At 42.6% G+C, this 71,649-nt stretch overlaps 6 protein-coding genes across 7 annotated transcripts in view; 4 read left to right on the top strand and 2 right to left on the bottom strand.

Moving 5' to 3' along the window:
* Positions 1 to 7,574, bottom strand: part of nuak1b (NUAK family, SNF1-like kinase, 1b) — a 16,928-nt gene extending 9,354 nt beyond the window's left edge. The window contains exons 1-2 of the mRNA XM_080475253.1: positions 6,223 to 7,574; positions 1,026 to 1,146 (exon numbers count right to left, since the gene is read on the bottom strand). Of these exons, the coding sequence (XP_080331379.1) occupies positions 1,026 to 1,146; positions 6,223 to 6,513 (412 nt within the window). The 5' untranslated portion in view covers positions 6,514 to 7,574. The remainder of the gene's footprint in view (positions 1 to 1,025; positions 1,147 to 6,222) is intronic.
* A 5,720-nt stretch (positions 7,575 to 13,294) lies between these two features.
* Positions 13,295 to 24,033, top strand: mov10l1 (Mov10 like RNA helicase 1; the record flags this gene model as incomplete). Its single annotated transcript, XM_080474779.1, has 26 exons — positions 13,295 to 13,364; positions 13,471 to 13,664; positions 13,831 to 13,990; positions 14,402 to 14,514; positions 15,146 to 15,333; positions 15,463 to 15,603; positions 15,764 to 16,069; positions 16,249 to 16,446; positions 16,847 to 16,961; positions 17,121 to 17,298; positions 17,379 to 17,449; positions 17,534 to 17,625; positions 17,713 to 17,768; positions 19,017 to 19,111; positions 19,196 to 19,268; positions 19,352 to 19,533; positions 19,759 to 19,905; positions 20,190 to 20,311; positions 20,398 to 20,497; positions 20,615 to 20,761; positions 20,969 to 21,142; positions 21,355 to 21,504; positions 21,779 to 21,886; positions 22,979 to 23,119; positions 23,348 to 23,446; positions 23,999 to 24,033. 25 exons carry the CDS (start codon positions 13,295 to 13,297, stop codon positions 23,441 to 23,443), a joined length of 3,417 nt encoding a protein of 1,138 aa, XP_080330905.1. The 3' UTR covers positions 23,444 to 23,446; positions 23,999 to 24,033.
* A 3,657-nt stretch (positions 24,034 to 27,690) lies between these two features.
* Positions 27,691 to 28,877, top strand: szl (sizzled; the record flags this gene model as incomplete). Its single annotated transcript, XM_080475838.1, has 4 exons — positions 27,691 to 27,971; positions 28,070 to 28,236; positions 28,354 to 28,446; positions 28,567 to 28,877. The coding sequence occupies 4 exons, from the start codon at positions 27,691 to 27,693 to the stop codon at positions 28,875 to 28,877; spliced, it is 852 nt and encodes a 283-aa protein (XP_080331964.1).
* Positions 28,878 to 30,292: 1,415 nt separating this feature from the next.
* On the top strand, positions 30,293 to 31,458 carry LOC308116527 (prolactin-like; the record flags this gene model as incomplete). The annotated part of the gene is made up of 5 exons (XM_080474778.1): positions 30,293 to 30,302; positions 30,393 to 30,568; positions 30,663 to 30,764; positions 30,931 to 31,116; positions 31,249 to 31,458. 5 exons carry the CDS (start codon positions 30,293 to 30,295, stop codon positions 31,456 to 31,458), a joined length of 684 nt encoding a protein of 227 aa, XP_080330904.1.
* A 1,211-nt stretch (positions 31,459 to 32,669) lies between these two features.
* Positions 32,670 to 36,110, bottom strand: dbx2 (developing brain homeobox 2; the record flags this gene model as incomplete). Its single annotated transcript, XM_080474777.1, has 4 exons — positions 32,670 to 32,855; positions 33,201 to 33,385; positions 35,096 to 35,179; positions 35,840 to 36,110. 4 exons carry the CDS (start codon positions 36,108 to 36,110, stop codon positions 32,670 to 32,672), a joined length of 726 nt encoding a protein of 241 aa, XP_080330903.1.
* A 20,253-nt stretch (positions 36,111 to 56,363) lies between these two features.
* Positions 56,364 to 71,649, top strand: part of nell2a (neural EGFL like 2a) — a 92,903-nt gene continuing 77,617 nt past the window's right edge. Inside the window, exons 1-5 of one of the 2 annotated variants that reach the window (XM_080474611.1) lie at positions 56,364 to 56,801; positions 57,086 to 57,214; positions 68,597 to 68,747; positions 70,145 to 70,318; positions 71,626 to 71,649. The exon at positions 71,626 to 71,649 is cut by the window's right edge and continues 73 nt beyond it. In XM_080474611.1, coding sequence (XP_080330737.1) covers positions 56,750 to 56,801; positions 57,086 to 57,214; positions 68,597 to 68,747; positions 70,145 to 70,318; positions 71,626 to 71,649 — 530 coding nt within the window. In that variant the 5' untranslated portion in view covers positions 56,364 to 56,749. The remainder of the gene's footprint in view (positions 56,802 to 57,085; positions 57,215 to 68,596; positions 68,748 to 70,144; positions 70,319 to 71,625) is intronic. The other variant, XM_080474612.1, reaches the window with a different exon arrangement.

Genomic DNA, 71,649 nt, shown 5'->3' with positions numbered 1-71,649 from the left:
TGAAACCAACCCACACCAAAGTGCCTTGTGACTGTAAAAGACTGTGTGCAGGCTCAGACTATAATAAGGGGTGATTTATTGCAGGCAGTGTGTTGACAAAATTCAATGGGAATTGTTAAACCTTTACATGACCAATAATTCTTATCTGTTGTTTTATGATGAGGTTAAGGTCATTCAAAAGGTCTCATATGTATACAGTGTATATATGAAAAAAAATGAGGTCCCAGAGAATAAATATGCATTGTATGAGCTTTTCTTGAAGGCTTTGATATTTCAAGACTTGCTTCCTGGTGTAGATATATGTTGACACACTCTTCAGGGAAGACTTAAGGCTATTCCTCCCACTGCATAGCACTGGACATGAGTCAGACAGGGTGCATGCCTGGGTGACTGGGGTCACACACACACACACACACACACACACACACACACACACACACACACACACACACACACACACACACACACACACACACACACACACACACACACACACACACACACACACACTAAACTATACACATAAATACCAGCACTTATTCAGACACACATGTGCACACACACACCCACACACGCGCGCAAGTACAGTCTGGTTCCCAGCTGCAGTTGTCTGTAAGCATCTACAGATGTCTGGCCCTGAGATCAAGACCAGAGTAGACAAGGGATGAGACCTCTTAGATGTGGGAGAGGCAATCCCTTAGAATATCACCCCTCTTATAAACACAAACTTTCAACACACACGTGCACACACGCACACATTCAGAGAGCTCCACCGTCGAAGCCATCCAGACTTTTACTGGCCCAGGCAGCCAGACAGACAAGATGAATAACATCCCAGAGCTGTAGTCCAGGAGTTATTATGACTGCATGTCATAACATGACAGTCCTGCATCTTGGCCACAACTGCTAAATGAGCTGAAGGAGATCGAAGAATGTTGGACATGTGTGCTTTTTGTTTATGTGTGTTCAAGTCAAACGAGTGTCTATGATTTGTCATGGTTATGTGTGTGTTTCCGGGCCTTTACCTTCATATATAGAGATGATATGTGGGTGGCGGAGGCATGACATGATTTCAATCTCCCTGCGGATGTGTACCATGTCTTGCTCATCCTTGATCTTCTCCTTGCGAATCGACTTGATAGCCACCTGGAAACAGAGGATGGAAAACACTCGGGTCAAATAGCTTGCGGCTACATGAAATTTAGATTTCAAAGCAAGAAAATATTTTCCTTGAACGGGGGGATGCAGATGAAAACACATTTCCCTGTTTTCAGTTACATTGATTACATGAATATGTTCATATAGTTGGAGAGAGAAATTACTTCAGAAAACCATAACATCCAATTAAAGAACACTCATTTTATGCAACATGCAATATCTTATCAGTGAACTTTGAAATTGACGCAACAGTTGCAAAGCACATGTGGTGATATGCGTGCGGTCTGTCTCAGCGGAAACAAAAAAACTTTTCAATTGACAGATTCTTTCCAAACAAAATGGATTATCTTCTCTACCTGAGAAATCTTATCGGGCAGGTATAAACTTTGACCTCAACAACCCATGTTATCATATCTGTTCGAGTGCAACCATCTCATCCTCACACTCAGTAATTTACTCCACATGAAGCCAAAGGAAGGTGTACTCTTGAGAAAAACAACTTGAGTCATGGCGCCATAATGGAGGCTCTTTGGTACATTTTGTACATTAAAGCAGGTATTAGTCAGCACCCCAGCAGGGACTATCATCATTGCCACCAGTCCAGAACAGAATTGTTTCCATAGCCATGGTGTGAGTAGCTGTTGTTAAAACTGAGACTAATTAGGCTGGTCTAGAAATCCCTCACTTTACCACCACAACCAACAGTAAGCGATGATTATGGAAGCAATATAAAATTTTACAACAAAACCACCTACTGTACAGAAAAATGACAGGATTGTAACAACTGGACACCATCAATTCTGTTCAAGATGATACGATAATCAAAAGTTGGACAGTTTATGAAATGTTGTTTTCTGTACCAAACTGGTGGGCCAGCTCAACAAAAGAACCCACTCCTCCTTTATAGAGTAAGTGAAGACCACACATATGCTGAAACAAAGTATGGATACAGTTGAGTATGGTGTTAAATTTTTGTAATTTTCAATAGTTAGCACGCCAATGCAAAAAACAAACGGGTGGCATTAACAACTATACTTCCTCCCCGGTCAAAAAGTCCTTGGGAAGACACTGATCACTCTCAATCCTCTTTTATTTTTAGTCACTCTGATTAAAAACAGTCAATGGCCTACATCTAAAAGTCTGCTGGGAGTTTAATGGAGACTGAGCAGAGGTTGAGGAAGTCATTCATTCCTGTTGCCTTTCCAAACTGGCTGTTACAGGAGATTAAACAGTCAACAGTGAATCTTGGTTTGACTGTTTTTCATTGTCGTGGCGGTGCCACGAGGTTCAAAGTCAGCTGCAAGTGGATGCAATCTAACCAGTAACCTATGCTCTACAGTCTACATAAATGAAGGGTTCGTGGCCTTCTCCAAATAAACCAATGGAGAGAAAAGAGTCTAGCACATCTCTCTAATTGTAGCCTAAACATTCTGGATTGAATCCTTGGTTTGCTTTGATCAACTCTGTATAGAGTCTGATCACTCTGAATTTTGTTGGTTTAAACTTTTGTCCTCTCCTCGCCGAGCTGCAGTATTCAGAGAAGCCCAGCTTTATTCCATGCAGCAGAAACCACAGGCAGTAGCGAGTGCCAAGCTAATTACCGTGTACATCAATAAAAATAACCCCAAACCGGAATAGCTCCCTTCCCGAGCCTGCCTTGATTACATAGAATTTAAAGAAAGGATACCATAATAAACAATCCAGGGTCCAGGGGGTTCCACATGTTGTGTTCATAATTAGTGTAGGTTGTTTGTGTCTTAACACTGATGTATTCCTTTACCTCATCAGAATCATCAAGATTATATCACTGATCCCCAAAATGAGGGTAACATTTTTAACTTTTGTGTTCAGCAGTGACGTACAATGTGAGTCACCGTCCTGGATTTAATATAGGTATTAATTCAGGAATTCATTTATTTAAGCCACAATTACACAACAATCTAAATCAAGTTTCAGCACACAAAAGAAAGTGAAAGGTCACGCTGCAGCTGCTCATTTTTCTCCTTACTGGGCTTTACCTCACCTTTAGAAGTTTACAATGTATGCTTGAATGAACCAGGCCATACATACTGGGATTGAGGCAAAGCCAGGTATCTCTTGTGTATCTCCTCATGTTCCCTTGCCCTGACCCCTATGTGGATCATTAAACAGAGCCGCAGACCAGCCACTTGTCAGCTGGCCAACACAGCTTCGCTTGTCCTTAAGTGGATCCCTATTACTGTCACTCACAGTCAACAGGCGCTGCACTGCTGCCCACGCTGGCCCCTGCCAGGTAGGAGGCCCGTCCTTCTCCTCCGTCCCTCCCGCCCCAACCTGCCCCCTCCCGACCCCTAAACTAGTTCTGAAAAGAGCCTGTTTGATGTGAAAGTCCATGTTTCGCTTCAATGGAGCCTGACATCTTCCCGCACTTTCTCAGGCCATTAAAATAGATGAGGTATTCATCACAAGCTTGTCTGTCTCTGTGTTGTCTAAAGATCATGATCATCTGTTGTGTTGACCGTGAATCTGACTCAGAGTTTTAAGGGGAGGAGAAGAAAAAGGGAGAGAGTGAGTGAGGGGGAGGAAGAGGCCAGTTGCTTTCCAGAGAACTTTATTCTCGAACACAGCCAGGAGTCATAATGCCTCATCAGCGGCACCACATATAGCAGAGGAATGTCAGAGTTTGACCCTCTGGCGTACCTCCCCATTGAATCCATTGTTTGGGAGTGATGTAATCTTGAGCTTCAAGCTTGCATTAATGTGACTCAGTATCTGATTTAACGGAGGCTGTCCCACTCTTGTTATGGTAGTGGGCTTTCCCAGTATTCCAGTGCAAACTGCTCACCCCCCTCCTATTTGTGATGGGCCCTTCATACAGGATATTAACCTTCTCCTAAAATCTCATTTCCTGCTGTGGATGGCCTTTTATGTGTCAGTGTCCATTTTAGGCCTTGCTGTCACCACAACCTTTTCACAGCGGCCTCCTAAATGGCATATGTTACACTGAAACCCACACAGTCTTCTTCAAATTAAGCTATGTGCCAACCCTTTAAGCTTGTGCCTATATCATATACCCCCAATAAGATCAGTTCCACTTCATATAGTGTTGGGTTTCCATTGAGCTACCAAGCAGTAAAACACGCAGCTTTCCAGATTAAGTCAGCCACTCAGATCGACTCTCACTGAGAGGCTGGCTTTGCCTTCAACTAATCAATCTTCCTCAGACCCCTTCAGTTCATTCCCACATAAGTACACCTTAAGTTACACAAGGAACTTCCTCAGTTCCTTCTGTGTCTCGCATTGGCTTTGTGACATAAGCCATAAAAAAGGTTCAGGGGAAATAAGATGATTGTGTAACACTCTTCACTACCCTGCTATATCTGCCACATGGACACAAGGGACTTCCTCTGGGTCAGAGGCCAAGTAAACTCCAGCAACACAGCGCCAGACACACATGGCCAGTGAGCTGGCCAGCAGTTGTGCTATGTTGGTGCTTCATGTGCAGAGCCACTCCTTCTTCCACCACTAGAAGCACAGCAGTGTAAAAATAACATCTACTTCCTATTCCAAGCCTGAATGGCATGCTCAGCACAGCACTGCAGACAATAGGTTAACGGACAACTTCATGCCACACAAGTTCAATGGACAAAACTGGGTTTTATGTTGTTGGTATGGATGCATCGTGTCCAGTGTGGTGGTGGGTATCTGGCAAGAAGCAAGAGCCTCTAAAGTTGTTTAAAATCCACAATCTGAGTTGTTCTTAACAAGTATACTATGTGCAGTTTTCTGGTACAAGTGAAAGTGGAAATGTCATAAGAGAACAAGCCCTTATCAAAAGAGTTCATGGCCCTAATATTACTCAAACATCTGTCAGGAGCTATGAAACCATCGGGGGGCAGGAGTGGGTGAGAGTTAGTTGACCTGTACTGAGCAAAGCTTCCCCCCGGCATTCTCACTACATGGAAAGTTCCTCATGTCCTGCCAGAGTGGGCACTAGGGGTCATATTATGCTGCAACTGGAAATATGTGCAGGTCTGCAAGGGCACAGAAGCAGATGGTGGGTTTGCCATGATGAATAGAAATGCTTTAAATCAAGAAAAATAAAGTGGTGAAAAATGTGAAATTAAGGGACATTCATTATGGTACTTTGCAAAAGTACAAAAAACATAAAGTACAGAAATTTTGCAAGCTGGTTGTTCAAGAATCTTATCATAATGGGTTATAGTTCTTTTGTAGACTTAATTTGCCATCAAACAGATGCCGGGAATGATCAGATCTTTCCTGGTTCTCATGGAGGCTACCAAAAAACTACTAATCTAGTAATTTCATTAAAGAAAAAGAAAAACTGCCTCTGGATAAAATGTATTAAATAATTTAGCAGACATTTGATATTTTTCTTCTTAATGGGGTATTTTTTCATCTAGTAATTACACCATATTTACATGGATATCAAGTTAAAATGCAGTTGAAATTCGGCCTGCACAATATATGTATCTTTATTGCTACATCAATATGTTCAGTATATATACACGACAAAAGACTGACTAAATTGTAATAGATTATGTTTCCATGCACTGTGCATTCATGCATGTCCGATGGAGCCACAGGTGCCTGCCCACTGGAACATGAACGTTAATATTGTTAATCAGATTGTTATTGGAATATTAGTATGATGGTGTATCTATCTATCTATCTATCTATCTTAGGAAAGTGGAAAAAAGCACAATATAAAAGGCTCAGGGGAGCTTTTATCAGCATTTTGTGATGCTCAGCTGCTGGGGTCGCACAGGTCACATCAGTCTGTCAGTAGCCGGATTTGCGCTCCAGCATCCGGTCGCGAGGCGCGCTGGACGCAGCGTGTGCAGCACGACTCCGCGGCCCCAGGGGGGCTTTTTTGGAGCGCGAGGGGGGGGGGGGGGGGGGGGGGGGGTTCCCCCGTGCACACGCCTCTCAGAGCAACAAACCACTTAATTCAGCACCAGTGTCGTTGTTGTTTGTATCAGCTACTGTGAAATAGTGTGCATGCATGAGCAGCAGCGCCTGCGCGCCATCCCTATCCAGATGTTGACATCTGGAGCGGCTCACCTCTCGGCCGGAGTGTCGCTCGATGGCCTTCTTCACCTTCCCGTAGGTGCCTCTCCCCAGCGTCTCCAGCAGCTCGTAGCGGTGTTTCAGGTTGTGCTTGTGGTGGTGCTTCTTCACGCCCGAGTTTCTGCGCCCCGCGCCCTCAGGTGAGCCACCTGCGGACGGAGGGGGCGAGGCTGGAGGTGCGGGGGGGAGTTCACCGCCTCCCGCCGGTGTGCCCGCTGAGCCGCGGCCCCTCTGGGCCTCGGGACGGGGGGTCCCCCGGTGGGACGATAAATACGCGGTTTCCATCTCACTAGGGAAGCGTTCGAATCTCCTTCCCACTGTTAAATATTCCAAACTAGCTACTTAAAACAATTGATAATATAATACTTATAGGCCTAATAATAGTAATAATAAATAAATAAATTACAAGGAATAACGCTTATCATATTACCACACGTGGAAACTTGACATTTCCAGATTGTCTTATTTGACTGACCAATTGGTTTTGATCAACATAAAGCGGATTCCTCCTCTTATCGCTATATAATAAATCTACTTATAGAATTAACGGAGCACAAGACGTCTAAAAGGATCGCTTCATAATAAGATGATTTGCGCCTCCTTATCTGAGGTTAAAAATAATTATAGTGCCAATGTTATATTAAAATACAGCTTGTGTTCAGATTTCGGCAGCAGGGAGCATGCCGGAAGCTGAACACGCTTTCGATTCAAAGATGCTCTATTGGCTATAATATATGTGCAAGCACTATCCCATCAAAATAAAAGAAATAAAATAAAATAAAAATAAAAATCTAAATGAACTCCTCAATAGACTGGCATGATCTAGCTGTGGTTAATTCTGACTCGTTCACATTATCTGTCGTCCTAAACGCTGCCAACATCACGAGAAAGGCGAGAAAGCTGCGACAAAACCGGCGTTTTGGATGAAGATGACCCTCATTTTGTCCACGGCCCAGGTACAGATCCTCATTCATCAGGACTCTGTCTATTGTGCGCCTGCATGATCCGAGCCCCGGTCGACGCTGCTGGAAGTGCGCTGGGATCGGACACTATCTCAGGCTGAGACGTTTTGAATATTGCCATGGTCGTATCGCTGCTCCCCCTCTTCTATTCCTTCTTCTTCTTCTTCTTCTTCTTCTCCTTCTTCTTCTTCTTCTTCTTCTTCTTCCTCTTCTTCTATGTGCGTGTGTCCTTCTTCTGTTTCTCCTTCCTTTTCTCTCTCTCTCTTTATCCTCAGCGTGAGCGGCTGTGTGAAGAAGGAATGCGAGAGGATCCGAGACCAGAGGCGGAGTTTCGGCAGACCTCCTCCTTGCCTGTCTTTTCTCTCTCTCTTCCCTTCTCTCTTTGTGCTCTCATCTCTGACATGACGAGAAGCACCGTTCAGGGGCGTAGCCAGGCACTGCGCTTGCAGGAGGTGACATACCCCCCCCCCCCCAACACACACACACACCCCTACCACACCCTCTTCCATGCCTTATGGCCATTGTTATTATTATTATTTTTGGACTCAGAACAAAACCCCATTTTCCTTTTCTAATATAGTATAGTACGGCAGAAGTCATTGGTTAACCCCCCACCACCCCACCATCAAGGGGCATAAAACGATTTTTATGCCCCCTATTCTATATGTAGAATGTGTATAACTCTGTTGTTCAAATAAATGTTTGCATTGCATCGACACTGTGAACACGATGTTTGCAGTGAAAACGCATCGTTTTTGCATCTTGTTTCAGAAAGGTTTTGCATTCACATGACACCGTTTGAAGTGAACACGCATCATTTTTTGTGTATTCAGACAAAGTTTCCGGTTTACGCAGGGGCTTTTTCAAAATGTCCGTTTACACAGAAATGGCAGAAAAATGCTACAAACGATGTAGTTTTCATGTTGGGCCACTAGTGGGTGCTGTTGTTTGTTATTGTAATGAAACCACAGACAGAGAGAGAACGATACATTATAAACATTAACAATGGCGAGTACATCGACAGACAATGAAGTTGGATTGCTATTCCGGGTGACTCTCACCTATAAAACTAGTCGGGAGCGTATGGCCTGAATGTGTCCAGTGTCATGACACTCTGGAGGCGGCCATTGTTGAACTAATTACTCCGGATGTGGTGCGAATGCGCATTAATAGCGTTCAGAAAAGTAGTGTTTTCAGTGGCTCCAAGCGCCATTGTCACGTTAACAGAGACCTAAAATAGCCAAAAGATTTCCCCTTTCACCTGGAAGTGAGATGGCTTTAAGTGTGATCGTCAATCTGTCCATTTCAGGAGGAGCAAAACTGTCATTGTGTGGGCCCATACCCAACACACTCAATGGCGGACCACAGTGTTCATACTACCGAAACGTCTGAGCTTCTTGTGCCCAATTCTCTCAAGGTGCACGACTTGGGTATTTGTGTTTTAAGCCTATTCTTAATGTCTTTTTCTGTCTTTGGTGTATTCCTGTGGTGGTATAACTGCACTTCGAAAGGCATGGTAAATGTTACAGATGATTTTGGTGGTTTCATTGTGAAAGGCGAAATTTTTGCATATGAGAACTTTTTCGTCTCCGCATGAACGTCATCTTAGATTTTTTTTTTCCTGGATGGTCAATTCTGATAACTTTATGAAGAAAGATTTAATGTTGACCAAAAAATATCTGCGCCCCTGTTGAAATACACATCACGGGAGGAATAAACTTAGTATAAGTTGTCAGAACTGACCATGTGTAGAACTGTAGACGGGTTGGCGGATGGGCGATGTGACGGCCGTGCCATCAAAGACTACTTACAATGATGCTTTTTGACAGTGCGTGAAAATTTCAACAATAGACTCGCGACACAGCACAGGTAGCGTCTCGTCACTCACCAAGCAGTCTAATTGGAGGTGAATATGGCAATAAGTGCGACAGCTCCCTTTGCAGAATTGCCATTTCAAATTGTCCTCTCTTTTAAAACCACGACCATGTCCAAGACATCAGTCTTCTCCTTGTCATAGTTTTTTTTTTTCCATGCACATATACACCACAAGAAGAAGGACTCCATTTTTGGTCCGCATACTTTATTTAACTTGACAGCACTGGCGGGGAACAGCGATAACGTTCACGATGATGTCATCATCCTTGCATATTCATGCACGATGAAGTCTCTAACATTAACAAGGAGGTTTCACCACCGAGTTTTTCCTCTCTTCCTTTCTTTTTGTGCTCAAACAATATTGTAAAGCTGCTATGTATTGTTTGCATGTTTGGTTGAAGTTATTCTCTTGACCTCTTTGGTGTGCTGCTCAGGATGGGTCATATGGTGACAATTCAGATAATGTTATGCACGTTTCTATAATCTAAAAATTGTGAACGTGCTTTTCAAAACTGAACAATATCAGCGTACTGATGAAGGATCGATCTGTTTTATATGTAAATAGGTTTATTGTATATCTGTTCTCATCCCTCTTTGAACAACAGCCATCAGCCACAGGTCAGCATGAAGAGAGCAATCAGGACAATAGTGAGCCTGACCATAGAGAGGCAGAGTATGAAGCACTAAAATGGATCAATTCTTTCATATTTCATGGTTAAATTAGTTATTACAGTAAACCCACAAGTAATAATAAGCATTTACTGAAGCTAATCAAACAGCTACTAAACAATATGAACAGGATGTTTAATATTGTTGCCATGGCTCCAAATATGTAATGTGCATTTTCACTAAAGCCATTATCTTTTACGCTCAGTAACCAAGTCACTGTGGTGGCCAGCACTACCAGAATAACTTGGATGCAAACATGAACATCTCAAGCACCTTAAAGCTGCTTTAATCAAACATATAAATATGCCATTTTTAATGTTTCACCTAGCCAACTCTGAGGTGGAGGGGAATTCTGCTGCCCTCCACCTGTGGGACTCATGATAACTAAGAACTTTTCAGTTGATCAAGCTAATAGTCGAAGCAGGTGAGCATCAAAATCGTCACTAAAGTTAATGAGGATATCAGGTATTTCTGACCTGAAATTGCAATCAATTAACTACATTGCTTTAGTGTAATTATTTAAATAAAAAGAAGAAGAGACAAAAACCTGTTTTTCAAGACAGACTGACACAGACACATTGTGAATGTTTTGATAATCAAAAAGAGAGAAATGTGCAGCCCAGTATCAAGAATGTCTTCGATTGAAGTGACTGTAAGCTGGGTTGTCTTGCAATCAAAGTCTGGGAGGTTTGATTCTTCATCTCACCCTGACCATGTATCCAGGTGTCCTTGGGCAAGATACTAAAGTATTATAGTTATTGATATACTGTATGTGTGTACGTCAATGAATGGGTGACTGACTGTAAAGAAAACGCACACTACAAGTGAAGCGTGTTCACCATTCGTCAAACAAGAGTTGCAGTCATTTTCAAGCTCGAAAACAATTTTGTTGAGGTCAGTTAACCTATTTTGAATCAATGTCATCGTCAACTTTAACAATATTTATGATGCGTCAGTGCTATTTCTTATCAAATTTGTCTCTCAACACTTTAACCGAGCTGCTACAGTCAAACCAAGCCTAAATACAACTCTACCTTGTCTGTGCTGGTGATTGTTTGTGTGCTTGTGTTTTAGCTGCTAATTAGTCAACATTGGAAAGGTTTAGGTGCATGTCAAACAATATCTGATCAAGGTAGGAATATGTTGTTGTTTTTTTCCACGAGTGGCCCTTTAAATAGCTGACATCATTTTGCACGGTATTTGTTGACGTAAACATGTGTGGTGGAGTGTCCTGTTATAGCAACACTAACAGAGATGAGTATCTGATATGAGTCCTCAGTTGCACTCCAGTGTGAGCTGTGGTTTGTTGAGTGCAGGGAGTGTTAGCACTGCCCCCTTGTGGTGGAAATAGCAACCTACTACAATCGAAGACTCAGTCCATCCATCCGGTTACTTACTTAAATACACACAGGGGCCTGAGTCAATCCAGTCCCACAGATGGCAAAAGGCAGGGTACACCAAAGTGTTGAAAAATATGATAAAAAAATGTGGCTGTATGTGGAATCAGAGTGACTATTTTATCCAGCCATTAAGATATATAAAATACAACTGCATAAATAGTGTGTGTACTCATGAAACTATTCTCAACATCATCCATGAAAATCATTTAAATATAACCTAATTAAAACCTGCATTTGCTATCCCAGCACTTGATATAAATACAGGGAAAAGCTGCAAATCAACATGTCTCTGTCATATAGATCCCATAACTTTTACTGGCTTTACTTCTTTTTAAAGTCCAGTCGGTAAACAAAACTGTTAAGCACCTATTGAATAATACAATTTATTTGGAATAGTTTGGGATTTTATCCACCCAATAATTTAAGCAAGGCAGAAAAACAATCATAAGGACTGTTTCATTTTCATTACAATAACTGGTGAAAATGTAAAGCTGACATTGATCAGAGTTTGTCTCAGTGCAGACAGCCATCATCAGCACTTCTTTCGGTGAGTCCATAGGTCTCATATCCTCTGCATATAACCCTTTTCCCTGGAGTCACGTGTGTATTTTGCTATTGTCTGCTGTTGTATTTGAATGTTCCTGTGGCTTACTTGTCCTGAGCTGCCCTCATTAACCTGGCCAATGAGTAATTTATGTATAATGTTTCGTTTTGGACCTTGGGGACAATTTTCGGATCAAGAAGATGTAATTCACTATGCAGGAGACTGCATTGTTTCTTTGAGAATTGAAATAATGTCTACATAAATATCTTGTTATTAAAATAATTAAGCAACATCTTTTGGCTACTTTATCCAAACAGTATTGAACATTTGCACTCAAGTATGGCTACTGTACCATTGCTTAAAGTCAATTACGAGTCAGAGTACTGCTATTAATAATACTTAAGGAAATGTACAAAGCACTTTTCTGTAAAACTAGTCATTCAGCTGCATCAGTAATAGTTCAGTTTACTCGTATAAAACATTTACAGTTAAAGTGTGTTTTTTGAAAAGCATGCTATGGCGAACAAAGGTATGAAACATGAATCATCTCTGTTGAAAGAACAAACTCAGTGACTACAAATTGTGTCTGAACTCAGTAATGACTCACAATGTCAGAAACAATTAATTGGATTACATGAATGAAATTGGACTTAAATTGGTGCCAAATTAAACACACTCGGATCACGTACATACGATAATACAAATGCCTCCAAATTGTACGTAATTACAGTTAAATGAGTATTTGCAATTCCTTGGTTCCACCCTTCCATTTTATGAAACATCCTCTTGTTGCTTGAGTTTAAGCAATGCCGAAGGAAAACTGAGACTTTCGGTCTGTCTTAGGTGTTTTGTGTATCAGCCTGTCTTTAACTATTCCTTGTTGATAGTGTTTGTTGTGTTGTTCTGTAAATTCCTTTTGTTCCATGCGTATATAATCAGCCACCGTTACACCTTGCATAAATCAATATTTATTTTATTTTTTGTGATATCTTCAATTTCTATTGTATTTATTCTGTAAATGAATTTCCTCTGGGATTAATGAAGCAGTTTTATTCTATTCTATTAAGTTCCATCTTAATAATTGATTTGAGGCCTGTGAGTGTTTGAGCTCAATGATTAAAATGACAAACAATATGAGGCCACAAACATTTACCATTAAGGTGGGTATGTTTTGTTTTTTCCGGCATTAAATTGCACGGTGTACCTTTCTGATCGAGCCACCTTATTTCTCATAACACCGACGTAAAGCAGCGTAAGCAAAGGCACACGTGAAAGAGACGAGTCCGTCGCGTGGCCCACCTCAACTAGCTGGGAGCACGTGAGTTGCCAATTGAAACATTTTAAAACCCTAAAAAAAAAAAACCGCAATTCATTGTCGAATAATGTTGTCAACCACTTTTCTTTCCAGGCAGCCTTTGCTTCTTGAGCAAAGGTAACTTTAAACCATCTTCGGATGTTTCAACAGTTGCCAATCGGATTGTGTTTATTTTAGCTCGCGGCTCGCTCGTCGCGTGGAAATGTAGCGTGTTCCAAAAGCTTTTAAAGCAGCAAACACAAGCCTTATATACAACATCTATGTATTGTTTTGTCAGTGTGGGCGGCTAACTACATCAGACATGATCACTGCCGCGCGGTTCGTTCTGTCCAAGCTGGTGTCTCCACTATGGCGGACAGCGGAAATCCAAGGTCTGCCATTTCAATTATTTTATTTTTTTTTCTTCCAATTTCCTGTCACTCCACACATTAAACTCATTTGATCTTGTTCTGGCTCCAGACCGGTTTTCCCTGTCAGGTCCGGATAAGGAGAGCATCCGCCACCTGCAGGACAGTGTCGTGACGCAGCTGTGTCTGGACTATGGAATGATCGACCACGCCATCTACTTCACCAGCGCCGAGGTGCTGGGCGCGATGCCACTGAAAGTAGGGGACCTGGTGAACTGCACTGCAGTGAGGAGTGGGAACCAAGGGGGCTGGAAAGCCTTGAGGGTGAGGAAGCGTTAATGCACGTACTTTCTTCGATTTGCAGACAACGTGACGTTTATGCTGAACCCTGCATCCAACACCCTGTGTGGTTTCACTGTTCTTGTATCACGAGGTGGGTTTTGTTGGGAGGGGATTGGCAGACATACACCGCTTTAAACCTGTCACTCAGGTGCAGAGGACTGCTCACGATTGGGAGGATGGAGGCGGAACCTCTCAGGAGGAAGACTGTAAGCAGCTGCGGCCTCTCATCGGCACCGTCACGTCGTTCGATGGAAACGGCGGCTACATCAACCAGAAGACGTACTTCCCATACCACAGTCTCGAGGAAGGTCCTGATACTCCATTTACTTAAGACGCCTAAAGTATGACCTTGACCCCATGATGCTTTTCATACTCGTACTCCCATGCTTGCCATCAAATCAGCATTTCTGACTGAACTGCCATTTATGTTTCCTCGGACGTCGTTTGATCAGCTCTTAAGGCCGCTGCACAAAAGATAACAATCGCGAGCTTCGTAGTGTTGTCTTCAGTCTTGGCTCTAAGTTTATTAGGTTCGTGTCATTCAGTGTGGCCAGCTGCGAACTCAAGATTGATCAACATTGCACAGTTTATAGCTGGCTTTGGATCGACAGATTACACCACCCTTAATCACACCTAAATGTATCAAGGTCCTGCTATAGGTTGCTCTTCAATTCCCTGTCAGCTGTCATGATTTGTGAGTTTTTGTTCTTCTCCGGTAGGTTATGTGCCAATGAAAGGAGATTGGGTCCAAGCGAAATATTTCATCAACCCTACCGAGTGGACGACCCAGGCCTGCTCCGTGGCTCCTTTACGCTATTGCCGCTTAGACGAGGTAATGTAGTCACTGTTTGCGTTCGATTTAGTGCACCGACGTTCACAACATTGTGGAGGCTCAAGTGATTTGTAATATTCCAATGAAAGAAACCAAATGAACAATTTATCAAGAAAAAATTATAATAAAGTGATTATTTACTCTGTTTGGTCCAAATGGAAAATGTTTGGGTTTTTCTTTTCTTTTTCCTTTTCTGGAAAAAAAATTGCGACTTTTGCTGTTTACCAAATGGTGCATGGCAACACCACGAGAGCACAAGTGGCAGCGAAGATGACAAGTGGGAGGCGCAAGCTGAACTGGAGCATAGGAGCAACGACCGCAGGAGCAAATCCCGCGAGGAAGGACGTTGTCTGGGGAATAAGAAACAGAACGTGTTCATTCAGCAAAGTTACTCGCGTACACACATGTTCAACTGTGTCCGATTACCTTTTTATTTAAAAAAAAAAAGAAAGTCAAAAGCTCATTTTTAATGACAAGAGTTGGTCTACACGGCCTCTCTACGAATGTTAACCTTGCAAAAGTAGGACCGTCTTGTATTCAGACCAACCTGTACTCTTTAAAATACCACGATGGTCACGGCGAATCGAGTGTCTCCTTCACTGCCTTCCTCTGAATGACCTCCTCTGTTTAGGTTCCTGTGACGAGCATGTGCGGTCAGAGCGGCGTGGTGAATGAGAATGTTTTCTTTACCATGGCGTCACTGCTGCTGCCCGCCGACTACCAGCCCGTGAAGGGGGACCTGGTGAACGTGGTGATGCTGGAGAGCAAGCAGTCCCTCTACTGTTGGAGGGCCCTCTGCATGTCGCCCTGTCAAAAGAGGTGACGCTTGTCCTTTTGAAACGAGCGCCGATTCTAAATCTGAACGGACAATCGATTTCAGCTTTGTAAGTTTATCATCGGACTTACGGGGTTTTTCTTTTTTTTTTTGGCGGTGCTGTTTTCTTGCAGTGTGAATATCTCTGCGGCACGTCTCCAAACGGCTGAATGCCAAATTATCTTGGAAAACAAAGTCGGGGTGGAAGTAACGGACTACGGCCAATTTGGAGTTCTGATGATTGGGGAGACGCAGGAGTTTGTGTTGTGGATACAGTGAGTACAAAGAGGAGATTGATTTTGTATTTTCAGCCTTGATTACAGCGCTCGGCACAAGCGCCGTTTCCTCCAAGTGAGGATACTGTAGAGAAAGTGGATCAGTCCGTTGGCTGTAAAAAAGAGTTCATTGTTTGATTTTGAACCACTCTTGTCGTAGAAATAAAGATTCAGAAACGCATCGGCTGAAATGCTGCAACTTTGCCGGCTGGGACTCGGAGGAACAGTTCAACTTGGTCGCCATCAACAGACCCATGCCAACACGACGCCGTCCTCACGGAAGCTGCTCTGAACCGTCAACAACAACAACAACAACAACAACAACAGGCAGTAATGTAGAAGATGTCAGCGAGGACGTTGACGTGAAGGAGGAAGCCGTCTGTTCCACTGACGGAAGAAGATTGGAAAAAGAAGTGGATATACTTCCTGGAGAAAGAGTGTCTGTTGTGTTGTCCTGCCAAGCAAAGTAAGTTGCGTTGTCGTGCTTTTGAAGTGGGATTAGACTGAAATAATAGATTATGTGGACGATATTGTTTCGGGATTATTGTGACCAAAAAAAAAGGCTTTGGCTGTGTTATTGAACTTGTTGGAGGACGTGCGCAATGTCTGTTGTGCTCAGTTCCACGTGTGATGAACTTTTCCCAGGAGCCTTGGAAGTTGTACGGAGCTGCTTATGCTGCACTTTGCTTCGTTCATCATCGGGAGGCGGCTGGAGGTCACCGTGGGCAGCCAGAGTGAGAGCCTGCTGCTCCCCTCCTTGCCTTACGCTCCCAGTGAAACTCGTCCCGACGCCGCTCCTCCAGCACACGTGGTCACGGTGACGGCTCCAGAAGTGAAGAGAAGGTAGATCGTTAAGGAAGATGGCAGAGATTAGGATGAGCTGTCATTTATTGTTGCTACTCAGGGTTTGTCATTTGTGTTCTGCAAAAAATTCACATTTCTATTGAATTTTTTTTTCTGCAAATTGAAAGGGGGATCATGTCGTTTGTATATTTCAGCATTTTCAGATTTGGAGTTCCTGCCTTTCTTAATTGTTGTTTTTATTTGTTTTTAACCTGAATGGTGCCACTGAAGTTAAATGAGATTAACCTTGAACTTTCTTTTTAATCTCACTGTGCTTGGCCTGCTGTTTTATCCTCATACTCTCTTCGATATATATATATTTTAAAAAAATGTCTTCCTCCCAGTTTGACTTATTCTGGAATCCCATTGTGTTGTCTGAGATTAACTTTCTTACTTTCAGGCTTGAAAAGCGGCGGCTGCCAAACTTTCTGCCAAAGTACCCGGTGCCTCAGGCTCTAAGAGACTGTGTGGCGGCCGAGAATGATGTGTTGGTAGTCCAGCCCCTTCTAGGAGAGGCGAGTACACCTTTTGATCAAGTTTAGCAACTTGTGATGGGGAACAAAAATTGAATTGTCGTTATAGTATTTTTATCCCCCTGGTTATAAGTACAGATATCAAAATCAGGTGATCAACACTAATAATGGATTTCTCACAATGTGAACTCTCTTCCTCAGGCGCTCTCATCTTCCAACATGTCTTCACGTTTCTCTACTCTTCTCTGGCTGGAGGAGCTCCATGCAGAGAAAGAAGTGAAAGAATTCACCATCAATGGAGCCCTTCTCACTAAAAGTGCTGTCTGCTTGCACCTCCAGGTCCATGGCCTGACTGAAGGCAGACCCAGTGTCAATATAGGTGAGGTGCCTTTAATCATCATCATCGCGAAGCTTTCCGATGCCGCGCATGCAGACTCGTCACAAGCTTTGTCTCCACAGGGGACAGAATACTACTGAAAAAACAAGTCGGTGATGATTTGTTGATGGAGTACGTCAGCTATGTCACAGAGGTATGAGGTATTCGACACCATCAGCCATCTTTTCCGACGTAACGCCTTTTAATAATGCTTTTCTATTGTAATGTGTTGTGACAGATCAATGAGGAGGACGTGAGTTTGCGCGTGAACCCTGACATTCACCGCGCCTACCTCGGCGAGCCGCTCGATGTCGAGTTCTCTTTTAACAGGTGAGCCGAGAAGAAGCCTCTATCGAACTCTTGCTTGCAATCCAAGCCATTTTATTAATGGCTTTTATTAACCGTTTGTGCAATCAGACTGACCATGAGGAGGTGTCACTATTCACTGGAGCAAGCCAAACACTTTGGAGACAGTAAGTTTTTCAAAAATGCATTTAGTCCCACAGAGTGTGTTTGTGTTTTACAGTACTGCGACATCTTGTTCAACCGTAAATCCACACATATCTTTGCCATACTTGTAAACCATTGCTGGCGATTGATTCTCAAAGAAATTGTTTAAGTTTGAATTATATTCAAATTGCGAATCTGTTTTCAAGTCAAGTCAAGTCAGCTTTATTTATACAGCACTTTAAAACAGTTGTGGCTGAGGCCAAAGTGCTTTACAATAAAAGACAAAATAAAAAAGTACAGTAAAGAGTAAAAACAGTGAAATACAATAAACAAACAATAGATTGGCAACAATAAAACAAGGGACAGAGTCTCAAACATGGTTAAAAGCCGAGGAATAAAAGTGGGTTTTAAAAGTGGACAGTGGGGGGGATTGTCTGACGGGCAGTGGTAGCTCATTCCACAACAGAGGGGCTGCAACAGACAAGGCCCTATCCCCTCTGAGCTTTCAGAGAGAACTGATGCTGTTCATTTATCTGAATACATTGGAACACAAAAGATGTGAGGGCAAGGCATACACAGGATTTTAAATGACAACATAAGATGAAATAAGAAAGGTGAATAAACACAGGTAAAGAGAAAAACTAATAAGCAACGTATATATGAGTTAAAGATACTACACCACATGAAATGATTGATTGGTTCACATCAACAGGTAAATCATTTAATGTGCCTCATGTCTTAGTGTTTTAATTTTTCAACTTTGAGTACTTTAAAGAAATGTTTGAACAATTGCAGAGGGAGACTCCTCACGACCTGAGAAAATGCTTCAAACGTGTTGATTTATTAATGTTTAATGTAGAGATCACATTGCTCAACGCATCATTGACCTGTAATGACCCCGAGCCCCCACAAGAGGGCGTGCCTCCCCACTTCGGCCACCTCTGGCTTAATGGAACTATATTGTCCATGAAGTGAGAGAGTCTCGACTTTGGCACCAGAGGGCGCTGTTTTGTCTTTCTGCCGTGTATCACAACTCCCTTGCCTGAAATCAGTTTTCCAACCACAATAAATGCATTTCATGCCTATGAATTTAAACTTTTTAGTTTCATTAGTTCCACTCAATAACTGTATCAGTCAAGTTTTATTTTCTATTCTCTCAAACCAGGATTTTTGATATCTACTCTGGACTGCATTGTTTTGTGACCAGTGTTGACCTAAACACTGGTCTTGTCAGTGTTGATGGGGGTCCTTTTTAAGGTATCGTTGTGCAGTTCTGTTTCCCTCCAGAGTGGTGCTTCAGAAGCCTCAGTGGACCGGAAAATGGCTGGATGAACTCGTCCAAACTCAAGCGGCAGGGAATAATGAGGTGAAAAACTTGAAAGTAAAAAAATAAAGGGCATACATTGATTTAATGTCATCTTGACCAAGTGTGAATCTCTTTGAACGCCAGGTTTCATCTGCTGAAAATGGAAATGGATCCAACGTTTCTGTCGATATGAAGTCAAAGTCCACCCAGACGAAAGGTGCGTGCGTTCCTCAGGACTTTGAAAACTTTGTGCCGGGTTAAATAGAAAGCCGCTGAAACAAATGGGTAAATTGCTCGTAGATGGTAAAGTGGCATCCAGAGCCGTCCCCTGTGAAGGGCACTTCTTCAACCCAGAGCTGAACCCTGCTCAGAGAGAAGCAGTGAAGAGGATTGTGGAGGGAGAGTGTCGGCCCACCCCTTATGTGCTGTTTGGACCTCCAGGCACCGGAAAAACCATCACCCTCATCGAAGCGATACTGCAGGTGAGTGCACACATACGAGTGGGGTCAATCAGACCTGGTTTGCTAATTTTGTGCTGCTCAGTGTTTAGAATTATCTCTGAAACTTAAAGCTGTGAATCTCTGTTTTCACAAATAACCTGAGATTGGGCAGCATTCAAAAACTTTAAATTAAAATTGCCTGTCAAGTTTAGTTCTGTCCTTTCTCTGAGCTTGAGGGATGTTTTTTGAAATCTCCCTCGCCTCCAGGTTTACCACTTTCTGCCCAGTAGTCGGATACTTGTGTGCACTCCTTCAAACAGCGCTGCCGACCTCATCGCCATCCGCCTACATGAGAGCGGCTTCCTGCACGCTGCAAGTTTGGCTCGCATCAATGCAACCTGCAGGCAGATCGAGGTACTGGACACCGCCAATGGAGAAGAAGTTGTTATGCAATCAGTTTTTCCGGCTGCAAAGTTATGTATAATTAAAAGATAAATATTATTGCTCCTGTGTGTAGTAAGTAATGTACAAATGACATTGGCTATTTTTTGTGGTCTGGGCAGTATGGTTGTAAGTAACCATCTTTAAATAATAGATGTGGCTGTGGTAATATGCTTAGACTGCATCTGCGTTCACTGCTCTGCTGAATCAACTGGTATTTATATGCAGTGTGATTTGCATGGCTTTTTCTCCTGCAGCACATACCTGAAGTGCTGCAGACGTACTCGAGTGCAGGAGAGGATATCCATCATGCTGCATTCCACAGGATTGTGGTCAGCACCTGTTCCAGTGCGGCCATGCTGAACAATATAGGACTGCAGTAAGGCCGCGGCCGAGTTAAAGGTCGTTCACTGTTCTCCCACCAAAGTTTCAGTTCGGTTACCGTAGATCTGTGTTGTTTGGCAGATTGGGACATTTTACACACGTGTTCCTGGATGAAGCCGGCCAAGCAACTGAGCCGGAGTCCCTCATTCCCATTAGCCTTGTGTCGGAGAAAAATGGACAGGTCAGAACCGAATTTGCCTGGAGGGGGGTGGAGACATAATTAGGCTTGTGTGATAATGTTGTTGACCTCGTCCTGTCATGGCCGATGATGACTTGTTCCACCTTTTTATCTACATAGCTCGTGCTGGCTGGAGACCCCCGTCAGCTGGGTCCAGTGGTGAAGAGTAGGTCTGCTGAAGCCTTTGGCCTCGGGGTCTCGCTGTTGGAGAGGCTCATGGCCAACCCACTGTACTCCAGGCAAGACTGGGGCTACAATCCAAAGTTGGTCAGTGCAACATTTTCAGTGCCTAAGATTCTTTAAATACTGTGCTAAAGCTATTTTATGTGCTGTGAATCGCTATTTCTGGCGTGCTTGCCCTACCTCATAATTGTGCTGTAAAATATTTTTTTGTCGCAACTAAACAAATCTTAGAATAGTCTTCTTTATGAGTAGAAGCTTTTTATTTTTTTATTTTTCTTGCTTCAACAACAGGTGACTAAGCTGATCTGCAACTATCGTTCTCACGAGGCCCTGCTCACGCTGCCTTCCAAGCTCTTTTACCAGGGAGAACTCTGCTTTAAAGCCCCCAAGGACGTCACAGAGTCTCTCTGCCAGTGGAAAAACCTTCCCAAAAAAGGCTTCCCACTGCTTTTTCATGGTGTCAGGGTAATAAACACTAAATCCAATTGTGCACTAAGAATTTTGATTTACTGTAGAAAGACATCTTGTGGGATGTGAAACATTGAGTGTGGCTGTTTCGAATGAGTTAAAACTTTACGCGTGCACATATGGTCTTATCCCATCATGCTTTCCTGGGATTATGTCACTTCTTCTCCCTGCCCATCATTTCATTTCACTCAGCGATTGCTCTGCTGTAGGGCACTGAAATGCGAGAATGCAACAATCCCTCATGGTTCAACCCAGCGGAGGCGGTACAGGTCATGCTCTACTGCTGCCAGCTGTCGAAGAAGCTCTACAAGCCTGTGGACGTCTCAGACATCGGCATCATTTCCCCCTACAAGAAACAAGTGAGTCCTCCATTCATACTGGCAAAACCTGTTTGCCCTTTCTCTCGTCCTACGAACTAGTATAGGTGGACCCCCACAATTCCATTATAATGCAGTCGGAGAGAAATATTCATAAATACTCTTTATTGTACATGTTTGTCATGCATTGCCTGCAGGCAACACCAGAACTAAATGAATAATATGGTTTGGGTATCGAGAAATGTGTGAATTTACACAGTTGTTTGCGACAGAGACTGTACAAAGTCTTTTTTTTTTTTTTTCTGATGTTCCCCAGTGTGAGAAGATTCGAGTGCTGCTTAACAAAGTTGGCCTGTCGGACATCAAGGTGGGCTCAGTGGAGGAGTTTCAGGGACAAGAGTTCCTGGTCATCATTCTGTCCACGGTAGGCTTAAACAGACGTAGTATCAAATATCAGAACACATGCTCTTCTGGGTAATGGCTCATTGTTTTAAAAAAAAATGGTCTAGAATTAACAGTAGTAATCTAGTTTTGCAAAAAAAAAAAAAAAAAAGGGGCAAATGCAGATAAATTCCAATAATTGTAAAGAACAAAATCTGAACCACATTAGAATATCTGGGATACAGGTCTGATGTGAACCGGCATCAACATATAAATATTTTACACCCCCGGGACGACAGTTTGTTGTTGACGCCCACTTTTGTTACTCTGACCCAAACACCACACCAGCTGGCAGAGCAGCATGTCCTGATGGTGACTGCTGAGTACCACGACGTGTCGATGCCAAAATCACGTGGCCAGTGGCCAGAAAAAGGAAACCCTGTAGAGATCTGAGAGGTCAACAATGAAAACAATATGGTGGAGCTGGTTATTATGTTTTGTCTGGTTTGCGTACCTTAGTCAATGCGAAAAGTCAATTTGCCTTGCATGGTTGCTTTCCCAATGGTTTTGGTGCTGTGCTGACTTGATTTGGTCTTATGGTGGTGTTCCATTGATAAACTGATAGATTGTTGTATTTTCCTTGGGAATCCTATCAGACAAGAGAAATACTGTGTGTGTGCATACAACAGTGGGACTCAATTCAGCTTTTATAAATAATAAAAAAACAAACAAACAGGCGAATCAGGGCCCATTTACACACCAATGATTCCAAGTTAAAATGCAAAGCTTTTTGCCTTTTGGGATCCGGTTACACAACATTACTCAGAGCCGGCGATGCAGCTCATCTCAATAATCCCAAGAAATTCTTCCACTTAAGTTTGAATCCACATTGCAAAATTATTTTTTTTCTATTTTTGCGTCTTAAACTTTTGTTCAGAGAATTTGTTCACAGCAACATCCCTAACCAAGACCGCAGTCCAAAAATCAACATGTTTTACAGTTCTAACCACAATCGGTTTATTTTCTGATTAATCTCAATGTGAAATGGGTTCATGTTACATAAATGTGTATGACAACCTTTTCAGTAGTTTTCTTCTTTGTAACAATGAATGACATGTACTCCTTGGTGTTCCAGGTCCGGTCAAACGAATCGGAAATGAACGATGATCTGCAGAAAACGATTGGCTTTCTGGCCAACCCGAAACGCTTCAACGTGGCCATCACCCGCCCCAAAGCCTTGCTCATAGTTGTCGGAAACCCCCACATTCTCATCCGGGTGAGTATCTATCTAGCTCAAAGACCATTCTGAGAAACAAAGCCATATGATACTATACTAAATATATATGGACATATACTAGATATTTGAAACATTTAAAATATCAATTAGATATTGTATGTAAAAGTACATTGTACAGGATTACAATTGTACTCCTAAAAATTCTGAAATCTCCGTGGACGAGTTGTCCTACAATCAAGGATCTCACGAGACTTCTTTTCTTCTCAGGATCCATGCTTCTCGGCCCTGCTACACTACACCTTTGCTAACGGGGGATATCTTGGCTGTGACCCCCCTCTGTCCCTGCGAGACCCTCAGGAATGACTGGTATGCATCATAAGATGGCTCGTAGGCGGCTTTTTTTAGGACCATGAATAAGAAACTTTGACCATTCTCTTCACAGTGGGCCAATTAAATTAATCAGCATGCACTCCTTTTGATATTTTTCACAATTAAATACATGTAACCATATATTATATACAGTTTTGGTAATTGATTTTGGGTTCAGGTGTAGTCAAAGTAAATTAAGCATCATCAATTTGAAGGTCTTGGTGCACTGCCAGTAAAGAATGGAGATGGGAGACTGCATGTGGCCCGCAAGCCTGAGTTAGACTATGTGCCAATGGTAAAATTTATTCAGCATTTTGATGTTAAAGTAACATGTAATTTAAAAAAGGAATTCCTTCTAATTTCACCCTAAGATTTTTTTTAGTCCCCCACAGACTGGCCACAGAGCAGGAGAGTTCATGATTGGAAGATATTATTGTTGTTCTTGACATCAGCCTTACAGTTCAATAGTTTTTTTTCTTGGCCCGTCTGTATTGACTGTTTCTAGGTGAAATGTAGCTTGAAAATAAAATTATCTTCTTTCATTTGCAGTTAAACTGGGGGTGAAAATAAAGATGACGCACATGTACACTGTCCAATTATTTTTGTGTTTTGTTGATGTGCTTGACGGTGCGTGAGATTCAGATTAGGGGTAAATTTACCAAGAATTGCATTATTGTAGTACTCTTATTTTCTCCACAAAGAACGCACAATGATGCTACTAAATATGATTTGAACGGCATTGACCTGATTTTACAGTAGAAAATTCTCTGTGCTTTGGCCTCCGGTCTCTGGTTAGGATTGACAAAGAAAAAGAAAAAAACATCCAAACGGCAACGACATGTATTATGTCCACGTAGTCTCCAAGTTGTCTGCAAACCTCAGCGTTGCAGCGTCTGCCTGTGAGGCTCCGAGGACTCAATGTCACAATTGAGTGCTATTTATATATGCAGTCTGCATGGGGATCATCAGTCCTGCTGGAGCCCAGCGGGATGCAGGTGTGACTGGGGGGGGGGGCCAAAAGACGGTTTAGTCTCCTAAGTTAATGAGGCTCTTGTGCTCTGGGAGGAGACTGCTTTTATCTGAAGTTTGCAGTGCTGTGAGGGAGCCCACCTCAGACACCCAGTCCCCCTCTCCCCCCCCCCCCCCCCCCCCCCCCCCCCCGAGCACGCTTCTGTCTTTGATGTGTGTCTCAGGTGTTTGCTCTGCTGCCCCACTCCACCTCTGGAGACTGTACCACAGAGGGAGAAACACCCCGGAGAAAATATGAACTGTGTACTTCAAAAGCGAGACCAAATCTTTAGCGTTATTGTCTGAAATGTTCCTGAACCAGATGAGAAAGCAGTATTACAACATACTACTACAGGTAGTATGTTGTAATACTGTTTTGCTACTAGTACCAGATTGAAGACAAGCGATCCCACCACATGATAGCCATTATAAATACAGACGTGTATTTACATATATATACTTTCAACAACAATCTAAAGTCATTTACAAAGAGAATGAGTCCCAGTCTCCTTTTGTCGTCATATAAATGTTTCTGAAACGCAGAGATGCGCACTACGGACGCAGTCGATCGAGGGAACCAGAGTAAGGTGCACTGCAAACCCAAGACAACTCGTCCATGTGGTTCCGGACATTTTGTCCACGACTAATATTTTCAGCATTATAGATTTGGAGGATTGGATTCAAAGTATATTTGACACATTTGGAAGGATTATCAAGTATTAAGGCCGACAATATCGTGTATTTTTAGCATCTTTGATATGGCAAACTTTGTTTTGATTTGTAAAAAATATGGATCAGTGTTTGTTTTATAATTATTTCCACATCATAACTCAGATATGGATGAATGAAGGAGTTCTATAATAACTTGAGTTAATTTGAATCCAACACTGATCTGTATTTACACATTATGACAATAGTTTTTGCTAATATTGACTTATGGATATTTATATGTGACTTCCAACTGAGCGTTTCATCGAAAGGAAATCTTAAAAATATTTTTACATGCACTTGTTCAATTGGTTTACCATTAAGAGAATGTTAAACAAGGACATATTATACTATACTAAATATATATGGACATATACTGAATATATGAAAAATATCTAAAATCAATTACTCACTCTTGAAAGAAGTGCTGTCAATTCTAAAGTGTACATTTAATAAAAAGCATCATCTGGACCACATGCGGAGGCGCATTTTGAAAATGCGTCAGAAACTGACTTTGCTTGTTCAACAAGTCTTTGACTGTTTACATTTTGGCTTACTTGGATGGTTCTCTTGCAAAACCAACGTGCAGCGTGCAAACGACAGTGTTTTCATGTGTATCAGTGATCGTTTTGATGGCTGTCTGAACATCAAACTGTCCTGAAATGAAAATGAGAAAAAAAAAGGCCCCTTCAATTGTCTCGAGTTCTACCACTCGAGACAATTGAAGGAGCCTTTATTGATGCTGTTTTGCACCGGTTGACAGCGATTGTCAATCATACCTTCACATTTATTCGATGATCACCAACAAAGCAATTGCATGACAGTTTAATTGGCTCAAACTTCAAACTGTGACTCAGGACAAAGTGTTGTGGCTATGGTCGCTTTGGTTATATTACGTTTTTAAACCCAGCTGCCCAACCACTCGTCTCGCCTCACCTTTACTTTTACAGTAACTATGAAGTGGTTGGCGACACATTACCATGACAGACACGGTGTCTACAGGGCAGCTATTAGGCCCAACAACAGACCCCTGCAGGGCTCCTAGCAGGGGGAGCTTGTTAAATACGTTTGCTCCCCTTAAATTGGTCTATGACTCTAATTGCCCTGTTAGTCCCCCTTGTGGCTTGTACTCTACCTAAACTGGATTCACCCGGCAGCTGGATACGCTGGGTCCGGCTGCGTGCATGCACATTGTCTCCGCTGCAGACAGGGCTGGTCAACGGCTACAGAAATTGAGTCTGGTGGGTTTGAATGTCTCTGAAGCCAGAATGACTGCAACAGGCTGGCTGGGATGGAGACTTGTAATTCATGAGCAAAAGGCCTAGAGGCATCAATTGGTGTTACACGCATAACTAAAGCTGGAGAGAGACGTCATTCCAACAAATGCAGTGAATTCGTAATGCAGTTCTTTTATTTGTGAAGATGCATAAATGAGACAGGAGGAGACAAATAAGTGTCAGCATCTCCAGACGGGGTCTCTGCCTTTTACAGCGGGATCAATATCTGTATATATATATATGTATCACGTATTCTGCTAGGTTTGCTTTATTTTAGAACTCAAAAACGTTCATATGTTGCGTCAAACTGTATTTTTCCATTCAGATATCTGAAATTGATGGATTTTAATTTCCTTTTTTAATCAGAAGACGCCCATGACCTCCCCCTGAAAATGTATAAAAACTCCTTGCAGGTCTCTGTGTTTGTCAGTGGAGCAGATGTGCAGTAGCCAGAGGGGGGAAAACGTCTCCTGCACTTTCTCTCAGTAGATAAGCCAAAAAGGCAGACTGATAGCGTTTTGTATGTGGATTTGAGTTTGTTATTGGCAGATCAAAAGCTAGGTGTGCCAGAGGAGACGTTCCTTTGCTGACGAGTACTGGAGGCTCTACTGATGAAACCCTCCAATTAGCACGCAGCAAAGACATGAAAGAGTCTCGCAATATGAAGACTGGCTGTCTGTCTACCACAAACCTCTGCTTCTTCCAAGGCAACTTTCACAGATGGAAAGTAAAACCTTCATTGAATTTATCTCTCACCTATCTGCCAGTTAACAGTAAAACAGTTGGTGGACAATATAAACCCACAATTGTCATAGTTTTCAATGTTTTCTTTATTTACCATACATCCTATTTTTTCAGACATGTATGATTTCAAACACAGATAGTAATGGGTTTTTGTCATTGAAGTGTTAACATTATTTTACCTCACTGGCCTATAAAAGTGAATAAAACAAACTCCTTTTGCCCCCTCCACCCTCACACCCCCTTGCTCACACCCCTCAGACCCGACCCCCCCCCACCCTGTCTGCGGTTGTCACAAAACAAGCTGTTGTCTCCAAATGCATCGTCTCGGGGTCTTTGATCGGTAATTGGTAGCAGACCTAGAGACGATGGGCCTGGCTGATCTGTATATAAAGCAAGCTGCGTCGGTTGGAGGCGTCATTTAAGGACAGCAGACCTGCAGCAAGCAACCACAATCGAAGCTCCTCGGCTCACCTTAGACTCCGTGCATCCTCTTCACTTTTTATTATGGCTGCTTGCTTTACTTTGAGTCTAGTGTTCCTGGCGAGCTCGTCGCTGGCTTTCGACATGGGTCAGACCACTCGGTGCGTCGCCATCCCGACCAAGATGACGGTCTGTAAAGGCGTTGGCTACTCAGAGATGCGGTTGCCCAATTTTTTGGGCCACAGTAACCTTGAAGGTGAAGTAGTGCCACGTTCAGAAGACTGGAGGTCACTGCTGCAGACGGGTTGCCACGCTCAGGCTCAGGCCTTTTTCTGCTCTCTCATCGCTCCAGTCTGTCTTGACACGTGAGTCTTTGTCTTTGGAAACCCTTTATGCACTTTCCAATTCTCTCACACTGATGCTCTTTTTGGTCAGTTTGTAATGTTTCATTTTCGGTTTTCAGATTTATCCAGCCCTGCCGTAGTCTCTGTGTGGCAGTGAGGGACAGCTGTGCCCCGGTGCTTGCCTGCCAGGGACGCCCTTGGCCTGAAGCTCTTGACTGCGACCAGTTTCCTGCTGAAGATGACATGTGCCTCTCTCCCCATTCAGCATTTAACCCTTTCGCTAAAGGTAATGACCAACGAGCTGTACACAGAAAATATGTCTTCCCATGTTCTTTCTCTTTTCAGTTTCCATAATCACTGCAGGTAACTCGTATTAATCAGTGGTGTTTTTTTTTTTTTACAGATTTACCTAAACCGGCCTGTCAAAACTGTCCATCTGTGGACCGGGCTCCTACACTTAGAACAGTCCTGAATGCTTTCTGCCACTTTGACTTTGGTATGTTTCAAACTTTTGGACAGTTCTACTACAGTCCTGATCTTCATACTCAGCTATTTTGTCTCATCACTGTTATGCTTGCACATAATAATTTTTTTTTTAATCTTTCCCCAATCTCAGCTGTCACGGCCCAGCTTCACCGTGTTCGCCTACCCAAAGGAGAGCCGGAAATGGAGATCCATGGGCGGGTGGAGTTTATTCGTCAGGGACCTCTGTTGCCTTATGACACCCGGCATCTACTCCAGCAGTGGCTCCTTATCAACCTCAGATGTGCCAACGCCCTCGTGCGTCCGGGACGGTCCCAGCTTTATGTTCTGACTGGTTCTGTGCTGCCTGATGGCACTCTGGCTCTCATCCGTGTCTTCCCCTGGCACAAAAAGGACGCAAATGTTGCTGTGGCCATTCGCAAATGGAAGCATCGCCGATGCTAAACACTAAGAGGCGTTGGATTCTGTGTTTGGAAGAGTACAATCACAGAAGGACGAACACCTTCGGAGTTCTCTCTCCAGGCATGTGATTACGGACAAAGATCAGTGAGTTTGTTGTGGGATCTTCAGTGACATTTGTGAAGAGCAGAGCTGGACTAGGACGATGTCCGTTTCTTCCCCTCAGCAGCTCCGTTATTTCATGAGCACACATTTTAGAATGCACTCAAACCTGTACATATTAATAAATGTAAATTCATAGTAGATATTTTCTATAATGGAAATTGTGGATTTGTGTGAACGTTAAATGTAAATAAAGTATTTGTTCTATAAAACTTTTTTTTATTTCCTATTTGTTATCCTCGTTATTTTAGCTTGGTTGCTGTAATCATATACATAATATGTGGTTTACTGGTTTACTGCCCTCAGTACTTTTTGATTCATCAAGAGTCAGGTCATTTGCATGCTATTGAGTTAACAAGATATTTGGAGACCAAATTTTTAGACTTGCCAAACTTAAATACATGCAGTCGAGCACTTTGAATTTGACAATTTTTGCCTTTAAAATAGTTTTTTCAAAGGAAGTCTGATTCTTTCAAATGAACATTCCCAGCTGGCATGTCTCCATTCTGTAGTACTAATGAGAAAAGAAATCACTCACTTAACATTTGAATAGCTTCATCTTCACTCGGACAGAGTGAGGGTAGTTAAAGAAGGATTGTAGGACAACTCCAAGTGGTAGGTTGAATGCTTTATTTACTATCCAGCGTTCTATTGTTTCCTTGAATGATGCTGACGTAGTTAAAAATGAATATTGAATGTTAAACTATAGCGGAAGAGACGTGCAAGTAATCTGAATTGTACGAGTTTGTTATCCCTCCAGGATAGCTGAGTAACTGTGAAGTCACTGGAGTATCATGTAGCATATAAACATTGTATGACGTTTGTGATGTGAAGCGAAAGCATGAGAAATATAAGGGGATTTTTGTTAGTATTCATTATCCCAACAGTTTCGCAGTTGGATTTTTTTTATTTTTCTTAACTGAAATTAATTCAAAATGACATTTCCATAAATATTGTACAACAAGGTATTGGACAAGGGGGTCAAGCCTCACAATTATATATTTTTTAAATATATCTCCATGTGTAGTCATTACTTTGAATTGGCAAATTGCCATAGGAAGTCTGCAGTGTGAAATACCTTTTCCGGGTGGGTTAGTTTTGTCTGCTCTCGGCTGAGCAGTTATCTGGGCGAAGCATATGACGTGCGTAGAGTATTCCCCCCCCCCCCCCCCCCCCCCCCCACCCCCCCTTACAAACCAATCAGTAACGTCATCATGGCAGCCATTTGCCGTCTACAAAAGTGACTGCCGTGATGAGAGAGCTCTGTTCATCTTCTGGTTCACAACGAGAAAGTGACCATGACAAAAGGTAAGATGGCCAAGATAAATCTCCAGTACTGATGTGTCGTTTCTTACTTTTGCTGTCCTAAAAACTTGTTGTTTTTTTTCCCCCTTTCAGTTTGGCTTGCTGCTGCCCTGGTTTACCTGGCCCTGTGTATGGGGGTCAATTCTGTCCCGATCTGTGCTTTTGGACAGACTGCATGCCATGCACCTTCCCTGGCAGAGCTCTTTGAAAGGCTCATACAACAGTCCTCAAGAATGCATGGCATCTCTAGTGACCTGCACTCTGAATTCGTAAGCCCTTTTTTTCTGTCTTTCTTGCATTTGTCATCTTCAGCAAATCCATTTTTCTGGCACTGATGTCAGTGTGTCCAATGTGTTGAAACAGGAGCAATATTTCCTTCCTAACAAGAACTCTGTTGGAAATCGGAGGTGCCACACATATGGCATAATAACACCAGACGACAAAGAGAACACTCAAAGATTAGGAGTGAGTGTTCATGCTGTTATTTATCGATTTTTTTCCCCACAATTATATGGTTCTATTTTTCTACACATATATACAATACGACTGTATTTCTCTTATTAATAATGGCAAAGTAACTTTTTCGTGGTGCTTCTCCCAAGTTAGTGAAGCGTTCCTTTCTCACACACAGAGAGAACAACTGACAGAAGTGATTCTCAGGCTGCTGGAGGCCTGGAGTGACCCTCTGTCGCAGCTCTACTGGAGCGTGTCTCTGGACCAAAATCAGAACTTCAACCATGACAGCTCCAACAAGGCGCTGGAGATCACGGATATGGTGCAGGAGCTGAGGGGCGGAGTGGCAAAGATGGCCGAGAAGGTAATCTTTCCTCTGCGCTTACTCACTTTACAGATGCATGTGTACTTTTGAAGCTTTTTAAACGCTGCATGATACAGGTGAGACAAATCAATATCCGCCTATACATTCATCATTTTGTCTTCTCACCCTCAGATGAAGCAAGAAGGAGTGTTAAGCAACGCTGTGATTTATGTCGCCCCAGATAGTTTGGTCCCCTCTTCTCCCTCGCCGTTCTATAGACGAGACAAACTCGACTCGATGGACCATCACGACCTGCTGTACTGCTTCCGCAGAGACTCCAACAAAGTCCAGAATTACCTCCAGATTTTGAGGTGCACCACCCTTCCTGAGTTGAACTGCTGATAGACATAGCGAATCCCCATGGGGTTTAGTTAAAATATTCCATAAGAAAGCAACCTGTATTACTTTTTTCTCTTACCAACGCGTTTTGTTTGAAGTGCTCACAATCCCACTGTGTTTGTATTCATTCATCTTGGAACAATTTTGTGTGCTCTTGGTAAATAAACAATTTTATTTTATTTTTTCCGCAACAGGCCAAAAAATGTTTCGAAAAATAAAAAAACTTCAATGGCATACTTGTGTTGCTTTTTTTTTTTTTTTTTGTTAACAGTGGAGCATATTTAGAAATGGTAAATGGAGTACAGTAGGAAATTCATTAAAAGCTCAATGAAATAACATACATTTTACCCAGGTTTCAGGTTAGTGTGAAAAGATTGTAAGTAAAATGTATTCCAGCTTTTTTCTTTTGCATTGAATTCTCTCCGATCTTCAAGTGAATTTATGTCAAAGTATATGCATAATTCAACCTACATGCAGGCAAATTAATTGGTGTTCCACGCTACCTTCTCTGCACAGCTTCTCCATCAGCGCGTTTGTGGAACACATACTCTGTAAAACATTACAGAAAATTTCTGGAGATCGGGTTTATGCCCTTTTTTTTTAACCAGATATATATAAATCAAACCGCAGTCTGCATCGTTTCACCAGGTCTTTAATGTGTCATTTGCTTCAATCTACCGTTAATCACAATAAAAGAAATAAGCTTTTAAAACACTTTATTTACAGTTGACGTATGCATTTAAAGATCATGCAAAAATATTTACAAAATATGCCATGTGAAATTTGACTTCTGAGAGGGTTGTAATTATTTTTGTAGTGTTAATGTAAAGCTTAATGAAACATGAAAAATGAAAAAAAAAATTATTCATTTGTAAATGTCGACAATGAAATGAGTCATTTGAGGTCTTCACTGATTGCAATTGCAATTGAAGCATGGGAATCTTTCCTGGAAAGACATGACAGCGTAATGACCATGAAATTGCCAACTGAAGCCAGAGAAATGCAATAAAATTATTGTCCAAGCAGTTGAACCTAATTACATTTATGACACAACACAATGTGACTTGAATTGAAGGAAAATAATACTAGTGTTGGTCTTCAGAGACAGCGTAATCCACCCCTTCTAATATGTTCCCGGTATTCAAGTCTTTTATTTTTAAAGTTTTTGCTGTGGTGAGAAAATTTGAAATTTGCTTCCCACACATTATGGCCTCTCATGTGTCCCTGCTGCTCTTCTGTGGAGACGCTCCCTCTGTCTTGGCATTTGAGCGAGTCTGTGATGGTTCCTCCTGAGCGAGACCTTGGGCCATGAGCTCGTCCATTGGCGAGCGGATGTTATGAACCTCCTTCTCCTTACAGTTCCTCCACTTCATTCGGCGGTTCTGGAACCAAATCTTTACCTAAAGCAGCAAGAGAATCAGAAGGATTTTTGCGTCACCTGCCAGTTTGTTTTGATCCGTGTTGATAGTACAGTACGTCATAAAATCGCGATCTGCCAATTTGGGATAAAGTTTTGTTCAATCATTCATAATTTTGACTTTCGTGATTCATTGAGTTACGCTTGAGTGTTATTTTCATTATATCCTGTGAAGTATAATTATTCCTTTGAAGGTTGTCTTTGATTATACTGACTATTACCCTCGTGGTGACTATTACAGGATGTTGATATTAGCATTGAGGCAAGATATGTTGGTATTTATTTAAACCTGTTAATTTTTCAGAGACAGTATTACCAACTTTATTACCTGCGACTCCTTGAGACTGAGATCCGCCGCCAGTTTGTTTCTGTCTGTCTTGCTGATGTACTTCTGTCTGCGAAAGGTCCTCTCCAGTTCCTTCCTTTGCTCTTCAGAAAACACAGCCCTCCGGAGGATCCCTCTACGTGTTTTGGGACTTATGTTAGAGGACCACATTTGAATATTTGCTCCTTCTGCAAAGTAAATAAAAACAAATGATTCTTAAACAAAATAGAATGGTAATTATCCCTCTGGCATCATTCTAAAATTGAGGATGGCTTGATCCCAAGCTATATCTCCACTCAAAAGATTTTGCATTCACCTGCGTTTTTCAGCAAGGATGTTTAGCTTTTGTCATATTCACTCCATCACTTCATTTCTGTCTTTTTATTTGCCCGGTTTAACAAACTGGGGGTGACTAAAGAGACTAGAAAGCCATTTCAATTGAGAAAAAGCGATTTGGTGACCTGTGAGGACCAATCCCACGCTGCTTCACTCACAGGTGCACACACAACAAAAGTCAAGTGGAACAATTTATCCTATCCATTCAACGTTGCCTTTTTAATCTGTACGACAAATCTGCACATAGACCACCTCGAGGGAGCACAAAACAGGTTTGGACATGCTTCTCACTTCTCTATTGGCGCTCAATAGCTTTCCTTAAATAGCTGATTACCAGGTCATTCCTGAGCAACGTGTGTGTCTACCCTAGTGGGCCAACTATAGAGCTCTGTGGGACACCAACAATAGAGCAGTTCAATGGAAATGCCATTACTCGATGGTTCAGTGGCCCAACACTAAATCTTTTCTCTTGCAAGTTTGAAGCCAGTTTGTATGTGAAGATGAGCTCGAAAAAGTCTATAAAAGTCACTTTCATTGAATGCTTTATGTCCTAGTCAAGAGGTCTCCAATGGGCAGGAATGAGAGCTGAGGGACAGGAGAAAGGAGGGGGGGGGGGGGGCGTCGAACCAAGCTATTTAGCCACACAATGGGCGGGGGATGTTCCGCGTTCAGCCCACTCCTGCAGAGAAATGGGCCGTTTTTTTTTGTTCGTAGTCGAGTTCATTGCTGCAGTGAAAAATTGCAGTGAGGTCGCGTGTGGATGGTGGAGTGAAAGTGCCAATTGGTTACGGTCACAGTTGGCATTGTTTTGTTGCTGGGCACTGTGGGAAAGTGTCAGCCTACTAAGAGGGCTCCGAGGACATGTAGGATGAGGACTTTCTGATTTGTGTTTTTTTCCACATCTCTTGACAGGCATCATAGGATGCAGCAACTAATAACTTCCAATTGCTGTCTGACAATACCAGAATAAAACAACAGCTTGACTCGATTCTACGAGAGCATGCAACGGTGCAAGTGCTCTGCACCGGTCCACATTGGATTTCAATAAATCACTTTCAAGTGGAAATGCATATCTTAATTTTTTTGGGGGGGGAGAAAAATTTTATATAATATGCCAAATGTTGATGCATTTTTAAAATATAACTTCAAACAGTTACATTCCAAAGCAAAGTTGTAATGTGCTGAGGCAGTTTAAATCTTCGAAAACATTCTTTTTTTTGGACTCAGCAGTGAGAATTCGCATCTGGTAATTATTGTGTAGATATGTCAGAAGACAAGATGTTTATTAGCTCTGCATATTTGCGCTGGTAAACGTGGTGTATTTGCAAGTACAAAACAGAGGCGGGGGGGGGGGGCTCTGGGACTCTTAAAAAGCCTGGCAACCCACCCCTCCTTCCCGTCCTAAACAGCCGTGAATGGTTATGAATAGAGCTGTGCAGAGTTGAACGGAGAATTAGCTCTTTGGCATTGCATCAGTAATTAGCTGTGGAGAGCATGGGAGACCCTGCTGCTATTGCTTAGAGAGTAGCTGAGGCATTGCTGATGAGGCATAAAACACTCACTGGAGAAGACAGGCGGGGGGCTGGACCCACCGCAGCACGCCAACAGATACTGCGGGCTCTGCAGGAAAACACTGCTCAGCACACCTGCAAACACAGACGGGGGACTGTCACATGTGTGGTCGTGTGAGAGCCAGGTGTGTTGGTTCTGATTCTGGAGGGACTTCAGATGGATCACGGCCCACTCCGGAGGGCATTTGGAAACCTCGCCTGTGTAATTTAGCAAATGGAGTGTAATCGATAGAGGACGATAGAGACAAATCTTGATTGGAGATTCCTCATATTTGTAAACATTTATAAGGGGCATTTAATTTCAATTGACATGGATTGAACAAGTGACTTCTCTTGGATTTGTTTTACAAAAGCTGATAGTGTATATATATTTAAATATATTCTGTCTCTCCTGGTTTTAAAAAATGTGCTTTTACCAAATTTTATTTAACTGTAACTATTGTGTATCTTACTAGTATTTTAAGTTACTTTTACTTAGCCTTCCAGGAATTCACTCCACACTTGACTAAGGCATGCTCACAGTGAAGTAAGCCCTGTGGATATTTTCCAGCCTCCAAATTTAAACATAAGTGAACATAATTCAGATGGGAGAGAAAGAGGCCAAATTAAAACAGTGTTTAGGTGTAAAGGTGCAGCTTAACACAGTTAAAACCTTTGATAGGCTATGCTTGTGTTGGCTTTACAACAAAATAGTTTTATGCATGAGTTTAAAGAAGAAGAAAAAAAAGAGTTTACCTGAGTGTGGTAGAAGTTGTCCCGTTAAGTCTTTCACCTGCTGAGGACTTTGGCTCGGGCTTTGGTAGGCTCCATGCTCGGGGCCCCACGTTCTCCTTGGGCGTTCACATGCCGCTCGTCTCAGGGGTCCACTTGTCGTCCCATCTGGTCGACCTGAAGGTTTCTGCAACAGATTGTCAATAAGAAAGCTCTTTCCCGAGCTGCCAAAGCCTGGTAAAGCGGGAGGAAAGCCGGCCATATTCCTCCTGGTGCAGCTCTGAACTGAGACCATCCCGTTCACACAGTGACCCAAACACTTGAGTTCCTTCTCCAGCAGTCACAGCTCAGTGACACTAAATTCTTCTTTAATCCTTTCCTGAGTGACCAGGCCAACTTCATTAAACTCTGAGGAAAACAAAAGTTCTCCTGCTCTTCCTCTTTTGGGCCTGCAGTTTGCTGCGGGGCTGAGTTGTGATTGGCTGAGAGGCTCTAATGTGCTTCTCAATTCAGATAAGGCTGGGGCCTTTCTGGAGTGGCAGAAGGTGGGTCTGGCTCATTCATTATGTCAACTAGCCTATTAAATGATAGACACCAGAGACAATGAAGTGCTGGCCAAAGTTTAACATGCACCAAACAGTCTTCTCCAGTAGTAAATAGTTTTCTCTTTTCTCCAGCCTCCCTCGCAGCTCCATTGTGCTCCACACAAACCCCTCAGCCGTTCATTTGCAATGAGAATTTTCTTTTTGTTCAATTTCAGAAACTCTTTTTTCTTGGAATCAAAATAATAATATGATTTTATTTTTATTTTTTTAAACCATGTTTTTGTGAAAACCTATGCATGTTAAGTGATCATTGCAATTGGATTGAAAAAAAAAATCTGCAAATTCCAAAGAGCTGAAAATCACTTTTGGTCTTTTTTCTAAAAAAAAAAAGAAGGATTTCTCAATAACTTAGCTTGAAACTGAATAAAAAAAATAAAAAATAAACCTTGAGTGCAATTGTAAGGATTCTGCATTGTTCTCAGTTTTACTTTGTACCTTTCTAATAACATTTACATCTTTATGATCAAATAGTCCTGTGCATCACATGTCAATGACCGCTTTGACATGAAGCTAACGTGCTGTATTATAATGCTATTGTATTGTCGATGTCATGTCATTAATGACATCCGCCAGGAGACAAAAGGAACTTTGCTAACAGTCACCACTTCAGTTTTGGTCACTGTTGCAGTCCATGTTTTACATTCACAGGTGACCTGTGAAAGAGATCCTCATGAGTCTGTGGGCTGCAGACTGAGAAACACCTACATATTAATTAGTTGTAGTATTCCATATGTTGCTGTAAACCATAAAAAAAACCTGAAACACTCACACTTATACGAAGAGCGATGCATATGTGTAATGTTGATATAAACACATCCAGTGACAGGCTTGTGTAACCTTTCACACTGCAACTAATGATCCTCAACATTGTAATAGAAAGTCCAACAAGAGAGGCGACAGGCCTGGAGTTAAGGCACAGTAAACAGGCCTATCCACGCTGGCCGGACGGATTGAGAGTGTGTGTGTGTGTGTGTGTGTGTGTGTGTGTGTGTGTGTGTGTGTGTGTGTGTGTGAGGGGAGGGGAGGGGTAGGGTGGGTTGACTGGGAGCTGCAGTCTGCGCGTGTAGATACCTCATGCTGAGCATGGAAATTGGCCCAGACAGCTCAGTCTATTGTGTGATGGCCAGGGAGCCAAAGGTTGCTTGTAATCAAATTTGAGGTTTTTATTCCTCGGACTGGTGGAGAAGGCATAGCGCTCTGTCACATGATGAGTGTTAGCAAGTCTTCATGCACTAGCCACTTTTGTGTGGCGAGTGTGTGTTAACATGCTCCACATAGAGCCGTCGCTGTGATAGCCCCCCTAAGCTTTTTGTTTGCCGAACAGTCATTTGTTTATATGACAGAGAGGGAACAGCAGGGAGGGCTGGGCTGCTCTCCAGTGCTACTGTATTTTCTTTGGACTGTGAAAGAATTCTCATTGTGCTCACGTCTTGTTTCATGCGTTCCCATTGTGGATATTTGTTTTGCTTATTCAGGCCTCTCTTTCCCTTCTCATAAATTCACCTTCGAGCGTCAAATGAGACTCCAGGAAGTGAAAAGTTGTTATCTGATAATACAACACTTGCTCATGGTGGGTCCGCCGACGGTTTTAGGTAGAACCTGTCGCACAAGACTTTGGCCACACTTTAAAAGGCATTGATAAGAGCATATCATTATTAAGATTCACCACTCTGTAATTAGCCAGATTCCTATAGAGCACTCCAGGAGAGGGAGGTATAATTAGGCTATTCTCAAACGGTAGGTCTTAGAAACACCCTGAAGCAAGTTCATGTGAATTTATTTGATGTCCGTCCCTTTTTAGAAATGGAGGGAAAAAAACAGGGGTCCCTCCTTTCAGATTCCTTACAATGGCTGCGTTGAATGCGAGCATTCTGCAGACTGCCTGAGATCCCCTTTCTCTCTTTTTTAACCCCACTAAAGCTCTTAAAAAGATACTGGCCCATTGCACACGCAATTGATATTCCACCACTCGAACTTAATATCGTGAATGGAGGGCCAGGTTCTATGAATCAGGAGGACAATGCGCTTAGCTTAGCAGCAAACTGGCACTTTGTGTGAGGTGTCTGTGCCCCAGAGGAGGAAGTTTCTAATGTGAGCCTCACAATTGTGTGTCTATAGAGTTCTAATGAGCTTCTGTGTGCCGAGTGAATGGCTGCAGGCCATTCACCATGAGAGCCCAATGAGCCAGCTCACTGCATCCATTCACAATAGGATCCAGGAGGAATGGGAGTGGCCGCGTGGAGCGACTGCACTGCCGGAGCAGTCTATAAAAGTTCAACATACTTATGACCGTGTTTTAAATAAGAGCACATTCATATTAAGCAGGACACATTCGAAACGATCTCAGTTTATCTGCAGTTTAAGCCGCTTTGCAATAAACAGTTTTTCCTTTATTAAAAAGAGCGATTTCTAAAATTATCACATGTGGCACGTGAGCCCACAACCTCGGTACATTGAGGATTTCAGGTATGTAAATGAGTTAATATTTAAAGAGGAATGACCATCATCCTTTTATGATTGAAAAACATTGGACATTGCTTCAGTAGCAGACTGTTGCTAATACTGTTACACCTGATCTAAATACGACTGTGACACAGTGTCAATAAAAGATGACCATCATGAGCTCCACAAAGCTGCTTCTTTATTAATCCAATGACGTTTACAATTGGCTGGCTGGCAAAGTTAATACACAAAGATGTATAAGCTACTAGAAAGGCCACATAACTTTTTTTTTATTATTTCTATTTAGAAAATAAAAAATAAGGGATCACATTTCAACTTTTTTTTTCTCTGCACAACATCACAGTTGGAAATCTGAACTATTATTTTTTAATACTGTAAGGCAGCCTTCAGTCAACTGAAGTGTGTCCGTCAGAAGTTTGTGTCCTATATTGTGATTTCCCGAAGAAATCGTGAGGCACAATGGTGACACTGTCTGTCTGACCTCAGTATTGCTCCACTGTGACAGGGCAGTTGCAATTCACTGTCCTACGCACAAGATGGCACTGAGAGAACGAAAAACCAACATTGTTTGAGTCACGTTTTGCCTTCCTATGTGTGATACTCACAAAATGTGTTTTGTTTATTATTACTGTCTAAAACAATTAAATACATCTTCAATAGAAGGAAAATAATCAGCCTGCAAGACAGCAACACAATTGACATGCTGTACCACCAAATGGACACTGGGTGGCAGCACCCTCCAGCAGCGTCACTCGGGGACCCTTGGCGAGCCGCCGAGCAAGTTGGGTTCATACTCCGGTTGAATGGAAAATGAACAGCTGTGTCCCTGCGTCGCTGATTTCATTACAACTTTTTCATTATTTACAGGTTGGTTACTCACACGCTGTGTTATTACAAATGTTAATAAGTTAATATGAATCCGCGGTGATGTGTTTTCTGTAAGCTAAATGTAGGTAATATGTAAGCATTTGAGTCTGTCTGTATACACCTCAGGAAATGGCGGCCGCCGTCCGATTCGACTGTTTTCTTTAGTTTATTTCTTTCGGCTCCACGACATTTGTGGGTTATTTCTCTGTGTGTGGCGCAGTGTTCAAGGGGTAGTAAGTTGGTGTTGCCGTTCAGATCAGGGTGAGCTACTGCTGGGGCCTCGTTTGGCAGCGCACAGGTTAATAACAGACGAAAGGTACACTTCAGTGCATTGGTTTTGGCGCCAATTTATGAGGCAGCCATCTTTATGATTATAGTTGCGTTCGGATTGTGGTAATGTAATACATTGTAGCTGCAAAGGGAATTTATTCTGTTGTATAAAGTGAACTCTTGCAAAATGTAGTTATAACAGTAATACTCTTGATGAGAAGACAGAGGTTTAAGGGAAGAAAGTGAAGACATGATTGATGAGAGACAGAAAATGTGATCTAAAGAGAAAATGTGTGTTTTGGTTTCATGCTACTTTTGATAAGTTATTGTTTAAGAAAATATGTCAGGAGACATTTACTGTCTGAAGACAGATCTATGAAGGATGCATTACTTCATGTTATCCAAGTGTGGATATAACTTGTGCTTCAATACAAAGCAAACAAAATAATTCACAAATGCAGTTATAGTGTTAAAATAAAGATGTGAATAAAGATATACTCCGGTTGAATGGAAAATGAACAGCTGTGTCCCTGCGTCGCTGATTTCATTACAACTTTTTCATTATTTACAGTGAACACCCATCAACGGGTTATCTATACATCTGCCAGCGGAGACCTAGCCGGGACCCGCTACAGATTCTTGGGGGCTCGTCCGGGATTCTTCGGCACCACCTATGGGATCGGGAGCCGAGTTGTGACTACGCTGACCAGCAACTAGGAGGGAGGAGTGCATCATCCAGCCGCCAACCAGCAGCCCTGTCCAGCCGAACTGCGCCAGCCGTGAGGGAGACGAGGAGCCAACATGTCGAGTGGTGAGAGGAAGAGCCTAGTGTGGGACATTAGGAAGAGCCTGCTCACCCTGTCAGCTGAAGAGCTTCTTCGGGTCGCCAGAGCGGTGGACCCAGTGTCGGATGAGGACGAATCAGAGCTTGTCGAGGAGGACCAGGAGGGATGCTACGATCACATTAACTCGTTTATGTACAGTAAGCGGTTACTGGAAACAGAGGACGAGGGTATGGTTCAGTTGCTGATGTTAAAAGATGCTATTGATGATGTAGTGAAATGTCGGGAGGACGAAATGTTAGTGTTAACTGGAAAGGGTGATTCTGAGCTACACACGGGGCAGAGTGTTTACAAGCTTGGTGACCAGGTTGATTTTCCTGATGGTTCGGTTATCATCCAAACACATCCTGAAATCACCACAGACACTCACAGTCGAATTCGCCACCCTCCTATTTCAGTCAGTACTGCATCACCTAGGGATATTGTGATACCAGATTCAGACTCAGTTAAGACCAAAAAGTTAAACGCACCTGATACAATGAACGCTGATTTGCTTAAAGCTCTTGCTAGCTACGAAGAGCTTAGTAAGACGCTCATACAGTACATACCAACGCAGGCTTTGCCACCACAGACCCATACTCCCTCGTCTTCATCTCTGCAAAGTCAACCAAGCAGAAACCCACCAGGGGAGCTCTCCTCTCAGTCGGCTTGTGAGGGGATGGTGTCCTTAAGGGAACTCAGTTACCTTCCCCGGAGAGAGTTCAAAGTGCAAGGGGGTCAGGTAGGTGATCAATCCTCAGACATCAGCTACAACAATGTTTGCAGGCAACTTGATGATGGCATCAGAGAAGGTTTTTCAGACTCAGAGATTGTCCGTGGTGTGCTCAAAATCATAAGACCGGGCATATTCAAGGAGATGTTGATAAACAAAGATGACATGACAGTGACTGAACTCAAGGGATTTCTCCAGACCCACCTGAGAGAAAAAAACAGCACAGAGCTGTTCCAAGAGTTGATGTGTACAAAACAGGATGAGAACGAGACACCACAACAATTTCTCTATCGCTTGATTGGTTTAAAACAGCGCATCCTATTGACCTCAAGATTGACTGACACTGACATTAAATACTCTGCAGCTACAGTACAAGATGTTTTCCTGCACACGGTGTACCAAGGCTTTGGACACAAACATACGGACATACGGAGAGAGCTCAAACCTTTGTTGACAGACAGTGGGATCACTGATGAGATGATTCTTCGTCATGTGATGAAAATCACCCGTGAAGAAAATGAGAGAATGAAAAGACTTGGCTCTTCCCGCCGACAGACTGTAACAAATGCGCACAGTGCACAACTCGAACCTGATTTGGGAAAGGGACCTAGTACCAGGTCGGAGAGTGTTGAGTCCAAGTCAAAACAAACAAAACCAGATCCCCTGAGAGACCTTACGACCAAAGTAGAGGAGCTTACCAGAATGGTTGAGACCATCCAGAAACAAAATCAACAACTAACCCACAATGGGCGCCAGTACAGTGAAAGTAGGACCAAATCTCAACGTGGAAAACCCTATGGTTGTCCAAGCTGTGTGGAACAAGGCAGGCAAGACTGTAAGCACTGTTTCATATGTGGGGAGGACGGACACCGTGCAGCAGGCTGTCTAAAACGACCAAAGAGACAGGGAAACTCCAACCGGCCACTGGAGAGGGACATCTAGTGACCGAGCCTGAAAAGAAGTCCCAATCAGAAAGTGAAAAAAATGACAAAACACGCCCTTTCTCACTCTCAACCCCAGTAATAGCAAGCACACAAAGTCATTACAAACAAGTATCTCAGCTCCCTCCCCAATCACCACGTGTGGCTAAAGCTGGAGCTATTGCTAGCTTGATTGGGAAACAGGCCCTTGTTCAGAGTTATCTAAATGGCTTAGCAGTCACTTCTTTGCTCGACTCTGGGTCACAAGTCAGTATAGTTAGCCGTGCCTGGAAAAATGAGTACGTACCTGACCTCAGTACTCACCCAGTTTCAGAGATCTTAGGGGAGGAGGAACTGAAAGTTATTGCAGCAAATGGTGGTCTCATTCCATATGATGGGTGGGTAGCTATTACAGTGAACTTACCAGGGAATTTGGACCCCAATCTGTCCATTAGTGTCCCATTCCTCATCAGCAGCTACCCCATAGATAGACCATTGATTGGCTTTAATGTTTTGGAAGTGCTAATTTGTGGACAACCAGAGAGGCTAACGCCAGTCCTTGCTAGCCTTCTTAGCAAGGCTATATCTGTTCCAAATGAGACAGCCGAAGCTCTCGTCAGCTTTATTCAGACAGCAAGGTCAGTCATGCAGCAGGTACGCTTAAGAACAGGTGCCAAGGATATTGTACTCCCAGCTGGTCAAGTGTCGTGGGTGAAGTGTCGGATTCCGTCCCAAATGGATGCCTCTACCCGGTTAGTGTTGTTCGAGACAGATGAGGACAGCCAACTGTCTGCACAGTGGGATGCAGGGACAGGTTTGTTTGAAATCCAGAACCCAACAAAGCCCTATGTCACCATTCCAGTTGGTAACAACACCAACCATGACATTACAATACAACGTAAAACAGCCCTAGGAATTCTCCAGCATGTTGAAAATGTTGTGGAGGCTGATATTCTGGACAAATCACAGCCTGCAGTGACTGCCTGCCAGGTCACCACCACTCAGATCAGCAACTCAGATCCACCTCTGTGGCACCCACCTGTAAACCTCGATCATCTTGAGGAAGAACAGCAGGAGGTTGCGAGAAAGATGCTTCATGAGGAGTCAAACGCCTTTGCAAGGGATGGGAATGACCTTGGCTGTATCCCAAATCTACAAATGGTGATCAACCTAAAAGACGACGTTCCTGTGCAGAGAGCGTACACATCCATTCCCAAACCATTATTTAAAGAAGTTAAAGACTACATTCAAGACCTTCTGGTAAAGGGTTGGATCGTGAAATCTAGGTCTTCCTATTCAGCTCCAGTTGTATGTGTGAGGAAGAAAGACGGCACTCTTCGTCTTTGCATAGATTATCGTCTCCTAAACCAAAGAACCGTGCCAGACAGACACCCACTGCCGCGAATACAGGATTTGATAGACACGCTAGGTGGATATTCAATGTTCAGTATACTTGACCAAGGGAAAGCTTACCACCAGGGATTTATGGAAGAAGGATCACGCCATCTCACTGCCTTCATAACCCCCTGGGGGTTGTACGAATGGGTTAGGATCCCATTCGGACTTTCTAATGCACCTGCAGCTTTTCAGAGGAGCATGGAGGAGATGCTGGGCTCTCTGCGAGACGAGTACTGCATTCCGTACCTGGATGACCTACTATGTTTCTCCAAATCCTTCAGTGACCATGTGGAGGTGATTCGCAAGGTCCTCAAAGCGCTGCAGACCCATGGGGTGAAACTACGGGCGGAAAAGTGTGGGATGTTCCAGAAAGAGGTTCGCTATGTGGGACGCTTGGTGTCGGCTGAGGGAGTTCGAATTGACCCCAGAGACCTCGAGGCAGTGATGGCTTTAAAAACCAAAACACCCCAAACAGTTGGTGACCTCCGACGGGTTCTCGGCTTCCTGAGTTATTACCGCTCCTACATACAGGACTTTGCTAAAATAGCAACACCATTGTATGAGCTGCTCCAAGTCAAGTCCTCCATGCCCCAACCCCCTCTACGTCACTGTAAGTCTAAGGGTCCGCAACTTCCGTCCAAAACACCTATCAAGTGGGAGACGGATCACCAAAGAACCTTGGAAAGGCTTGTCAGTATGCTGATCAAACCCCCAGTCCTCGCATACCCCAACTTTGAGGAACCATTCGTCCTACACACAGATGCCTCCGAGAAAGGGCTGGGCGCAATCCTCTATCAGCGACAGTGTGGAAAAATGCGAGTCATTGGGTATGGATCACGAACTCTGACACCTGCAGAAAGAAACTACCGACTGCACAGCGGAAAACTTGAGTTCCTTGCTCTGAAGTGGGCAGTGTGTGAGAAATTCAGAGACTATCTCTTCTATGCTCCACATTTCACCATCTACACGGATAACAATCCGCTTACCTACGTCATGAGCACTGCAAAACTCAATGCAGTTGGACACCGCTGGGTTGGAGAATTGTCAGAGTTCCACTTCAATATTAAATACAGACCTGGAAAAAACAATATAGACGCCGATACGCTCTCACGTATTCCACTCGATATCGACAACTATGTGGCGACATGCACGGAGGAACTGTCTCAGGATGTGCTGCATGCGACTTGGGAAGGTGGTAGAGCAGCCCAGAAGAAAGATGTAGCATGGATAGCTGCACTGTACACCTCTGCTAATGTAATGCCACAGCCTCATTCACTCTTGCCCGAAATAAGTCAAGAAGAGCTGGCAAAAGCCCAACGAGACGACCCTGGGATAGGGGAAATAGTAAGACTGAAAGAGACAAATAATGTTCTCACTGATGAGGTCAGAAGGTCAGGGAGTGGTCTCACTCGCAAGCTCTTTCATGAGTGGAATCAACTACATTTAGAGAATGGAGTTCTGTACCGTCAAACACAAGAGAGGAAACAGTTAGTCCTGCCCAGCCAGTATCGGTCAGTTGCTCTAAAACATCTCCATGACGACATGGGACACATTGGCACAGAACGTGTGCTCCATCTGGCCAGAGAACGGTTCTATTGGCCACACATGAAGAGATGTATAGAGGAGTATGTGACAAGAAAATGCAGTTGCATAAAACAAAAGAAACCCACCACACATGTACGCGCGCCAATGGGTGGCCTGACCTCTGCTTCCCCTCTCGATCTGGTTTGCATAGACTACTTACATCTGGAGAAAAGCAAAGGAGGCTACGAGTACATTCTGGTAGTAATAGACCATTTTACCAGATTTGCTCAGGCTTACCCAACCAAAAATAAATCAGGACAAACTGCAGCTGAACGGATATACAACGACTACATACCCCGTCTTGGTTATCCAAATCGTCTCCACCATGATCAAGGGCGCGAGTTCGAGAACGACCTTTTCCGCACCCTTGGACGGCTGTCAGGGGTCGGACACTCACGAACATCCCCATACCACCCGCAATCTAACCCCGCTGAGCGGTTCAACCGCACACTGCTGCAAATGTTACGGACACTGACAGACAGGGAAAAAGAGAGATGGAAGGAACACTTGCCACAAATGATACATGCATATAACTGTACTCGCCACGAGTCCACCGGTTACTCACCTCATTACCTGCTGTATGGGCAACACCCCCGTCTCCCCGTGGATCTGTTGTTTGGATTATTGGGAAACGCCGAATCAGTAACACACATGGGATATGTGGAGAAATGGTCAAAAAGAATGACTGAAGCATACAAGATTGCAAACAAATCCAGCCTGTCGTCAAGTGCAAAGAACAAGTCCTACTATGATCAAAAGGCGAGGGGCGTGGTCCTCAAACCAGGAGATCGAGTACTGGTTCGAAACATGGGTGAGCGAGGTGGACCCGGTAAGCTACGCTCATACTGGGAAAAGAGGATCTATGTGGTGAAGGAGCAAATCTCAGACAATCCTGTATATGTCATTCATCCTGAGGGAGACCCAAATGCAAGGAACAGAACCATACATAGGAACTTGCTGTTGTTAGTAAATGACCTGCCTGTTGAAAGCCCAGCACAGTCAGCTGACACTGTCTTAACACCCCGTCAGAGACAAAAACAACCTCAACAGAGGGCAAGCCCTGCCGACTATGGTGGTACACTGGACACCGATGAGGAGGATGGTGAGTGGACAGGAGGTTATTGGTTGAGAACACCTGTAACCAGGACAGTGCCTGGTCAGACTCCAAGGGGTCCAACTTTGACCCACAAAGAATGTCCAAATACATTACCGACGAGGGGGACCAACCCTAGTGATACGGATGAGACAAACCTACCTGAAAGAGACAATACGCACACGGATGAGACAAACCTACCTGAAAGAGACAATACGCACACGGATGAGACAAACCTAGCTGAGAGAGACAACACGCACACGGATGAGACAAACTTACCTGAAAGAGAGAATGAACAAGGCATTCCTGTAAAAGACGATAAACATAGCCCAAATGACAGAAAAAGGGATTCAGTCGGTAATGAATCGCGGATTAGTGAACAACCTGATGTCACTTACCTACGACAGCCTGGAGAGGATGAGCAAAATAGACAGGCTGAACAAGTACAGGAGGGAAGACTAAGTGGCCACCCTTATATGACTTGGCCCGCAGAAGAGGCACACAGAGAGATGAGGAGGTCGACCAGAGAGAGGAGACCGAGACCAATGTTCACTTATGAGTCGCTGGGCCAACCTTCAATACAAACCCATGTAAATCCCATCTCCTCACAGATTACCTCTACCCCCCTATCTTTCATGCCACACATGGCCAGACAATTAGTCCTCCCTGCACCTTGCGTGCCACAAATGTACATGCCTTACACATATTACATGCCAGTCACCGCACAAGTTTATTAAAAGAAAGCAAAAGGGGGAAAGAAAAAGGAAATTTTTTTTTTTTCCGTTGTCATAAATGTCTGGAGCCATTTTTGTTTGTCGGGGTGGATGTGATACTCACAAAATGTGTTTTGTTTATTATTACTGTCTAAAACAATTAAATACATCTTCAATAGAAGGAAAATAATCAGCCTGCAAGACAGCAACACAATTGACATGCTGTACCACCAAATGGACACTGGGTGGCAGCACCCTCCAGCAGCGTCACTCGGGGACCCTTGGCGAGCCGCCGAGCAAGTTGGGTTCATACTCCGGTTGAATGGAAAATGAACAGCTGTGTCCCTGCGTCGCTGATTTCATTACAACTTTTTCATTATTTACAGGTTGGTTACTCACACGCTGTGTTATTACAAATGTTAATAAGTTAATATGAATCCGCGGTGATGTGTTTTCTGTAAGCTAAATGTAGGTAATATGTAAGCATTTGAGTCTGTCTGTATACACCTCAGGAAATGGCGGCCGCCGTCCGATTCGACTGTTTTCTTTAGTTTATTTCTTTCGGCTCCACGACATTTGTGGGTTATTTCTCTGTGTGTGGCGCAGTGTTCAAGGGGTAGTAAGTTGGTGTTGCCGTTCAGATCAGGGTGAGCTACTGCTGGGGCCTCGTTTGGCAGCGCACAGGTTAATAACAGACGAAAGGTACACTTCAGTGCATTGGTTTTGGCGCCAATTTATGAGGCAGCCATCTTTATGATTATAGTTGCGTTCGGATTGTGGTAATGTAATACATTGTAGCTGCAAAGGGAATTTATTCTGTTGTATAAAGTGAACTCTTGCAAAATGTAGTTATAACAGTAATACTCTTGATGAGAAGACAGAGGTTTAAGGGAAGAAAGTGAAGACATGATTGATGAGAGACAGAAAATGTGATCTAAAGAGAAAATGTGTGTTTTGGTTTCATGCTACTTTTGATAAGTTATTGTTTAAGAAAATATGTCAGGAGACATTTACTGTCTGAAGACAGATCTATGAAGGATGCATTACTTCATGTTATCCAAGTGTGGATATAACTTGTGCTTCAATACAAAGCAAACAAAATAATTCACAAATGCAGTTATAGTGTTAAAATAAAGATGTGAATAAAGATATACTCCGGTTGAATGGAAAATGAACAGCTGTGTCCCTGCGTCGCTGATTTCATTACAACTTTTTCATTATTTACAGTGAACACCCATCAACGGGTTATCTATACATCTGCCAGCGGAGACCTAGCCGGGACCCGCTACATATGCAGACGTCACCATCTTTGGTCGGCCTGTCAGAGCAACTGCAGCGTGAAAGGAGTTGAAATACAACCCAGTATTATTTTACATATTTAATGTTAGACAACAATAAAGCGTACAATCCCATATTAACAGATCATTACAGTTTTCAACACAATTCATATTCATGATGGTTTAGTGGCCGGCACTAAAAACTCACGTTTGAAGGGAAATGGTTACTGTAAAATTGGCTTATAAGATGAATGTATGTGTGTGTAAGTGGTTCCCTGCCTCAGTGTGAGCCCTGACATGGTCATACACCCTGTCTATGTTGTCTGTATTCATAAACCACTGACACTGGCTCCAGCAAACCTTCTTAAGAGACTTGTGGATGGGAGACAGGAAATGTCAATTTAACGTGACAGTATTAACTAATGAAACTCAGGAGAGCCTTGCTGCATTCATATCCATTTCGTTTATGGTTATGGTATGCCTCTAATGTGTAGTTCGAGACAGAAACGAATCAGAGTTTCATAGCATGTCAGTCGTTTGGTTGTTTTAGAGATGAACGGAAAGACTCCCACTGTCCCCCTTTCTTTGCCCTGAGAGATTGAGTGTGTGCACATGCACAGCAGGAGAGTAGGTGGGTGCTGGCACTAGGCGTTTATTACTTTTCACTCTTTCCTGAGCGCACGCTTTAATGACGCTCGGTTTCCTGATGGCACTTTAGAAAATGACAACTTGTGGGCAATGCAAAGTAATTACATTTCCTGTGTTTGGACCCTGGAGAAAGTGTGTATTATTAATAATGAAAAGGGGGCTGGAGGCCCTCAAACACAGCGGTGTGACACTGCATCAAAAGCCACAGATTAGCCTTGGGTTTTTTTCACAGTGGTTGTGTATTAGATTCACACTGTGGATACGTGATGTACTCGAAGCATTTTTTTTAATTATCTATTTTGTATCAGTCATAATTAAAAGAAGACATGCTATTGGCATTGCGAGGGATTATATTGAAGGGGATGTACATTGGTCCGACAAATATGTTGGTGTTAATCTGTGGTTCTCAGGATTGATGGATCTCAGCACGACAAAAGGCTCTGGATTTCTCCCCAGAATCAGATCTGCTGGCACCCAATTGTCAGCACTACTTCAGCAGACTAGCACAGCCAGCAAAAGACTTTCCCTGCGATCCAGGGATTGGCGGGAGACTGTTGTGTACTTAGGATTGTCTCTGAACAAGACTCCATGAAACAACTTCAATTCATGTCCATCTGGCAGGAAGTTTATTAGGATTCAGGGAAAATGTTACCGTTTATCATCCTAAAAAAAAAAAAAAAAGAAAAAAAAGAAAAGTCATCACTGTAATGGCATGGCTGCTGATAAAACGGTTATGTTTCAAAATGGTAATTGGTCCCAAGGATGAAAAGGATGCAAGGCGAACAAACAAATATTTCTGTGCTCTACAAGACAGCCATTTAAATGACCGAGTCACAATAAATAGCCAGGCACACTAAATTTTGATTAATTTCTATACCAATGACTAAAATAAACATTCCTTATCATGTGACTTAAAAACATGAAGTCGTGGCGCTCAATGGAGTGACCCCAACCTGAGAATAGTACAGTGCTTTCAGGTAATCTGAATGACGTAGCTGGTATTTTTGGAATCCAGCTCTATTCTTCACCAGGACGGGGAAGACAGATGGTCTGGAAGAAGAGTAAGGGAAGCCATCAATGTTGAACACAATCACACATTCATAAACAGGGAAGGGGGAGCTGCGACACCTCTTATATAGCGCCGTTTCACACCAATTTCCACTTTAATTCACAGGATTCTTGAATCCCATGATGGGTGAACGACCTTGACAAGTGATTTGACCTTGTGTAGCGTCAGCATGGACCTAATTGGTTTGCAAGAGGCCGAACGCTTCACTGCTCAACATACGTACAATATTTGAAAAGCTTTTTTAGAAGAAAGCTGCCAATGCAACACTACCCACAGCAGTTACAATTATATATTTGAACAATGTTGGTAATTGTAGGAACTGAACAATTGTTTTTTTCCAAGGCAAAACCACATCAGATCTGTTGTGTTTTATCACCCGACAATGTTCACTGCGGTGACAGTGGATTTTTACAAAATGCCATTTAAATGAAATAAAAGAAATTGATTCAATACATTTGTCACTTCTAGACAAGTACAGTATTGTAGTCCCATATTATCAAGGTGTCCAAACAAATGCATAAGAAGTCTTCAATTGAATGAAACTGCTGCAGCAGGATTACGGGGGACTCTTCATCGCCTTCCTGTGAAAATTAAGAATAGAATTTGTTTTTTTTCTGGTAACGTCTAAAGCTCTTGATAACCAGGCTTAAAGAACTGTGAGCCACATATTACCCCAGCAGAACAATTGATCAGAGTGCTGGCCTACTGGACGTTCATGTGGAGCCAGTTCCCACTATAGGTTAAGGAGGCTACTTTGAAGGTTATGCTTAACTCTTTTCTATTTCATAAAGCTTACAGGTAGAGCAGGCCCTGGCCAGTTTGGACCATTTTCTGTTTAAGCTGATATAGGTTTAGACTGTTGGGAGACCTCCTGCCCCCATCATATCCACAGAGAGTTGATCTACAACTTTGTTATGATAATCTGTCTTTGGTCTCTGTCCTTTTCTTTTTCCTCTTTTCTCTTTCTGTCCCCTAATAAGCTATGGTTATACAGCGGTAAACATATACTTCACAAAAGAAAGCTATAAGAGTCATTTCATGGTCTGTTTCAAACTCTCCAACAAATGCTCTCTTCCATAAATATGATCTCCTAAAGCTTCCTGAAGTGAATCTTTATCACAGCGCATGTATTATGTAAAATGTTGTTAACAGGTGAAATACTAGATTGCGTGAACTCATTCCATGATACTCACCTTCTCACCACCTCCATATATTGCCTCATCTGTAAATACCTGTAGAGATCTTGATTGTTTGAACGATATAATTTTTAAAATCTTGAAAACTTTTAACGACTGTTTATTTTAAAATCACCCAAAATATTGCTGGTCCCCCGTCTCATCTGCTGAACCTCCAATCTATTGTGTTGGGTCTATATGTCAACACTGCTTGTGCAATGTTTCTCCACAATATTATCATGACTTGAAGTATTGTGACTTCATCAGAATTGTTAACAAAAGGAAAATATCTTATCACCTTTTTAACATTTGACAGTAAACTAAATATGTTGCTCTTTCCTCATGTCTTTGAATGATACTGTGGACATTTCATATGTAACACAGATTTGTTTTGTCTTTATAGTTTATGTGCACATTTCTTATTCCTTAATAATTCAATGTTTTTGAGGATAGTGGGAAATCTTTACTGGTGTAGCCTCACGCTATGCTTTGTTATAATCTGAGCATGTGGCTGTTTCGATATCTGTTGTATTTTTCTAATCTCCTCCCGCAATATGTTGTAAATGGGTAATTGAAAGCATTAGTGTTTACTTTGTACGCCCCCCAGTTGAAAATTACAGGAACCTTTTTTTTCTAAATGTTTGATGATATACAAAATCCCTTAAATGAGCTGTTTGCTGTAGCCCTCCCAGTCCAGCAGAGGGCAGCAGTGGCGCAAAAGCGTGATGAATACCACAACAGCGGCACTTCCTGGTTCGACGGAAAAATAAAAAAATACACCATACCGAAAGACAGCAACGGCGTTAACACTGAGTGAAAAGACAGTAAATTTCAAGGACTCTACAAACAAAATCTGTGGTTTTAAAGGAAGGTTGCGAGAAGTAACCGCTTGTGTGCCGAGGAGTCAATCGGTGAGTTTTATTTCTAAGTGGTGTATTCATGTGCTAGCTCACTTTAGCTTAGTCCAAGTACACTCCTGAAAAAAAAGATTGGAAACATTATTTCAGTCATTATTCCTCCTCTTTATTAATACTAATTGGGGTAGTATGAAAAGCATCTTGTAATGATCATGCTTTTGTAGAATAATCAACACAGCAAAATGTGTCGCGCCTCAAACAAATGTGCCAAAATCTCCTGCAAGCTTCTTCTGTTGGCTTTCATTCTGGTTTTGAGCTGCAATGCTGGCAGGTGTGAGACTGGCACCTGATTAGCACCTAATTGGGTCCTGCAACTTTGTTGAGTTGGTGTTGCTCCAAGCATCAACACGCCACATTTGACCCTTCATGATAAGGCCTGTGCAGCAGGGCAACTGGAAGCTGGGGTCAGCCATGGTGCCATGTCCAAACTTAGGACCAAGTTAAAGTCAAAGACGGACCAAGACGTGGGCGTCCCAGGAAGACAACGCCACAAGAAGTCCGGTTCCTCTCCCTTGCTTCACTGAGGAACCGTAGGTCCTCTCAAAGAGATTTACAAACAAGATTTGCACAATGGTACCACAGACAGACCTCTGATCGGACAGTGAGGAACTTTGTGCTTATAAGGCTGCCAGGAAGCCTGCGATAACTGGCCTTCACCGTCAGGCTCTGGTGTCGACTGCACCAACGGTGGAACCTAAGACATGGTCATGTTCAGTGATGAATCAAGGTTCTGTCTGCGGAAGCTGGATGGCTGAAAGATGAAAGTACTGACACGGCGTGGAGAACGCTACACAGATTGCTGCACAGATTGCGTGACATCTTTCAATTGGGGCAGTGTGATGTTGTCGGGCGGTGTCTCTCACAGGCAAAACACAACTTGTCGTCACCAAAGGCAACATCAATGCAGTGAAATATCAGAATGAGATTCTGGAGCCAGTGGCAATGCTGTATCTCCAGAGTCTGGGACCTACCTAACTCCATCCTCTAGGACTACAACGCTCGCCCCCGCAGAGCCAGGATCATCATAGATTACCTCCAGAATTTGGGTGTGGAGAGAATGGAATGGCCTGCCGCGATTCCAGACCTCAACCCAATTGAGCACTGGAATCATCTTGGTGTGCTGCATGTGCCAGAGTGACCAGGTTAAGTTGGTGACCAGCATGAGGAGGAGGTGCCAAGCTATTGTTTCTGTGTATGCATCTTCCATGCTACTGAGGTCTCTGACAGTGTCAAATTGATAATGTGAAAAAATGGCCAATATGTGTTGATTTTTTGTTTTTTTTCCCCCTTATTGCTGTGGGAGAGTGCAGTCGTCCAATCCACCAAGCAACTCCTAACACGAGTGAATACCAACAGGAGAATAATACAAGGGATTTTGGCACATTTTTGGAGAGCGCCACCCACACATTTGGCTGTGTTGCTCATTCCACGAAAGCACAATCCCTACAAGTGATAGCTTGTTTTAAAGTTGACTAATCAAGCATTCCAACCATATATAGTACAAAACCAATTAGTATTGTTTAAAAGGGAGAAATAATTGACCAAAATAATTTTTCCAAACTTTTTTTGAGGAGTTTAGTTCAGTTATTATTGAGGTTTTTTATCCACGTGACTAAGTGACGTCATACATTGTTGTGCCGCCCTTTTGGATGTCTGCTGTAGCAGAAAACACAATTAATCACTAGTAAACACTCGTCACACTAATCATAAAACAGCAGATAGCAGGAGTGATAAATCCATTTTTAAATGTTTCAAAAAAAATATTTTGAAGTATGTCAGGAGCCACACAGTCAAACTGCCCACAGCTGTGAGTCATCTGGACGGAGAAAGTAAGCAGAGATATGGGGATGAAGTGACACAGCTGGGGATAGATGGCTCTTATCTGTTCCTTCCTGGTTTGTTTATTGATGTTGTGAATTGTGATCTGGTTACTGTCCCCCAGTTTGAGTCACAATTTCTACAACTATGCTGGTCATTCTGTGATATACGTGGACATTTGGTGGTTGATGCCGGTGTGTGTGTGTGTGTGTGTGTGTGTGTGTGTGTGTGTGTGTGTGTGTGTGTGTGTGTGTGTGTGTGTGTGTGTGTGTGTGTGTGTGTGTGTGTGTGTGTGTGTGTGTGTGTGTGTGTGTGTGTGTATGTGCGTTATTAATTAATGGCAAATAAATGCTGATGTGCTGAGCATGAAACTGCCTGCTGTGAAGTAGGGCTGAGCAAAAAATCGATATAATCGATTTATCAAATTTGTAGCGAAAATCAATTTTCATTGTGCAAATTCGAGTTTTTCCCCCAATTGTTTTTTTGCATTTTTCCCATTCTGTTCTGCCAATCCTTGTTTCCATTGTTGCTGTTGCACTTTTGCTTAAACCTGGGTTAGCTTGAATCTTTTTTTTTTATTATTCTTTTTAATTGACGCAAAACCACCACTACCACAAGTGTCCACCTTCACAACAGTCCTAGACTATGTCCACAACAAAGAAACACTTTCAAGTGTAAATTCAAAGGTTATTATAGCATTATCTTATCAGTCCAGCCCACTCCAGATGAAACTGAACTGTATGTGGCTTCTGAAGTAAAATTTTATTTAGTATTTATTTTGTACACCTCTTTGTATAATTATATTTATTCTATTTATATTCATATATTTATGTTGTATACGTCTTTATATTGGTTCAGTTATGTGCTTTTAAATGAGTACGTTTCTTCCATAACACATTATTTGGTGTGTAGTTCGCCCTACACAAAGGATGCCCAACTTCTCTGGCATCTGATGAAATTATACCTAAAGTGTGACTGTGTGCTGTTTACAGTCAGGGACGTCCAAAATGGCGGACCCAGCATTACTGCTCGCCCCCTGACGTTACATGAAAAGTCTCAATAAAAGAAGAGCCTGTGTGGTAAGGTAATCTTGATTTAGTTGTGTTCTGTTTTGGCGCATGATTTCTTGGTGAAATTTCCAATAAAAAACAAACAATTGGAGAAGTTCATATCAATGAGAAAGTAATTCATGTTGTCTTGCTTATGTTTTTTTTTGTTTTTTTGTTAGTTTTTTATGCCATGAGAGTGTGAGAAGGACAGACTGTTTTCGATGGGTGCATTTGCAATCTTGTTATTTTTTTGGTTTGTGTGTATTTTTTTTTTTTTAACCACTTTTCACAAAAGCTATTGACCCGAATTGCATAATACTTCAGAGATGACTCGTCATCATCTTAAGACCAATCAATTAAATTTTGGGATCGGTCAGCTCCTGGAGAGGAAAGATATTTCCTCTGTTTTGTGCATTTTTGTGTATTATGGTGTGTTAATTATTACACTAATAATAGCCTTACGGTTCTGACATGATTCCTACACAGGCTGAGAATTGGGCTGGTTTTTTATTGAGGTGTGTGAGTTTTACGTCGTTTGGGCTGAAAACAGTGAATTGTATCTGGCAACCCTGGTGCTGACCTGCGTGTCATGCATAAATAGCGTGCTCGGTGTGACTTCACGTGGTCTTAGGCGTTTGCGCTCTTGGGCCCGAAAGCATCCGGTCCGATCACGTTCACATGGCAGGTCGCTTTTGAAAAAAATCGGATAATAGTATAAAATCGGAATTGAGCCTACGGTGTGAACGGAGCCTTAGACTTTCTGTCAAAGTGCATGATGAGAAGAAGAAAAAAATAACTTGACATTGTAGTTTCACTTTCTCCATGAAAAAACAATCTCAGCATTAAATTTCAAAGATTTAAATTTTTTTTTTAACAACCTAGAATTTTTTTTTATTTTCTTTTTCTGGACCGAATACATTTTAATACTACCTTCTGGTGCAAATCACAGTCAAATGTAAAAAATGGATGATCTTGGATAGATGGTGTTCTCCTATGAGGCCACAAGGGGGCTTTATTGTTCCTCTTCCTCTGCCTCGTTCAAAGCTTCTCCCTCCTCCTCCCTTCTCCCTCCTCCCTCCTCCCTCCTCCCTCCTACCTCCTCCTCTTCCTCCTCCTCCCTCCTCGGCCGCAGCTCTCATTCACGCCGCTGCTGGTGGAGCGTCTGTGGAGCTGGTGAAGCAGCGCAGCTCGCTTTGTGCATCCTCCGTTTACCCACCTGTGCGGTGGATGGTGCCGATGGAGCAGACGCTGCGTTACATGGAATAATTCCTGCATCATCACGATTTTTGTTTTTTTTTTTCTTTCTCCTTGTCCTCCTCCGGATTTGCTTTTTTTTTCTTTTTTCTTTTTGCCATCTCTGGGCATCCAAAGTTGTGATGATGCCTCCGTTCAGCATTTGGGATTGGTAATAGCCTCCTGCGCGAGGGTGATAACATCATTTCGCATGTGACTGAGCAACACTGTCTCTCGGAAGTGGACAAAACATGGTCTAATTTTTGGAACGGACAGTAACCATGGGATTATCAAAGCTTTTTCTGGTTCTCGGCATATTTTGCACCTCCTCAGGTAGGATACGGGGCTGTCACTGATTTTCCTTGTAACCATCTCTGGCAGACATGATCAGTATGTTATGTGATCTATATCTATGTGAGCCTATATGTGTTGTTGATTTTGAATAACCTACCAGTAGGACATGTCGGATGTAATGGGGTTTTTTGATCCAGAAGCTTGCAGACAGCACACTGTACTGTAACCTCCCATCTCGCCCCCTGACAACAGCAGGGTTTTTCTATAGCACCACTTTCCCTGCTCCTATCAATGGTCATGATGTGTTTGTGTTTGTAAATTAGTTGTAGGTTTTGGGGTTGACCCTGCCCTGCGCATCAGCGTGTTTGATGAACTCTCGCTTGGGGAAGGTTTTGATGGAGTTACTCAGGTCCAGGGCTTCCACAGCGAGTCTAGAGCTTTCCACTTCCAAGGTACTGTAAACACACACTCACTGACATCTCTGTCTGATTGTCTTTCTTCCTCTTGAATGTGCCCAGATGAAGTGATCTCTGAGTTTCTTTTTCTAATTCTTTTCTTTCTTCATTTTATTTTCACTACTTCCAGTGGTCTACAGAGCAGCTCATGTGAGATGCCTTTAGATTTTTGTAAAAAAACAACAACAAACTAAACAACAACAAACAAAGCTGATAATACCATTCCCCTACCCCCCTATACAAACTCAACACTCATACTGTGGATTTTCTTTCTATAACAGTGATGATCATGTGGGGCCCCCAGACTACCACCTGCCTGAACAATAGACGTCGTTAGGCCCCCTCGTGAAAAAGTGGGGTGACCAGGGCAAGTAGAGCGGGAGAGACGGGAGGATCCTGCAAAGACTCATGAGTGAGTTTAATCAGATTAGGCAGGGACAGAGCCCCGCGCTCATGGAGATATAGACGTCTGGAGGGTGAATGGACCCCCTGCGAGAAATCACCCATTGGTGATCATTCAGAGTGTGTAAGTAGTTTATACAGTGTTGCTTCCCAGACATATGAATACGTAGCAGAGTGAGTCAGATGTCCGTGTTGTCAGTAGCTACCAGTGTGTAGGCTAAATATGTTATCTGTGGCATTTAGTAAATGGCACCATGCAAAATGGAGTTGTCAGAGGTACTTTTCTATTCCTTTTTTTCTTTTTTTTTTTTCCCAAGCGTTACATCTTTGTTATTTGATGTCAAACATTCATTACAATCTAAATGAGACTGTTAACAGCCCCATCGCAGGGACTGACGGAGACGTCTATTGAAACTCAGCCAAAAAAGTAGAAACACAGGAAATTGCTTTTTGGCTCTCAGATCAGTGACGAAACCAAAGATGTGGCGACACGCAGATCTTCACAAGGAGGATCTCATCACGGATCACCTAATGCAGCGAAGTGACAGCGTTGTTTTGAGAGAGAGCGAGAGAGAGAGAAACACCATAATCATTTGTCGACATTTCTCTTTTCCCCCCTTCCTTGCTGATATCTTCTAATCTCCCCGCACAGCCGCTGAGACAGCAGCACTTCTGCTTGGAGCAGCAACTCCAGCATCTTTGTGAAGGCAGGCCATTTGATGTCCTCTGTGTAGACAACACTCAGAAGTGCTCTACCCAGGCAGGTAGCGGGAGGGGAGGGGAGAGACGACAAAGAAGAGTTAGAGGAGAAAGAGAGAGAGAAAACAAAGACAGTTACGGAAAGAAGCTCCCAACGTCACCAAATGAAAAACACAAGTGTTCAGCAACTGGCACCACCACATCATTACCTTCTCTTATTTTCTCTGCATTACCTTTGCGGAGTACATTCAGTCGACCGGGCGGAGAATGCAGTGTGTTATTTGTGGCAGAGCTGGCCTCCATCCTTCATTTGGGATGTCTACATTAAGTCAATGATGTTGGGTGAGGGGGAGGCAGGCGGCTCCTCTGCCGCTCCGGCAAAACAGACCTGGGCCTCCGTTTGCTCACGATCAGATGGGGAGAGGCACGTTTTGGAGATATGCAGGGATGAGTGAGGGACCGGGGGAGAGAAAGTGGTTGAGGTAGAAAAAAGGGAGGAAGAAAAAAAAGAAGAGAAAGAGAGAGAGTAAGGGGGCAAATGCAGACCGGAGCTGTCTGCCAGCTGTTTGATAGACTGTGCTGATTCCACATGTATGGATGCTTGGCTGGCTGGGACCAGCAGACAGGCCCACGGTGACATTCCAACGCTCATTAGATAGCAAGCAGAACATATCCATAGCTGTCCCTTCTACTGCCTGCCTGCCTGCCCGAAGGGGAGGCTGTTATCTCTGGGTGGATGCAGGAGGAGGGGTATGGGAAGTAGCAGGGGAAGAGTGTAATTCACTGTATAGAAATGTGTGCAAGTGCATGTTTGGGTAAGTGATTGTATATCAGTCTGGCAAAGTATTTATTTTTGTGTGTGTGTGTCTGAGAAAGAAAAAAAAAACTGAAGAAAAGAGAAAAGCATTGAGCAGTGGGAGGGAGTGTTTAGCGCACCCCTGCTGATGCTTTTGAAGGTGGCTGTCAGCGCAACATTGCATGGCATTAGCAGAGGTGGACCTCAGGGACGGGGATAATAGAGAGGGAGAAAAGCCCCGGGGCTACACTCCTCTCATGTCCAGATGCCAGGTGATACTCAGCCTCGCCACGAAATCATCACATCATTAGTGCTCCTCCCCCTCCGTTTTTAATATCTAGACATCCAGATAATCTGTCTGTATATACAAGCATAGGGGCCACACCCAGAAGCACTCCCTTCCCCCAACACATGTACACCCACGCTGTCTCTCTTTCGAGCTACAAGCGTATGGACCAAACTCACTCAAAGTGCAAACAACACAATCGCTAGAAGCATCCTTTCAGCTGCAGTGTAAGCCCATCGTGTAATTGTATCTGTGCGAATCGTGTCCGTCTCAGAAGCATGTTTTTGCTCAGACTGTTTGAACACTGCCGGCGAGGTGTTTCTGTGTATGCAGTGGTGATAATGTCCCCTGACTGCAGAGACACTAAAGTCTAACGGCATGGAAGACACTCATTCATAATGCAGCCACGCTGTGTGTGTTTTTCCTGGTGAAGGCGAGAGGAAGACAGGCTATGACAGGCACGCACTGCGCGAATGTCATTTTGTTGTCCTGTGTTAATGTGCATGTCACAGTTGCCATTGTTTCCAGTGTAGAGACCGCACTCAGCAGCTGCTCCTCACACGAGCGCTGCCGGTACAGCAAGACATAAAGGTTTCCGGGGTAGTTTTAGTCCTTCAGCTGTGGAGCTCACGTTCAATCTTCCACATGTGCAGGAAAGAAGCTTCTGTAATCCGCCGAATTACGCTGAGCGGGTTTAAGGAAGTGCTGTACTGTGGCAAACCCTCGCCTCGCGGAGCAAAACGGGAACCTACCTGCAGGAATTAATAGTGTAATTAACACTGACACAGGAGTTTAGTGTAACACCCGTGCTAAACTTAGATGCTCTTTTTACCGTGCGAGGCTTTTTCTTTCAAAGTGTATTGACTAAATTTGCTGTTGGCTTGTTACGACACGACACACTGGGGATTCATTAAAAACCTACCTGTCTTGAAAGGATCACTTGTAGAAAGTGCATCACTTAAGGGTCTACATGAACAATAGTCATTGTAGAGCAGTTCAGTTTACTGTGATGGTGCACAGAAATCGATCACATTTGTTCCGTCTAGTTTTAGAAAATGCATGCGTTTTGAAGAAATACTACCATTTACATAAACTCTGCATAAAATTGCATAAAATTGTATTTCCTTTCACCACATACCAGTTCTGTCCAATATCAATACAATTTGCAATTAAAGCAGTATATCACTATCTAATACTGTGATATTTATGCATTTTTATACAGCCCTATGCACCACTCTCCATTTATTTGGAGGAATCCTTTGAGTAAACAGAGAGATCTGCTAGTGGAGTGAAACAACCTCACAGTTCCAGCTCCAAACGAGATATTGGAGATATTTTTTAAAAAAGTCTTGTCTCAAGTGATTTAGTATATTTGGTACCTTCGTATACCAACACCACTTGTAATAGTCGCTCGGTGGTTGAGTGGTTTGCACTGTTGTCTCACTGCATGAGGTCTGATTCCAGACTCGAGCCTTTCTGTGTGGTGTTTGCATGTCCTCCTGTGTCTTCTTGGGTTTCCTCAAATCATTCCAGCATCCTTCTACAATCCAATAGCAATCTTATTCTGTCAGTTGATCACTCTGGATCAATTAAACTCTCCATGCATACTCCGCAACAACTGTGAAATTTGGAGAAAAAAAATAAATGCAGTAAATGTAGGAGGCAAATTCACTTTCTGCATTAACCACATTTTCTTCGTTTTGATTTAATTCTTAATTAGAGAACGAATATATCTGTTTTCTCTGTGCAGACCTTAATTTGGCTAAAAAGTGACTCAAATGCCAACATTTTCAAGATGCTGTCATACATTTTTGGAGAGGTTCTCAGTATCTATAGCTATCATATATTATTTTACTCTTTTCGCCCTCTTGGGATCAAATTTGGATGTATGTGGCCGGCAAACTGAATTGGAGACATCTGTGGTATTCCGTTTTCAGGAAAGCCAAAAGTTCCCATCAAACTCATGTACTCTACGTCCAAGTTAGAATGTGTTTCATTTCAGTCTTCTCCATTCATAATATAAGGCTGTGTTACCTTGCCCATGATAGCTGCACTCACTTTGAGTGATTTCTGGAGATGCCTATCTAAATAGAACTCTAATAATCCAAATCCCCCCCCCCCAAAATGCTTGAAAGTATTTCACTTTTAATACAAGGTTGCTTCAAATAAAACCAAGAAGTCATACTTGACAGAAAATTAGATTTTCCTTTTTTTTTTTTTTTTTCTTCTTTCTTTCACTTTGACTCAACAAAGATCTGTCATGCCTGTTAAATTGCTATTTCTGTAGATATTATGATCGGAAACAAATCCACATTCTTTGCTATAATTCCAATCAAAGTAAAGATTTTACAGTCTCAGTCGGACAAATCATTCGGGCTTTTCCAGAGTTAAAGGCATCTTAGTATGATGTTCCCTCGCCATGCTTTCACAGAAGCTTTGCTGAGCCACAGCAAAAGCAAAGAGATGATACAACAGCAAGAGAATTCGGGCCTAAAAGGGCCGTGAGCCTAAAAAAAAAAAAACAATACTGGTTTAATATCAGGCAGCAGAAGACTCACTTGAAAATGTACTTGGAATCACTATTGGCGATATCACAAAGTATCAAACGATGAGAGTTATGACAAATAGCAATAAAGTTAACATGATGACACGGTTGGTAAAGGCGCAGCTGAAAAAAGCTGCACTGAACTTATTACATTGTTTTATTATAAAAGAATGAGGAAAAATATATTCTTGAAAAACTATTGCTTTATTGCTGCTGTATATTGAACTGAGACTTGCTATATTAAAACATCTTAAAGTATAATAGCTCATTAATAATAGTATGAAGTGGAAGAATGGTCGGGATTAAATTTGCCAAACATGATTTATCCTGAAAACAAACCTAACCGTAACATATCTTCTGAAAGGAAATGCAATGTCTTTGATGGTGAACGTGATTAGTTCAGTACTTTTTTTAAATACCACATTGTACGTTTTTATGACGCTGGTTGGTGTTTGTTTAGCAGCAGTAAGATGATCTAGTTGAGTTAAAAGTGGAGTCAATGAAACTTGCTCTGAATGTTACAGAGGGGATTTGTAGGCTCATTTGTAATAAAATGAACACACATTCTTCTATATATGGAAGTTTTTTTTCGGTCTTCTGTTGCTTCCCCAAAAAGTTACCCAACAATTTGATTCCGTTGACTGACGTTTGTCCCACCTCCCCGTGGTCAAAGTCATCTTTGCTTGCTGCCTTCTGAGGCAAACCTGATCCCGCATGCGTTCCTCTTAGGAGCAGCAGTGGCCATGGTGAGAGAGATATTTCTATCCCCAAAGGCAGTTATACAGTTGGGTGGCTGGAAGGCTGTCATTAGCTTTGTGTGTGAGTGTGTGTGTGTGTGTGTGTGTGTGTGTGTGTGTGTGTGTGTGTGTGTGTGTGTGTGTGTGTGTGTGTGTGTGTGTGTGTGTGTGTGTGTGTGTGTGTGTGAATGTCAGACAGGCGGTCGCGGAGGAGGCGATCTGAGAATTGGGGAGAAATTGCTGGCCAAAGCAGTCCTGGAGGTGCCCTTGGCTCAGTTTAGTATTTGTTCCAGGAGAGTGGAGACACAGCGGGGGGAGATGGTTCACCGAATGCAGATTGCCTGAGTGCGGAGGAATATTCAGGAGCTGTAACGACCAGCTTTCTGGGGTTATGTGGTTGGATGCGTGTGAGAGTGTGTGTGTGTGTGTGTGTGTGTGTGTGTGTGTGTGTGTGTGTGTGTGTGTGTGTGTGTGTGTGTGTGTGTGTGTGTGTGTGTGTGTGTGTGTGTGTGTGTGGGCATTCATCTTTCTGGTAGCCTCAGTGCATGTCTCTTCTTTCTCTCGCTCTTTTTGTTGACTCAGTGTTTGGTTTGAAGCGGCGGCCTGCTGAAATGTCAGTGTGGGTCTGTGTGCGTCTACACCTGTTTGTCCATGTGCACATGTTCGCAAGCAAATGTGCGCGCGAGTTGACAGTAATGAAGGGTTTGGAGTTTGCCACCAGTGGAGAGTTTATCATTACTCTAATCCCTCTGGAGAGAGATTCTCTTGCCTATCCCTCCCACTCACATCCCCCTGCACTCAGGCCAGCAGATAAAATGCCTGGTTTGAAATATCCCCGGTTATTTCTCTAAAAGAAAAGTTTAAGAATTCATTGTATTCCTTCTTCTGTTGATTGCATCGGCATGTTTGTTTGGACTCCTTTTGGCTGAATGTGTGTTGAGCATCTCATGGCTGTCTCACTTTTTGCTGTTGGAGGGACAGATTCTTTGCAAAACGTTGTTGGAGAGTTGTTGCGAAGATGTAGGAGGTGTTATTTTGTTCTGGCAATCCACTAGAGACTTGAGAATGAAAGTCCTCATTATGCACATACAAAAGTTGCTATGATCTTCTTATCTAATATCCATGCTCCCGCTTTTAGTCCCGAGTTCCTCTGGGAAATAATTAATTTAGAAAAAACTAGCACGTGAAAGACATTAAAAAAATACTTCTGCTTGTCCTTCAGATCATAGAATGGGAGGAGGGACACTATCACATTCCACTAAAAGATAAACTCTCGCTCTCTATAAATACAGGTAGAAGTAAAAGCTGTGTGTGAGAATAGGATTGTGGCAAAGCCGGGTGAATCTGGACTTTCAAGCTGTGCTGCGACGCACCTGTTCTAAATGCTAAATCTGAGCTTGTGATGGGTGCAGCACTTCCAATCCAACTGTGGGAAGCAGTGCAGGGAGCGTGTGTGTAAGACTACAGCGACGTGTCTACAGACATGTCCGTAAATATTTAGACGCTGGACAGATGGGTTTGAAATTAAGCAATCAACATGTCTTGTGATCTCCACAACATTCACCTGATGTGGATGCACATATAGTCAAAGCGAAGCTGCAAATCTTGATTGTTTTATTTCAAATTAACTGGAGCGAACCAAAATTAATCTAAATGGTGTCAATGTCCATGTTCTAAGGACCTCGTCAGACAGTGAAAGGTTAGAAATAAAGCCCGGGAATGGAAATTGTGGTTGGAGTATTACAACATAAGCAGTATGTACCCAGGAGGTAAGATTAGACTGTAGCCTAAAGCTGCACTGCTGAGGGAGGCAGTTGAGCCGGAGGTTTTTGGAGATCCCCAGTCAGCTGATGAAAAATAGTTTCCTCACAGTCTGGTTCTCATAGCGAGTAAACAAGTACATTAGTAAAAATAAAAACTGTGTTATTGCACTGAAGATGTGCTGATTAGAATTTTATGCAGCGCATCATGATTTTCAAGCTATTCAGTGTCAGTATTTGATTTCAGAGTGCCTGTTAGTAGCAGGTGGCTGCCCCGGCCAGGTGCCTGCCAATAGATAATCGACCAAAGGCCCCCCTCAGCAGGGCCACATTGATTTGGCACAAAGGAAAGCTGGCCCACTCATCAGAGCACAAACTCATCTCCTGCTCTTTAATGTTTGTTTTTAGGAATGCGGCAATGGCTGTCTTAATCTTCACTTGGGCCTTGGGCTCATGTGCTTTTTCACACAGGCAGCACAATGCGGTCGACATTAGAACACACCTCTGGCCCACAATTCCCCAAAGTCCATTTTGACGCAGCCCGCCCCGTGTCCTCGAAATATAAACACGAGTAATGAGAGTCATCCACTTATAGGTCAAAAGCCCACAGCTGGCAAGTTGTGGAGTCGCCCAGTGATGGAGAGTTCTCCGTCCTCACCATCCCCCTGCCTCATCAGCCACTTCTCACCATGGGCCCCGCCCTGACACCTGCTCCCACTGTGCTCATTTTCACATGATTGAGATGTCTTACTTTCTGCTCAACCTATAGCCTGGAAATACATTTACTGACCAGTGCATGTGGTCTACGATTATATAAATCCTGCATTGCTTAAGCAAATGTTTTCTTGAGAAAAAAAAAGCATGTTTTTTTGGTTTTTTTTGTGAGAAGAGACAAAGCAAACTGCTGCCGCTCGAATGAAATGCAGCTAAATATAGCTTCAATTTCAATTTAATAATTTGGATCGAGACAAAAATAATTTTGGAGATTACTATCAACAGTGCCATTTGGATTTGGTTACTAAGTAGGATCTGTTGATGGCGGCAGATTATTGCTCAGCGGAGCTCCTGTTGCAGTCATTGGACCATCTGTCCCTCCGCAGCCAATGACACACGGATCATACGATGCAAAATGTATGAAAGTCCACTTTGTGCGTCTCCTCGGGTGAGGGACGAATCCAGTCAACACTTTGTTTGTACAGAAATGACTGGAACTGCGAGGCACCTGACGGTCTTAAAAGCCGACGCTAGCTCAGTGAGTGTACTATCAGGATGACAAATATTTCATTTCAGCAGGCCTCCACCGCACCTTATATAAGCAACGTGTCTACTGTAGGGTTCAGGCTTGATCGTGGGGTTGCTCGCTGTTTCGCATCGCATTGTGTTAATTGGCTACTCCCACCAGCTGGAAGTAATGCTAATACACTGAGGAAAAGCCTCCATGCTAGCTTCCTGGAGTGCTTAAATGTGCCAGGGCATCTTGCATGCATCCCGTAGCTGGAAGTGAGCTCTTTGATGTGATTGCTTCTGAGAAACGTCATCATTTATTGATGCTTCCATTAAAGCAGCATAGACGTCTGTGTAAAGTTGGAGGGGAGGAAGGGAGCACACGGGTGGAACAGGAGCTTACGAGCCAAATACACACAACATGCAAACCAGGACCATACCAGGAACCATTAGCCTTTCACTTCTTCCTGAGTCCTCAGTTTTGTGTCTCAAGGCAAATATAAATGAAAGTCTTTGATCCACTTATGAGAATTTTTGGGAAAGCTGATACAAGCAAGCACAGACCATCGAGCTGAAACATAACGACCACTCGCAGACCAACTGGATAATGATCATTATCTCCTAACAACACCGGATGTCATGTTCTGGGATGCATTTGATGGCACATGAACAGTTGGTTCTTGCTCTCAACATGTTGGATGTGGGAGAAAATGGGAAGGTGTAAAGGCTTGAGTGACTTTGACAGGAGCCAAATCAGAACGGCAGATGACTTGGTTGGTCAGAGCGTTACCAGAACAAATACCTTGTGGGCTGTTCCTGGCCACAAGTGGTTGGCACCCAGTCAGACCTATCTGGAAAAAATAAAAATACATTATCAACCAGCAACAAGGCTTTTTGACTATGTGCTGGAACATAGTGGCTCCAATTCGAAAGATGTAAGACTTGAAGGCTCTGCAGCCAACGTTCTGATGCCAGGTACCACAATCGGCGGTCTGGTTGTGCCCGTGCTGATTTGCTATTGTGTGAAAGATCACTGGCAGCATATTAAAATAGAAGAAAAAAATAGTTTTTTTATTGGGAATTGTGAAATATCTGTTGAAATCCAGGATGTGGACTATTAAAACAATGATTTAAATTAACTGTGAGAAATATATTGAAAATGGCTGTTTTGGTTCCTATAGTTTGTGATTTTTCCGGACGGATCTATGTTCTGTCTGCGGTGACCTGATCTGACACTGAAAACTACCCAAGCCTTTTGTTGTTTGGCTGCTTTCCCAAAGCTTCAATTCGACCAGCATCAGCATCATTTCTCGTAGCCTTGAGGTTGGATCTTCATTAAAGAAAGGGGGGGAAAAAAGCCAAAAACTAAAGGGTGAAACAGACGATCCACAACCAGTACGACGCATTGTTTGCAGCTTCCTGAATTGGGAGTACTCGCACCTTTAACTGTCTGAAATAAAGCCTGTTTCAAGTGTTTCTTTTACAGTAATTGTTCAAATGACTCTGAAATATAAGATTCTCTGGACATTGTTGAACCCAGTATGTTTTTGTGTTTTGTTTTCAGTTCTAAAATTAATTTGTCAAATTTTTTATCAAGTATTTACAACATATTGCAAAATCCTACTGGAAAGTTCTTTATTTCCATTACAGCAGGTTCATTGTGGCACTTTCCCCTTGTCATTTAGTTAGATTGTCACCATGAATAAATGTTTAATGACCGTATGTCACTACTAACAAGAAGAACTGGCATGAGTTAATCAGCATTTCAATATAATTAATTTCAGACGTGGTGAGTAACAACGTGATTGGACCTTGTTACTGTACTTAAGTATTCATTTTTCTGAAGATTTGTGACTTTGACTTTCTACATTTGAAGGCAAAGATTTGTATTTTCGACTGCTCATATTCGTATAATGTTGAAGAATTTATGAGTGATCAATTTAATTTAATAATGGCAGTCTGCCAAGACTAAAGCTTTTATCCATGGTGGGTTTTTTTTTTAATCAATAATTTTTTATCATTTCATAATACAGCACCACTAAGTGAACACATACAAAACATGACAAGACAAAACAAAACAATCATACAAAATAAAAAATTTTAAAATAATAATGATAATAATAATAATAATACAATAAAGAACAATATCACAAAAAAAGTCAAACCTTTCCGTTTACACAGGTGGTAAATGGCATGTTTATGTTATGAATCAAAATGAATCAGATCTAATTTTCTGTCAGCGTATTCACCAAAGATGAAAATGAATAAATTCGTACAATCTCTTATTCTGTTTTATCTGAGAGTCCAATACAAACCCCTGGTGTTTTATATATAAACAACATATTGAACAATGATTTGTGTCATCGCTAATCATTAAACTGGAGTATGTACACTGACAAGGTATTACAGTTATATATAAATGTGTGTGCATATGTACACACATATATACTATTGTACTTTTCAGAACCTGTGCTTTTTACTTTACGCAAATAAAGAAGTTGAGTTGGTACTTTTATATTTCCCAAAGCCTTTTTTTCACACAAGGATCTGAACTTCTTAAGTAGAAAAGAGTGTTTTTGCCACCCTCTGATTAATTTGAAGTTAAAATATGACTTAATATGGGATACATACAATGTCTCCCTCAGTGGTAACACTTTTACTTCATAAAGGCAAAACAAATAGGGTTTTAGTTCTTTACTTTATAGGTAAAGTCTTGACAATTCACAGCCTCAGCCTTTTTATTGATGTGGCACTCTCATCAGTAGCCTGTAAACAATCCTGCAAGAATGAACAAATGTAGATCTTGAAAGCACCCCTGTCACTTCTATAATTATGCAAATGTTTTGACAGATATTTAAAAAAACAATCTCTTAAAGCCAAGTAGCTTCAAGTGGTGGGAATGACTTTTGATCTTCCTGTTCTCCTTCCAGGGTCCTCCAGGGAAGTGAAAGCTCCCGCTGAGGTGTCGGAGCAAATGGTGCAGAAGCTCCGAGGCAAGAAAGAATTTACTGTGCTGGTGACCCTCAAACAGGATCACCTCAACTCTGGGGTCATCCTCTCCATCCATCATTCTGAGCACAGGTATATTCACTTCACATTTCGTCATAATCCAGTTAAAAGGGGTTTTATTACACGCGGATTAAGGGCAGACAACGGACAAAGGGCAGACAGCCCAGGCCAATTACGTTAAATATGACCCAAATTTTCCAATTAGATATACTTGTAGATATATGTAGGAGAATAAAACATTCAAATACATGTTTCACAGTAAGAAAAAAAAAAAGTCTATGTTAGTATATAGGTAATTGCTGTAACAAGTCTTCAGCTCCAAATGTCACATAGAGTAAAATAAAGCTGTTTATAAACTCCCCTGACAGACTAATTAAAGCTGGATCCTAAATTTAGTACCTCTATGCTTTGTCATATTAGCAATGTGGATATTTGGATTTGATAAGCATTTAGATGTTTTAGACACCAGGCGAGTAAACAAAGCAAATCACTCTGTATGCTACCGTATTATTCACAGTCCATCAGCGGTGCAAACGTCGAGTCTGTAATTGTGAATTGAAAACTGATGAGACACTATCTGCAGTTAGCATGCTAATGTTTTCCATTACTTGGTGGTAGCTGAGCCGTTGGATGATCAGAACAGCAATCTGAATTCCACATAACGCGTTGATTGAACAGTTTGTACATTAAAGGCAGTCCTGAGAAGAGAGCTCACAGGGATGTTAATGACTTTCCACACTGCTGATTAGCTTTCCCAGCCATTCATATGCAACAAAGCAGCGCTGCATGGCTTCATCGGGAAACATGGCAAAGGACTAATTCAGCGTCAGAAGTGATCGCTCGCGCATTTATGGAGCCAGGATGAATGTGCATGCATGGCTGAGGGAGAGTAAATCTATTCGATGTGGTTTGCCGATAAATCAGTTCCCTTTGCCGCACTTGCATGAGTGTCTATTTTTCTACTGAATAATGTTTTCAGCAAATTACCCGACTTTAAATAAGTCTGTCTTTAAAAGCAGAGGTGATGAGTGTGTGTCGGCAGCGCCTTCCATTAGTGTCACTATGCTGGGGGAATCTGTGGTGTGGAGAAGAGAATTCTCCCAGAATACTTATACCCCAGTGTAAAAGAGTCGAGCCACCATATGTGGAACATTGTTGCGTGTTGCTGGTGTTGCACACATCGGGAGTACATTTCTGTTATGTTTGCCTACTGATGTGATTAAATTGTTAATAGTACTGCAGATTGTGAGTGTTTTTTCTCTCCACACTGCTGAGAAGAGCTCAGAGTTAAGGCACATTAGTGATGCATGCAGTTTTACGTGCAAAGAGAAGGAAGGGTTTTTGTTTCTGTAATAAGACTTTGATGCAGAGAGACACACCACACATTGCAGTGAATGCGAATTCTCCTCGAAGTTGTTGTCGTGTGGATGTTATCAAATGAAGTAATTGCCGAAATTATTTTCCTGCAGGTTCCTGGAGCTCGAGAGCAGTGGCCAGCGGAGCGAGGTGCGTCTTCATTATCGCACCAAAGGCCAACAGGATCACACTGAGGTGTTCCCTTACAGCCTCGCCGATGACCAGTGGCACAAAGTTTCTGTGGCTGTCAGTGCCTCCCATGTTATACTTCACGTGGACTGCAACAGGTAACAGTGCAAACCACGACACCACCGCCACCAACTTTTCAAGTGACTTTGTCCAACCGCTGTAACTTTGACCAACCCGCATTTCATTTGATTTATCAACGTCATATAATTCAGTTTGTTTCTGCAATTATGCAACAGAGCTGGAATCATTTGACAGCCATCAGCTCAACATCACTGCCTTCCGTTATGCTACCTTATGCCCACACTGTGAGAGATACAGATTTCTGAAATTGGTACAAAGACAGTCTTACCGAATCCATTCTTTCGAGCTCAAGAGAAAAAGTTCAACTGGTGAATTTTTACACAAAATTAATTCAGCTGATGTAGATGTTATAGCAGCTTTTTTCCCCTTAGATGGTAACTCATTAACACTTGGAAGTGGATATACTGTATTGTTTCAAGACTCAAGAGAAATGCAATTAATTGTGATATGCTAAAATCAGTTATCTCACATTCAGATGTGGAAAATAGTGTCATGCTTCAGGTGCACTTCTTTCCAAAACTACAATCACTCTAAAACACAACACACTTTAGTATATTCATATAGAAAATATATACACTGATATTGTGCATACAGAGTAGCCTCATATGATGTTTCTAGATAAAATATCTTTTGAAAAAAAAAGAAAATTCAGGAGACAATGTCATTGATTCAGTACACATTAGGTGTTTTCTTTATGGGTGACCACACCGCTTGCCATAAAAAGTCTCTCTATTAACAAGGCATCTCAGTTGACCCATTTACCACAATTGTCTGGTCGGTTTTAAAGCTGTTGAATGATCACGTCTTTATCTTTCAGCATTCAGACGAGCCCGGTAATGCAAGTCAAGCCGGCGTCATTGACCTATTATAATGGCTGAACGCGGATGAGAGACATTCTTCCTCAAGAGTGGGATTTAATGCAGATTGCAGTCTCAGTTTGGCGAACTGAACAATCTCTGCAGGATGTCACATGCAGATATTGATTTCGGGTCGCTATCTCATCGGCAGGTCGAATTCACTCGGAGTAAACCTGCGTCATACGTGCTTCTCTTATATAGTATGACTTGACTGTAACTGTTTGTGTGCAATGATCCTCCATGGCACAGTAAAATAAACAGATGGCAACACCACGTGTACTGCACAATGCATGTGGCTATTTCCACCCTGCTCTGGGTAAGAGTTAACTGAGGGATTTAAATAGGGCAGGACCTGCCGAGTGGAGGGAGACAACTATGTATAATAGAACCCAAACAAAAAGCATTTGGTCGTGCTGTCTTTTTGTGATTATAGCTATTGACCACTGTATGATCTGTGTGTTTTTCAGAATCTATGAGCGGGTGGTGGAGGC

The sequence above is a fragment of the Lipophrys pholis genome, assembly GCF_963383615.2.
Source record: "Lipophrys pholis genome assembly, chromosome: 11".
NCBI lineage: Eukaryota > Metazoa > Chordata > Actinopteri > Blenniiformes > Blenniidae > Lipophrys > Lipophrys pholis.
This window is presented reverse-complemented; position numbering and strand designations above follow the sequence as displayed.